General features: G+C 41.5%; 10 protein-coding genes across 10 annotated transcripts; 4 read left to right on the top strand and 6 right to left on the bottom strand.

Moving 5' to 3' along the window:
* Positions 1-3,058: 3,058 nt before the first annotated feature.
* On the top strand, positions 3,059-7,933 carry MELLADRAFT_88851 (uncharacterized protein; the record flags this gene model as incomplete). The annotated part of the gene is made up of 16 exons (XM_007412210.1): positions 3,059-3,229; positions 3,331-3,756; positions 3,818-4,207; positions 4,287-4,454; positions 4,532-4,891; positions 4,952-5,339; positions 5,503-5,651; positions 5,708-5,758; positions 5,851-6,009; positions 6,084-6,245; positions 6,380-6,400; positions 6,461-6,770; positions 6,833-7,108; positions 7,251-7,282; positions 7,365-7,790; positions 7,841-7,933. The coding sequence occupies 16 exons, from the start codon at positions 3,059-3,061 to the stop codon at positions 7,931-7,933; spliced, it is 3,582 nt and encodes a 1,193-aa protein (XP_007412272.1).
* A 3,503-nt stretch (positions 7,934-11,436) lies between these two features.
* On the top strand, positions 11,437-13,413 carry MELLADRAFT_72399 (uncharacterized protein; the record flags this gene model as incomplete). The annotated part of the gene is made up of 6 exons (XM_007412211.1): positions 11,437-11,636; positions 11,732-11,879; positions 12,020-12,428; positions 12,508-12,742; positions 12,841-13,089; positions 13,183-13,413. 3 exons carry the CDS (start codon positions 11,492-11,494, stop codon positions 12,081-12,083), a joined length of 357 nt encoding a protein of 118 aa, XP_007412273.1.
* A 612-nt stretch (positions 13,414-14,025) lies between these two features.
* MELLADRAFT_88848 (arylacetamide deacetylase) lies at positions 14,026-18,370 on the top strand (the record flags this gene model as incomplete). Its single annotated transcript, XM_007412212.1, has 15 exons — positions 14,026-14,238; positions 14,306-15,062; positions 15,133-15,163; positions 15,229-15,375; positions 15,442-15,635; positions 15,707-16,115; positions 16,197-16,281; positions 16,353-16,394; positions 16,467-16,590; positions 16,680-16,694; positions 16,766-17,567; positions 17,657-17,719; positions 17,801-17,993; positions 18,082-18,134; positions 18,214-18,370. The coding sequence occupies 15 exons, from the start codon at positions 14,026-14,028 to the stop codon at positions 18,368-18,370; spliced, it is 3,285 nt and encodes a 1,094-aa protein (XP_007412274.1).
* An 8,422-nt stretch (positions 18,371-26,792) lies between these two features.
* MELLADRAFT_124513 (uncharacterized protein) lies at positions 26,793-27,020 on the bottom strand (the record flags this gene model as incomplete). Its single annotated transcript, XM_007412187.1, has 1 exon — positions 26,793-27,020. One exon carries the CDS (start codon positions 27,018-27,020, stop codon positions 26,793-26,795), a length of 228 nt encoding a protein of 75 aa, XP_007412249.1.
* Positions 27,021-35,436: 8,416 nt separating this feature from the next.
* On the bottom strand, positions 35,437-35,667 carry MELLADRAFT_124521 (uncharacterized protein; the record flags this gene model as incomplete). The annotated part of the gene is made up of 1 exon (XM_007412186.1): positions 35,437-35,667. One exon carries the CDS (start codon positions 35,665-35,667, stop codon positions 35,437-35,439), a length of 231 nt encoding a protein of 76 aa, XP_007412248.1.
* Positions 35,668-38,332: 2,665 nt separating this feature from the next.
* Positions 38,333-43,907, bottom strand: MELLADRAFT_88847 (uncharacterized protein; the record flags this gene model as incomplete). Its single annotated transcript, XM_007412185.1, has 6 exons — positions 38,333-38,875; positions 38,946-40,078; positions 40,147-40,363; positions 40,415-40,549; positions 40,622-41,766; positions 41,831-43,907. The coding sequence occupies 6 exons, from the start codon at positions 43,905-43,907 to the stop codon at positions 38,333-38,335; spliced, it is 5,250 nt and encodes a 1,749-aa protein (XP_007412247.1).
* Positions 43,908-44,951: 1,044 nt separating this feature from the next.
* MELLADRAFT_49185 (uncharacterized protein) lies at positions 44,952-47,484 on the bottom strand (the record flags this gene model as incomplete). The annotated part of the gene is made up of 8 exons (XM_007412184.1): positions 44,952-45,345; positions 45,423-45,511; positions 45,586-45,661; positions 45,729-46,146; positions 46,227-46,312; positions 46,401-46,622; positions 46,704-46,817; positions 46,914-47,484. The coding sequence occupies 8 exons, from the start codon at positions 47,391-47,393 to the stop codon at positions 45,133-45,135; spliced, it is 1,698 nt and encodes a 565-aa protein (XP_007412246.1).
* A 924-nt stretch (positions 47,485-48,408) lies between these two features.
* On the bottom strand, positions 48,409-49,956 carry MELLADRAFT_64894 (uncharacterized protein; the record flags this gene model as incomplete). The annotated part of the gene is made up of 9 exons (XM_007412183.1): positions 48,409-48,431; positions 48,471-48,511; positions 48,635-48,678; positions 48,844-48,933; positions 48,997-49,074; positions 49,156-49,233; positions 49,379-49,445; positions 49,572-49,608; positions 49,644-49,956. 9 exons carry the CDS (start codon positions 49,954-49,956, stop codon positions 48,409-48,411), a joined length of 771 nt encoding a protein of 256 aa, XP_007412245.1.
* Positions 49,957-50,365: 409 nt separating this feature from the next.
* On the bottom strand, positions 50,366-52,916 carry MELLADRAFT_108467 (uncharacterized protein; the record flags this gene model as incomplete). The annotated part of the gene is made up of 11 exons (XM_007412182.1): positions 50,366-50,603; positions 51,085-51,112; positions 51,175-51,242; positions 51,317-51,478; positions 51,543-51,619; positions 51,691-51,714; positions 51,781-52,014; positions 52,080-52,323; positions 52,394-52,421; positions 52,488-52,671; positions 52,743-52,916. The coding sequence occupies 11 exons, from the start codon at positions 52,914-52,916 to the stop codon at positions 50,366-50,368; spliced, it is 1,461 nt and encodes a 486-aa protein (XP_007412244.1).
* A 13,344-nt stretch (positions 52,917-66,260) lies between these two features.
* On the top strand, positions 66,261-68,487 carry MELLADRAFT_75188 (family 18 glycoside hydrolase; the record flags this gene model as incomplete). Its single annotated transcript, XM_007412213.1, has 5 exons — positions 66,261-66,801; positions 66,866-66,992; positions 67,089-67,309; positions 67,394-67,837; positions 67,908-68,487. 5 exons carry the CDS (start codon positions 66,490-66,492, stop codon positions 68,091-68,093), a joined length of 1,290 nt encoding a protein of 429 aa, XP_007412275.1.
* Between the last annotated feature and the right edge of the window lie 2,166 nt (positions 68,488-70,653).

Raw genomic sequence — 70,653 nt, 5'->3', positions numbered from 1 at the left:
AGCAGACTTCGTTCGTAGACGGGATACGACTTTCGATGTTGTGAGATTCTTCATATCTCCAAACATTTGATCTCGAATCGTTGCAAATTGATCGCTTGGAAAACTTAGAAGAAGGAAAACAGCTAAAAGCTTGTTGCTAATCTTCAGATCATCATCACTTGCAGTGGCCTCTGCGATTTGTGTATGTAGATCACTGATCCCATCAAGGAAGGTGGAAATCGTTTCGGAACCGTTAAAGCGTACGGTAGCAACTTTGGCTATGAGTGCAGCCACTTCCAAGCCGTCGTCTTGAGAAGCTTGGGCATGTAAAAGCTCATATGCTTTCTTGGGGTCTTCGATTCCCCAAATAGCAGGTAAGCGAGTAGGCTCAACCGTGCATCTAATGACTTCTAGAACAGACGCGCGTTCAGCTTCGAGCTGCTCGACCTTATCGAAATCTTTCGCATCGGTCTCAGATAGGGAGGTGTCGCGTTCTACGTGTTTCCAAAGTTTGCGACTCTTCAGGTACGTTTTGATTCCAAGTACCCAATCAACCTTGTTGGTGTGGTTGAGCTTCGGTATTTGTGCTAGTAGAAGTGAAGAGTGCGAAACGTTGGCGTTGGAAGACATGACAGGAGGCGTCACGGCTTCCTTCGACTCTGTATGTGGGGTAGAGATCGACGGATTGTTTGGTTCAGGATCGACAGTTGAGTTTGGGAGGGTGGGTTGGTCAGATTGACTGGGATCTGTAGGTTCTGTCGGATCCAGAGTGATATAGTTTTCGTGGGGTTAAGACTGTATCACTAAGGTTTGACAATTGAATTGAGGTATTATGGTTCTCCGGACTTCGAAATGAAAGATTCGAATGCCTAATTCAATTATCGGAAGAATCTGGAACAATACCAGGTTCGATTAAAAGTATTTCAAGTTTAAATTAGACGGTTTCTCGTGCCAAGAGATCGTATTTATAACTTTAATCTACTATCGTTGAGTATTGAGAATCGTTTAAAGCTGTAAGCCTGGGCTCATAACCTATTGGGATCTCAGATCCCTGATCAAGATCAAACAACAACAAATATCAGTCAGATAAACTAGGAGGGACAGTGATGGTCCGGAGAGGTTATTTGGAGATGATGTTTGTTGTGTGAGAAAACTTCTAAGATTGATGAAGAAGAAGTAAGAAGTTTTCTCGAGAGACAAGTTTGATATACTAGATCTGCCGATACAAAACAAGGTTAGGTTTAGAAACAAAATGTATTGAGTATCAGACATTGTACAAGTTTATTTTAATATGTAATTGTAATTCATCCTACGCAACACAATGAAATCTTATAACAGAAACTTGGTTCCAACAAGGGCAACATGAGGCAAGCTGGCAAACCTATGGCAAACAAGATCCACAATTGAAGGCCATCACAACCCCTATCACTGCTGCTTCCAACAACCAGTCAGCAAGGAATTAGAAGAATTTATTCAACAAATCCCACTTGACCCCATTGACAAGCTTATAAGGCCCAACAACTACTCAACAGTGATTCAAGACAATGAAAACATTGCTAAGACCAAAGCTAATTACAGACTCACAGTCACCCTTGACCACATGATCATCTTCATGGATGGCTCATGTATCCCTAAATGCAGCACTGCAGCAGCAGCATGATGTAAAAAGACTAACTAATCCCTATCTGCACATCTAGGACCAGCACTTCCACATGGTATTTTCCAAGGTGAATACCAAGGAGTCCAGATGGGCCTCATCTTAGCGCTCCAAACAGCCTCTCCTCACACTCAAAGGCCAACAATCCTGTTGGACAATCAAGGAGTCATTAAAGACTTTGTTCAAACAAATTACCAATCACAAACTTAGATGACCGTAAGAACACTGATACCACCCCTTCCCAGACCTACACATCACAATCAGGTGGTGACCAGGCCATTCAGGAGTCTGCAGAAACACAACAGTCAATGAAATAGCAAACAAGAAGTCAAGAACAAAACTAACCAAAACCTTCAGATTCACACAAAACATATCAAGTTTTATCACCACCATCAAGGAATGAAGAACAAAAAATACCATAATTATCACACATGAAGAGAGGAAGTGTTTAGGTCATGAACCCCAATCCTCCACCTGCAATCCTCAAAACACCTCAAGAGCATCTCATGCCTCAACAAACACAAAATCACGGCAATAACACAACTAAGGTCAGGGTAGGGCTGTGACCCGGCCCTGAAAGTTCAGGGCCGGACCCGGGGCGCGGCCCGGCCGCGAGGAAACCCAAGGGCCTTCAAAAATGGTTCAGGGCCAGGCAGGGCGCGCCCTGAACTTGAGGCCTAGGGGCCAGGCAGAGTCAGGCTTAGGTTTTGGGCACAAAAATCATGAGTTGTACAGCTTGGGATGATTGGCAGCCCCGGTGCCCGGCCCGCCCGAGCGCTCTCAGGGCGCCTTTGTAAGTAAAACACGTGACGTTCTGCGGCCCCGGGGCGCGGACCGCGAGCTCTCCAGAGGTCGCCGGGCAGACTCGGCCGGACGGGTCCGGGTCCGGGTCGCAGCCCTAGGTCAGGGCACGTTTATCTAAACTATTACATATATAAGTTCAAGCAACAGGTAGACCTTGGTTGCAAATACCAAGAAGGCATCAAAAGTGTAGAACATCCTCTACTAACATGTCACAGATCCGCTGACAATTGCAAGAAAGCCTTAAAGCCTTAAAGCCTCTCAACCTCACACTTCTCAAGACATCAATCTTCAATAATCCTTCAGTTTTCAAAGCAATAGCAATGTACGGGAACACCCGGCCTTCGGGAGATTACTGGCACCTGTGCCAGTGCCAGATATACACCCCTTGCCTCCACGTTTCACACCTCTGTGACAGCGCTTGCTCGCCATTTCACACGCCATTTTACCTCCCCAACATGAGCACTGACACCCCATTGCGCCTTTCACCGCCTTCAAACTCCTGACGTTCCACATGAGGGGTTTCACCGTTTCACGCTTTCCCCCCGTCACCTCTGCCGTGCCGTTACCCTCCGTCTCCACCCTCACACTTTTATTCGTCTTACATATGAATTGTACCAAATGGATTCAAACTTCATCAAACGCGAATTCCAACGGCTGCCTACTAACACACCACTTCCCCAACCGTCAATCAGAGGCCTGGTTGGCATAGCCTGCCCCGCTTGCAACGCCCAGAATAAGACGACCCCTTTGAAGTATATCAATAGGTTACCCACCGCTTGGCGAGTCGCCGTCAGTCGAACCATTACCTCCATTCAAAATGAATAACCTCACCAAGCCGGATTATCGTCTTGACCGCACTGACGATGTTAACCTTATATTTGTACCACTAGTGCGGAATTATGCCACCACGTGGCCAGGCCGGCCACTGGTATCGCACTTGGAACAATGCACAACTACATCATGAGATTGCCTCGATTAACGCGGGGAACTGGCCGGCTACCCCGTTTTCCAATAACTCAGCGCCCCCGCCCTCGTCAGGGCCTGTGGTTCCAGGCCTTATCACGTCCAGCCAACAGCTGCTAAATAAACTGTTCAAACCGTTGCCTTCAACTACTTCCAATGTGATACCTGCGGAGCCTTCAATTGTTTGCGCCGGAGTGAAAGGCCAGACGGGCCCCACACATCGAATTGGAGATGGTCGGAAAGGAAACAAGCAATGTGTTTTCCAAGCATGCGCCTCAGTTAGTATTGGAATCACAGACCCACTGTCGCCCTCACTATCAACCAACGTTCCTAAACCCAAGTTCGTTCTAACCGTTAGTTCGCTTATACTTGAACGTGAACAATGTATAGTGCTGTCAAACGCTTGCGGACCAGCCCTGCACTGCCAAAGGCCATCGGAAACCAGACCCTATTCCTAATACAGTGGACGCATCTCACCCTTTCTTGAACCGCGGTGGGGCTGCAACCTCAGTCGATATGACCGCGTTTCTGCAAGGTGTATCTTTGCCCGCGTCTCATATCAACCTTGGCGATCACGAAGGGCCCAACCAAGGACCTATCACCCCGGGGCCACATGCCCTCCCTACTCACCGGCGCATTCCAACTCAGAGTGCACAAGCCGGAGGGCGACTAGCTCGCGAGTTCAACACCCCTCAACTAGCCTGTTTCATTGATATCCGATCCGCAAGAGAACAGGCCATATCTCAGATGAAATCTTTCGATGCCGACGAGAGCAAAGTAGTGCACGTAACCGCGTGGCTCCAGGTGTGACTCTTCATCTTTTGTTATTTTCAACCCTCCGTTTTCCAGTACTCAGGTTTGTTTTGCATATGCCATATCCCAGGCCGGACAACCCCCAAAGTTCTTCAGCTTCATTGCCCCAAAATGGCCGTCCTTTACTCTGCAGCAGTGCCAACCCCTCGTCAGCGAAGCTGCTCTCTTAGCCGGGCTCTCTGATGGACCCGCATGGTCTCGAACGCTCTGTTTTTGGGAGCCTAAGTTGGAGGGATGGGTAAGAATCTCGATTCCTACCTCGGAAAGCCGATTCCGCCCATCGCTGAAACTCCTTATTACATTGAATCACTCCAGCGTACAGTCTCTGTTGAAATCCCCTCCCGGCTGCCAATTTCACCTCGCGAGATCTTTGTTAAAGCTGAAAGAATCAAGCCGGATGAATGCCCCCGACTCGACCAGCTTATCTATTCTGCATACGAGAGCGAGCCAATCGTGACCTCAATGGATCCGTCAGCCTCAACATCATCTATGCCAAACGCGGCGGACTCTCCCCCGGCTTCCATGACACTTCGTCCAGCAGGCGAATCTCGATTTCAAACGCCCCCGACAATCGACCCCATTCTGACCAGTCACGGTCAACCTGCGGCAGAGCCAGATGAAATCTCATTATTTGGCCAATCCACAATTCACCCTGATTTGACCCGCGCGGTAATGGTCAGTTATTGTTTTGAATACACGATCAAGATTCCTTCTGACAAGAGTGGTGTCCCCCAGACTTCCCAGAGCGATAAACGCCCAGCCACACCGGCGAGCACATTGGGACTGCCAATGTTGGCAGCTTGGCCTGACCTGGACTCCTCTTTTGGTGGACTTGTTGAATGGAGCAAGCTTACCGAGGAGATGACTGTACTGACAGCATGGGACGTGTGCTATGGATCTTGTTATCTCAAGAAGGACCGCACTATCTATCGACATGCCCGGTGGATCGGGTTCATCACTGAAGGCCAGTCAGAAGAATGGGTCACCCAGCAGGCATTTGAGTCAATCTCCATTCGCACTGCTCGGAAAAGATTTCGTCAAGAGTATATACTTGCTGGATGTCCAACCACTCAGCCCGCCAGCACCTCTTCCCCACGTCCAGCTGTCCGCAAAAGAAAACTGGGTGAATGATTCCTTCCCACTGACCTACAGGCATGGTCTTTTCCTATCTGTGTTGGGACTGACTACAAACATGTCATCTGTGACCTCTCATCCCCAAAAGAAGTGCCCTCTACCAAATTGATTGTATGCCATATCTGTATCGGCCTGCTGTATGGTATGTGCAGACGCGACAATCAATCCATCAAAGTGTGACTCATTTTGCCGCTTCGGCTCTGGTCAATCAGCTCAACACGCTCGCTTCCGGGTACTCAGCCCGGTTGTGCCACGCATCTTGTGCATGTACCAGTCTGGTTTCCTCGGCTCGGTTCACTCGGTTTGATCGTTCCTTAGCCCCTGAATTGCACTTCTTTTCATTTGACAGCTTCGCAGGGGGCCTCGCCTAAAACAGCACGATTAGTACAGAAGAGTTTGGTTGTGAAGGTGGATCTTGAGAATCTTCAACCGAAGCCTAATGTAGGCTGTTTGCACGCCTGTTTGTGTCCTAATGTCAGATGAATGAACGATTGTGACAGCAGGAAGCATTGACGAAAGACCCACCCTGCATCAATGTCCTTGGTCCCACCAACAGGCGCCTTCCAATCATGCTTCGTGTGACGCAAAGATTCTCGCTTGTATATAGTGCCGGAGGTATTCAAATTGATCCCTTTCTCAAGATCAAACCACCCAACAATGTAAGTTTGACACAGTTTACAGTCACCATTGGGGATTGAACTAACTACCACCCTGGAATGAAAATTCCTTTTAGGCACCTACCGAATCGATGAACCCCGAGGTCTACAAAGGTCGGTGGCCAGGAGGAGGAAGGAGGACCTCAAGGACAATGAACAATGCATACATACTACGGACTTCGCGCGACCGACCAAGAATGTCAAACCTCAGTGTGCAATGTGATGGCGTGAAGAAGAATGTTAGCACTGTCCCTTAGTCTAGACGGGGCAGCCAGGTGCCAGTCTCAGTGCTCAATCAAGGATGTCAGGCGGCCAATAAAGATATATATCTCGTGGTCAATTGGCCTTCATCGCTGCGTCTTCAAGCTGCCAGATCACCAAGAACCTTTGGAGTGTACGTGTGCCTCTCTATGTTTCCCTGTCCGAAATCTTCCCTTGTTTATCATTTTATAAGCTGCGTCCAAAAATGCCGTTATCGTTATCTTCACGTCACGTTGTCATCTTCAAAACCTTTGTTTACTACCATATCACTCACGCACCCTTTTTTGGTCACGCTCTTTCATGCCAACGTAGTACAATCATGGAAACCGACAATCACTCAGACACAGGTAGTGAGAGCGCTGAGTCCACCAATTCTGTGGGCATTCTATTGCCCATCAATACTCTTCCGCCTCATGTTCCTGCCACGGCGGACACCCAGGCGATGCCCAGCCCTGCGTCCGATTTGACACCCGAACTGACATTGCATTCTGTTTGTGGAATGGGTATGTTTTGCCCTTTGATCGCGCTCACCCATTGACGACAAACTGATAACTTTTCTTTTAAGTGAACATTTTGCAACACCTTCCAGAGGATGTGGACACCCGCGCGTTTGGCGATCACACACTGCCTGTCGTCCAACATAACCCCCCGCTGTTATCGAGTGCTGTTCCAGACCCCAATGTGACTGTTTTCGCAGTTCAATGTGTTATGATTGATGATATCACCACGTGGACCTTCCACGGCTGCCAAGCTCAAATTGCCATTTCCAACCAATTCTTACACCAGTGGGACTTCCGGGGGACCTTCAAAGCAGTACTCACCCGGTCCAATCGGCACATCGGTTGGTGTTCGCGTTTTCCACCAAAACGATCGACCCCTTTCGACGTATATTGGCATCGCGCAAACATACTTGCACGTTGCTGTACAAATCACTCGATTCCGTGACGAAATTTCTGACCGGATGACCATGCTGAACACCACAGACGCCAAGTGGGAAAGTCTACTAGCTTTGCGAGTAAGCATCTTTGTCTTTACACAACCTCCCTGAAACCCTCGCCTTACGTTTGAACTCATTGAAAAGGTGCACTTAGTTCCAGGAGAACCTAGTTGGCCTGATGCACGAGGGAGCGCATTCCGTCCCTGTCGCACATTCCAACATACGCGCCTTCACCGCCGAAGAGCTACTGGAAGGACCGCGAGAGATGTACACTCTGGACAATGCTTTCTTTCCCAATTTGTCCACTCCTCACCACCACCGGCTATCGGGCCCGATCCGTCTGTTGCTTTCCGCTTTCTCACACTGGTCTTATGAGCGCAGTGAGCACACAAGCATCATAGGTGGATTTCAGGGGGTTGGTCCCATCATCACTGAGGCAGTGGTACATGATATGACGTTTGTGCGGCTCCTCTGCCCCCGTGATCAAACCTTGTGGCTGACATTATCTATTCCAATGTCCTCCAGATATCCATGGACCATTGGCAATTTTTGGCGTGCGGCTATCAACCGCTTTCCTCGTGAGCACGTATGTGGTAAATTCTGTTGAATGCTAGATGACTTGCCCACGTACCCTAGCCTTCCAACACCAAGCGCCAGCCGAAGCTCCAGCGAGGAGTTTTGATTGCAGTTTGCAAACCCAGACATAAACCTCTTGTATCCGCCCCCTGATCTTCAAACCTTTAATTGTGGCCTCATCTCCTGTTGTGCTCTGTTGTTCGACATAATCAAATCCAACATGTTTTTTCCAAACCTTGATTTGTGGCCTCATCTCCTGTTGTGCTCTGTTGTTCGACATAATCAAATCCAACATGTTTTTTCCTTCATCAGAGTTGGCAACGCCCCCTCCCATTGTGCCCATGTCTTTGAGTGGTAAATGCCATTGAAGTGACCACCGCACTTACTTCATTTGAGTTCAGACCACGTTACCTCGGAACAGTTAGTGCGAAACAAAAAGATGTGATCTTTTTGTACTCGAAGGAAATCTTTGGCCTAAGGGCAGGTTAACCAGGCAAAGAACAGTAATCTTTTGATTAATTGCACCCAGTCATAAACAATTTCAAAACGTCACAATTATTCAAAAGGTGACAGAAGAGAGCAACACCGTTACAACTGAACAGATCAACATTATTGAGTATTAGAGGACGATGTTACCCAAGAAGGAGATGTTTGGTCTTTTAGCCAGTCTTTGGATCAGCCATTTGTTCCTCCTATCAATCATGTCCTCCATCATGAAGTTAAACCTGACCGCAGACATGCTTCGCGCCAGTGATGCAAAACCCCCATACCAAACATTAGTCATCTCAGCTGCCGAAGAGTTGAAAACCCAACTGCCGTCTTCTTGAAGTTCTGGAAACAGCTTGGGGTCGGTATAATTTTGGCAAAAATCGTTGCTGGCCTTGTGTCCTCGGAAATGGAAGGGGTCCACCGGAAAAACGGTGTTCAAGAACGGCTGGTAGTCGTCTCCGCCGTGGTATATGTGATTGACAAGCTTACAAGCGTTGTCGTAAAAGCAGACCTGCGGCATCTGTTGCGGAAATGTCCTCAGGAGAAGGTCCTACCGTCGCAATTCTATTCATGTCAGTGCGTGATATACTTGATGAAAGAAGGAGACGACTGACGCGGACAGCACTGACACTTTCTGAGTGAAAGAAAGTTTTGCGTGCTAGAATGATACCACACGTACTCACAATGAGTTGATCATTGTGAGTGCGGCTGCGTGAGAGGCACACATGATCTCCTTTCTTCTGGCCATCGCCGCCGTCACGACCCTGCTCATGGGCACGATCACCCTCGTCGCCTTGTTGGATGTCCTCTAGATCCACAAGCTCGGCAGTATTCCAGTCTTGGTGGACAGTAGGGTCAGATGGCCGGTTAGATCCAGGCCGGTGAAGCATTGAAGTCAGAGAGAAATTTCCGGTGACTCGATCCTTGAATTTTGAATAGGCCCTGAGGTGATCTTCACAAGTCGCACTTCCTTCAATTGAATCTTTTGGGCACGGCTGAGCTTGGCATTTTCGTCCTAGTCTTTCTTGATGATACAAGCAGAATCTATCTTTGACTCGGTCTAAGGAGTTGGTGCACGGCCCTCTGGGAGGGGGCAGTCCATCTTTCGTGGCGATTTCGCGCAATTGTGCCAAGGTCGCAGTGCATCGCCAGTGACCAATGGTAATTCCATCGGTCACCACTGCACGAATGTCTGAATAAACAAAATGAGGGCAAGCTTCAATATTTAGTTTTGGGTGACGGAAGGGGAAGGGAAGGGAAGGAGTCGCATGTACAGCCCAGCTTCGGTTCAATGCCATCTTCTGCCAGTGGAACCACTCGGATACACAAGGAGCATGTGTGATTGCAATGCTTGCTCCCTTCCAAAGCTATCCACTCAAGAACCTTCTGCATGGCGGCTTCGTACCGTTTCTCAGGAGGATCGGAGGTGTCCACAGTGACGCAGCCGTAGGCAGCGTCGGCTTTTAGTAATAACGCATGGAGTTCGGAACCATCGCGGCAAGTGATTTCTGATAATGCGGGGAGGACCGTAGGTGCTGCATGAAGGGCTGGGAGGTTTACGTCGTCAACGTGTACAGAGTTGTACAAGTTGACAAGGTTAAAATTGGAAATGCTTTGTGCGCAAAAAAACAGGATCAGTGCGATTGTGCGACTGATTGACGTATGGCACGGTTCAATATCTACTCACTGAGCAAGCATCAATCCTTGACGGAAAAAGTTGGCGAGGCGGTGTGTCATGAAGAAGTGACAACTTATTTGGAACGCATCCCGGGGGGGTCTGTTGCGAGCCAAGTAATACGTGCGAATGCCTTTGTGCGAGTAGTAGGTGGGACGATAATACGTTGGGCATTCTGATGTGGGTGGAGGTGGAAGCATGTATTAGGAATGTATTGTATGGACGGTGAAAGCTGGAAATGCTGACGTGGACACTTCAACGTCACAATTCCAACGGTGTGAACACCGTCCAGATCGTAAAGGTATCCGTCTAGCCGCAAGCGGTGATGAAGTCTGGGGTGAGTCTTGCAGCGGACGCAGTTCTTCAGAGGAGAGACAAGGGTGGATTCCGCAATCTGAACAGGTAGGTGTTCGGGACGGTGTCCGTGTTTTTGGATCAACAAGGTAGGTTGTACTCGGTATTGGTCGATGGTGGGCGATAGAACGTTCCAGAGGTCATAGCAGCCAGATGGTGGTAGTCGTATACCCAGCACATTCCGGAGGAAAGGGACAACCGATTCGCTGTCGTTCCGGGAGATCCACGTACCATTTGATAGGGTCTGGACTTCGGCGGCCAAAACTGAAAAGTGAATGAGGTCTTGAAGAGTGAGGGTGGCGTGAAGTTCTGGATGATCTTGGGCCAGTCGGTTGATGAAATGCATGAGTAGCATGTTGGTTGATTGTTGGCGTAAGTACGATACGACGATAGGGGATCTGGACAATAGGGTCACACCTATTGAGGTGTGAGGGGCTGGGTGGTACGTGAAAGGGCGGACCGCATAGAAATTACGTGTATATCACGAGGGTCGACATGCTACATTGATGTGCGCGGGAAAGGCATTGGAGCCCATACTTTTATGGGCTAACACAGACTGACAGTGCCAGTGCCAGTGCCAGGCGGCGGCTGCCAGTGTTCTCCCAAAGGCCGGTTCATCTGCAATGTACTACAACAACACATGGCAGCTGGAAAGCCATTGGGTATAGGCAAGAATCACAAATGTAACCAAGCCTGAAAACAGGCAACAACCAGAAGAAGAATTTTCTCTCCTAAACCATCATGCTTTAGTGCCACATTCCCATTATAAAACAACATGAAACATCCAACAGTAACCCTATCCGCTGACACAGCCAGAGAGGTTTTGCATGTGCTGGAAATCATATGCAGTGCTTGGTAGCAAAAGCACTTGAAGCAATGAAATAAATAGATAAATAAAGTGGCGGACCTAGTCACCGCGACTTCGCTCAATCACGGTGTCAATGAAGAGGAGGTGGACTTATATACGCAGGAAGTTCGGAGTTTGAACCATAGTTTGAAGCTGAATGAACATTTCTTGATCATCTGCTATGTATGTGATACCCCGAGTGCGGTAACCCAACTCAGTACCGAGTAAGTATCCGATCTCTCGAGTAGTTTTGGATGACTTTATCACTTACGTCAGACAGAGAATGAGATTGACACCAACTTGAATCACGACATCAAGACCAACCAATCAAATCTCATCCAAAACAATGTCAAGTTCAACAACCACAAACCCCAAACCAAGCACAAACCAAAGCGTAAACCCAAGTTCTTTAACCAACAACGAAAGCAAAAGTTTATCAACTCTAGACACCTTAGGGGAAGACGATGAATTTGAAGATTTCCCAATCGAAAGTAAACAAGCCCTCAAGTCCCCAAAAAAATGGATTGAAAAACTTGAAACTGATTTGATTTTTTTTGGTTTTTTTTTTGGTTTTTGGTTTGTTTAGATTGGACAGAAGATAAATCTGATATTTCACATTTGATTATGAATTCGAAATCCAATAAAACTTTAAATCAATCTACTACCATGGAAGATCTTTGGGAAGATAATTGGGATGATGAAGTTTTAGAATCTGATTTTGCTCATCAACTTAGGTTCGTTTTATGGAATCTTTTTTTTTCATTTATCTCATCAATGAATGTTTCCTTTTTTGTTTTCTTTTCTCAATCAAGTTACAACCAAACTTGATCTTATGCTGATTTTTTGATTTTCTGTTTTTTTTTTTGGTAATCAGAGCTGAATTAGAGAAAACTAAGACTACTGCTTCTGGAACGGGTCCTACTCCTATGCAAACCTAATTCGATTTCTTCTAAGATTCTAGAACCTCAAATCTCAATCATAATAAAAGTTTAAAAAAAAAGTAATCGGGTATGGAAGAGATGTATTAAAGGTTAAATCAACGAAATATGAAAAGAAACCAAAGATAGGGAAGGTATTAAAGTAGACAACCAATTAGGGTTGTTCTTTATGACAACGAGAGTTTGATCATTGTGTTATGTTATTTAGTGTTACAAATTAAAGGGAATCAATCCGATTTAACAATCCAACCAAAAACCCATCCAAATCGAATTGAATTGTATGATTTCTTAGATAGCTTCGGGTCATAAGACCTTCAACAAAGTATCCAAACCAGGCATATGATCCTACAAACATCCAAACCAAAACCTATAAGTGATACTCAAAAAGAAGAGAAGTGTAAAGAAACCAAAAGAAAGAGCTTACTAAGATAGCTAAAGCAGTACAAGATTTAATCCCAATCAATTCACTTAAAATCAAACTTGAACCAATAGGTAATTCAATCAATTCAATCTTCATTTCTTGGGGTTTTGAGAATTGAGAATTGATAGAATGAATCATGAAAGGTAAATGAGAGATTAAATTAGATGAAACTAGATCTGATTTACATATCAAAATTAAAGAAATCTTTATGTTCGGATTAAGATCTAAACCAGAATTCCTTTTACACAAACAAAACATTAGAGTTCTCATTGAGTTAAGATACTTTGAACGATGAGGTTTTTGAATGTGTAAAAGAAGAATGAACAAGAATCTTACGTTTGGTTATGAATCAAGTTTAGTTTTTGATTGACCGAATTGATTCCCAAAACCAACCCATTCAAAACCGATGAATTTAATTTTCTTAAAGACTTGATTTGAAGATTTGATTTGAAAGAAGTTTTTTGAGGTTTGGTTGAACGTAGGTGTGGGCTTGAGATTAAGTTTTGGTTCTTGATGAGTTCAGTTTTGAAAATCTTGATTAAGTTTGTTAAAAGTAAAGTTGATTTTTTGGGATCGAAGTTTGGCCTTTTTGATTTGAGATTTGATGTGATATGATTTGATGAAGATTAGACGATGAGATGGGAATGTAATGGTATGAGATGATCTTGAATTACATACCAATCAGATGTACATTCTAGTGGAGGTTGAGGTTGAGGATGAGGTTGAGACTCAGAGTTTAGTTGGATTTGATGAGATTGAAGTGAATCATGAATTAATTTAATTTTTTTATTTTTTTTAGTTTGATTTTGATTTCTATTAGATTGATTAGATGATATCTTTTTAGCTAATGTGGTATCTTTCATCTTTGTTATATCATTGACTTGATGATCTTGGTTTGATTGTTTTGTCAGAATGCCAGAGTGAAGAGTGAAATGGTTGAATGATGGGTTTGAAGTGGTTTGATTGATGGGTTTTGATAGGTTGTTTATGGCTTATGGTTTTCAAAAGGTTTTATACATAGTGGTATTTAGTAAAAACCAATTTTGATCATGATTCTCATTTGAATGTTATTGTTCACTCGAATCGGTCAACAGCTTTTTACAAATTGAAATCGAATGAGAAAACACTTTGATGGCAATTTAAATTAAACCTCAGCATGAGCCCTTCAAGCTTTTCTTCTCAATTGGATCACCAAATCAAACCATTACCAGTGAAAAGATGATTTGTTTGAAGTGAATCAGGGTTAACTCCAACCGAGTAGTGAATTCTTACGGTGAAGAGAGTAAAATGAGATTAATTTGGATTTCAGCTTCATATCGACAGATTCAGATCAGTCCAAACTTGAATCAGCATGGATCGCTTACCTATTTAAACTGAATTAGATTACAATCATCGTCACTTTCAAGCCTCATTTAAATATACATTTTATTATATCATCATCTCCACCAAACTCACCTCAACTTAAACTGCTTCATTTTCAAATAATCACTTTTCAACTTCATATCCTCAAAATATCTCAACATGGGTCGTCCACCAATCTTACCTCTCAATGGCTTCACAGTAGCTTATATGGCTCTTCCCACTATCCTCTCAACTTTTGCCAAGCATTATTACCCATTCAAACCTAACAGTCAAGATCCAAAGGCTCGTGATGAATTGAGTTTTGATGAAGCCTTTGCTCTTGCTAAATTTGTAGCTGAAAAGGCTTCACATTATACTGTGGAGGATGTACAGGTTAGAACTCTTACTTGTCACCAAAATACACTTTGAAGATGATTCTGATCTTGATCCTATCTTTTAGCGACTCGGTAATGCTTTTGTACCTGCTCCTTGGAGTGTGAGAGTGATTCGAGTTTCGATTCCTTCATCTACTTGTTCGGATGCTGCTCAATATCTTATCGACGCGTTGGGTCCAGATGAGCTACAACATGTCATTGGTGGTCAACTTTGGTGGCAGAGAAGAAGTTCAAAGGACGGTGGTGTTGAAGCTGAATGGATCGCTATGAAATCCGATTGGAATCGAGTCAAGCCAAGAGCAGCTTCATCATCATCATCCTCTCATGCTGCAATCAACTCAAGTCATCCTGATCATGAAGATCATACCGAAGATCGTAATCTTTCACCTCATCCCAAAGCAAAAAGTAAACAGAAACGAATGTCTGTCTTTCAACAAATTCGTTCATCTCCTCAATCCGCGGTTTCCAACCCAGAATCCGACTTGACTCACAGTTCTGATCATGGCTCAGATCCCAACTCAAACCATGATGCACTTCAACACAAATTCCCATCTGTCTTGTCTCGACTTCGGAGCATATCTCATCGAATCAAGAAAGGTAATTCATCAGCTAATTCACCCTCACCAGTAGAGCCTATCTTGGGTCCAAACGCCAACCCCAACGACAATCCATCTCCACCTAATCCTGTCAATTCTCCAGGACAGACACCAGAAGAGACTCCTCCTCCTAATCATAGTTCTACTCCAAATGATGATTTCGAAAACGCCACTTATGAAGAAGATATGGATACGATGAGGTGTATGCTCTATATACACGGAGGTGGTCAGTAGCTCTACAAGACTTGATATCTATTTCATCTTATATCTTATTGACGAGATTCTTCTGTGATCAGCGTATTACTTTGGCAGTGTCAATACACACAGGTGAGCTTAAATCTTTCCTTTTTCTATCAATTTGATTGAAACTCAACAAACTTTGACTTCTTTAGATATTCCATCTGGCGGTATGCGCGTAAAATGGGTGGTCGCGCTTTTGCAGTTAATTATCGATTGGCTCCACAGTACCCATTCCCTTGTGCTTTAGTAGATTGCCTGGCTGCATATCTTTACCTAATCAGACCTCCTCCAGAAGCAAAGTAAGTCAATCAGCCTAAGGTATCGGCACATTTCGATTTCCATTGATTTCTTTTTCATTTACACAGGCACAGACCAGTGGATCCTTCCAAGTTGATTATTGCCGGTGATTCGGCCGGAGGTGGCCTTAGTCTTGCTTTACTTACATTAATTAGAGATTGTGGTCTACCGGCACCGGCTGGTGCTGTCTTGATTTCCCCTTGGGTAGACTTGACTCATTCTTTTCCTTCGGTCATGGAGAATACCAAGACCGACATCATACGTAAGTTACTATTACCATCTTGTGCCAATTGTGTTTTGAACTTTTCCTCTTGATCCGCAATACCGTTCTAGCACCTTATGGATTCATGCACCAACCGAGTATCTTATGGCCTCCACCATCACCCGATGAAGATAATTCAGCAACTGAACCTCAAGCCTCAACTTCAAATATTCAACCTGAAGTCACCAAGCCCCCAACTAACCTTGATAGACGATTCTCAATGTTTCGATCAATGTCCAAGGGTAATAAAACCAAAGTGCCTGAAATCATTACACCTCAAGACCCCACAACATCAACTGATGTCTCATCACCAGAACCCCACTCTCATCCTTTACCCTCTCCAGATAACACATATGTCAATCCTTACAAACTGACCACTTTTGAAGACCTCAAGAGTTCAACACAAAAAGGCAAAGGTGAAAAGTATCCTGTAGTCCATATAGATGGAAAGAAGATTGAAATCGATCAACAAATTCAATTGTTTGTCAACTTTTCCCTTTTGCATCATTCGAATTTTGATCAAGTTGATAAAGAAAATCTAATGAAAAAAACTTTATTTAGATACGCTCCGAATGATATGGTTACTCATCCTTACTGCTCACCTGCTCTTGCGCCAAGTTTGGGTGGCTTACCACCATTGTTCATTGTTTGTTGATCCTCTTCAACGTGAATCAGCTAAATGAATCACTCACTGAACCATGTTCTCGGTTTCTTTAGATTGCTGGTGACAATGAAGTTTTGCGTGACGAAATCATCTATGTGAGTTTTTGACTTTTCTCATTGACGAGCCAAGTATCTTTGGAGGTTTTTAATTGTGTCTTGATTTTCTAGGTTGCTCATCGGGCTGCGCGCCCGGATCAATATCCGTTACGAGACGGCTTGTTGAATGCTCATCCTGATAGAAAGGCGAAAGCAGCTCTTTACCCACCTACGAAAGTTCACTTACAAGTGTATGGTCAGTCTTGACAGTTTTTCTTGCCTAATTGGTATAATTGAATTTCTCATGGTCTTTCTCTTGCTTGAACCTTGAACTGGATCTAATAGATGATATGTGCCATGGTCAGTCTTGCGCATTTTATTGTTTCACCTCACCATATCGACGAACTCATTAGATTGTCCTTGATTTTCAGTTTTACCAATGTTCTCATTTGCTCGACCTGCCAAGTACTGCTATAGAGCGATCGCTTCATTTTGTAAATTTGTAACGAGTGATGCCAAGGCCGATCTCAGCTTGTCATCTGCTCGTTCTCCTCATTCATCTATCGATGGGATTGCGCCTTCGGCAAACCCTTCAACTGCACATCACTCGAATCCTCATCCTGCTTCCAGTTCTAGAGACGCTGGCGTTTCATCAGCTTCGGCTCACCCTACTTTCTCACCTACCGTGGTGGTTTCAATGCAATCTGATACACCTGAAGCCCAACCATCAGAACTCAAATCTGAGAAACCAACGGGGTCCTTAACTCTTATGATTCCTGGCGCTGAAGCAAGTTCCTCAGCAAATGCTTGTGCATCTTTATCGACCTCTCCTGAAGGACAAGCGCCATCCACCTGGGGAAGAATCACGGGAGGGTCTCATGACACACATCGATCGAGTGTAGGACATAGCGGAGTGAATTCAGAAGTGCAATCGATTCATAGTTCGATTTCAAGTAATGTGATGAACGATGAAGGAAAAGAACGGAAAGCGAAATTAACGGTTGAACTTTTAAAAGAATTAGAAGAAACGATTTATCATTCTGCATTACCATTCAATCGACCTGACTTTGATGATCATATGATTAGAGAAAGAGTAGATGTGAATGGAAAGATTCGAAAGTTGGAAGATGAAACCGATTTGAAGGCATTAAAGTTGGATTCTGAATCGATTGGAGTCATTCAAGAAGGACCTGTTAGACGATGGGCAGAAGGAAAAGAGATTTGGGATCATAAGTTGAGTGAAAGAGGTTTTGTTTTTGTTTTTTATTGGTAGCTTTGGCATGTTTGGGTTCTTAGATTTTTGGTTTTTTTTTCGGATTTAGATTTATGAAGCTTTATAAAAAGATTCAGTTTCAAAGGGATCATCATATCAAGCGAGCAACAGAGTAAGTGTTTACTTTCTTGAACGAACCCAAGATCGATTGGTTTACTTATTATCATTATGGGATTGTTTTTTGTGTTTTTAGAGAACATAAAGAAAGAGTCAAAGAAAGAAGAAAATCAGCTTTACCTCAAACCGGTCAACCAACCCAACCCCAAATCGAACAAAGCTTACTGAGATGTAATTCATTAGATAATTTAAGAAAACATGAACGGATCACAGAAAGACCTCCAGCTAGTTCGATTGCTGCTAGGAAAGATACAGGTGAAGCTAGAAAGGTATGAAGCTTGAATGGTTTTCGATCTGATTTTACTCATTCGAATGGTTTGTTGAATTTGAATTGTTTTTTGATGGATTTTTTTCTAGTTGGCTAAAGCTTTAGAAGAACAAGTCAAGAGTAAAGGAAATGCATCTAAATTGTAAGACATGATCAGTTTCCAACTTGATTGTTTTTCTTTAAGACTGATTTTGGTTTTTGGATTGGTTTTTTTTTCATAGATGGTCTGGACTTCATCAAATTAATTCTAGGCTCGATTCACCACATCATGAAGATGATCGTAGGAATCTTGAGAATGATGAAGATCCGATTGGTGGTGCTGGTGGTGTTAGTGGTGATCATCATCATCGTGTTTTACAGAGTAGGATTAGGTTTTGATCTTGTGATGCTTTGGTGGTTTTTGTTGTGATGATCATGATCATCTTGTTGGTTTGAGAATTGAGATAAATTGATTTATACCTTAATTTTTCTACTTTTCTTTTTTAATCGTTTCTACCTTTCTTCTTTTCCTTTGAACACCATCATCTGAACCCAACCTTTTGTCATTAATGAACTTTTTTTTTTATCGAAATTGGATGATTTGTGTATACTTTTGAAGAAGAAGAAAACCCCTCAAGTTGTATGAATTTTAGATTTTTTTTATATACTCTGTTTTTTTTTCTGTCCTGCATGGTTTTCTCTCTCTTTTTTTTTATTTTAATACAATAATTGCATATTTTTTTTCAAAAAATCTATATTGGATTTTAGATTAGATTTTTTGAATTTCTTTGAATGTATGCGTTTTGATTTAATGATTTTTTTTTTGGAATTACAAGAACTTTTAGTAATTCAACCATATGTCCCAAGACTTTATTGATTTTGGGATAATTGCTGTATTACCACTAGGCCTATGGATGTCAATTCCAAGGCTCATGTGGCAGCTTTGGGGTAGTCATTGAATGGAAACTGGAGAAGTAGCATAGCTTACAAAAATTCCATGAGAATTTCATATTGAAGTGGGTTTCAGCTCATTGATCAGCACACACACTTAGTTCACATTCTCATTCACATCAAAAACTGGGATATAAAAGGTAAGAAATGGAACTCTTGGACGGTATGATGACTGTGTTATATTTTCTCAACAGTTCAAGGATGAAAACATCGCCTATTGAGTGTTATGAAACATTTGTGGATTTTTATGACTTTACATACTAAAGCTTTTTGATCAAAGGATAAGGATGAAGTGGTGGTGATAATATAGTAGATTTGAACTTTACAACATCATCAAAAAGAACAAATCATCTGCTGGCGAAATTAATTTACCGGAGATAAAGTGGATTGACTGAATAGAGCTGAAATTTCTTCTCTAATACCATGATGAACATGAGCCCGGTTTACATGGACTTTTACACCACAGATCCTAGACCTAGAATCACACCTAACCTCCACGGTTTACGGATGGGGGTGGGCGACACGATGAACAGCATGAGCCAGCATTTCCACATGAACAGGTAAGACACTCGGCCAAAGCGTCTTGGTCTGAGGCAAGGTTTGTTTCATGTGAAATCATTGAAGCGAAGGCTTGATTGCAGAAGATGGAGACCATCAGTACGGCTGAGATGATGCTGAGATTCATGATGAGAGATCTAATTGGAAGACAAATCATTAGTTATGGAAAATGGTGAGACGGATCCATAGAATCTGATCTCGAGACTCACCAAGAAGTTAACGTGACGAGATTAGAATGGTTGGATGTGGGCTTTGATTTGATGAAAACCAATGGTATCTAAATCAATCAACATGGTAAAGAGGTTGACCATAAAGGTAAGCTCAAGATAATTCTACATACAATATATGATTGACTGATGAAGATTATGAGAAAACATACCAATACAATTGTGCACGGTAGGCGAACAAATTGATAAGAATGTTTGGATAACGAACAAGTGGTCTAGCAAACCAAGCGGCCTTTTATACTTGTTGAAGACCAGCTGAATAGCTGTTTCTTTTTGCCTCTTCCTTAGCATCATCAAGCCATGGAACATGATGCAGAGTTCCATGACATTGCCTTTGTCACAGCGCGTATGATCATGTGGACAAGTTTTTTTGAAGTTTCGGATTGTGGAGAATTTAATCTTGTAAGACAACTTGATGATTTGTTCTGTGATTTGTATTTGATTTGATTCATGAATCACAAGGAGGAATTTGGAAAGCTCATACGGATTTATCCGATGTAATTTTAGCAAAAAAAATCATTGATTGATACCTTTATAATGGTTTTTTTTAAAGTATGGCAACTTGTCTTAGTTCTTGATTTCTTTCGAACAATTTTCAGACCAATTATGTATATCAGTAACATGTTTTTTTTCACTGATTTTCTTTCATGAAGATGTTTGACACGTACATTATTGGCATTCTTCATAAGTATGAGTTTTTGAAATAATGTCAATTGATGTTGTATTTCATCGGATGGTTCCATATGGGTTCAGAGACCGTTTCGACTCTTTCCTGTCATCAAGACATAGAACGCGATACACTGCGTTCCCTTGCATAGCCTCCTACAGAGTTGTCTCATCTTAACTTTCAACACGTGAAATATTTTCAAGCTTCGTGTCGTGGAGGATTTGATCCCGACTTTTCCCTTGATGTTCTGGTTTTCCGCTTGAATCACGTGAATCATTTTGTGTTTTGTACATTTCCTTTGAACAAGTACCAGGATTTGAAATGTCATAGAATAGGAATAGGATCCCGGATTGTCCCTATAGAGTTCAACTGTGTCAAAACTCGATTTGATGGCCATTTTGGTTCCAAGTATATTTGCCAGTTTTGGCTCAAAATCACATTTTGACTCTAATTTAATAACATATATTTCCTTATAAAAAGCTCACAATTTTGCCCAATTTGAGTCCAGGTAGCCAACAAATATCTAAAACTTCAAATTTGGGTGTTGCAAGAATCTTGGAATCTGGAAGAACCAGAAATATTGGAGAAAAAAGTTGAGAAAAAAAAATTGTTTGTGGAAACAAGAAAGTATGGTAGACATGAAAAAAATCTATAGTTTTTTTTTAATTCTCTGGCGCTGACCAACTAAATCTTGCTGTACAGATGCTATGTAACTTTTTTTGATACATGAAGCTAAGAAATTACAAAGTCTTCTAGATCTTGATATGAAGCATATTATCTTCAGGCTTGGCAAGATCTTGCCATGAGTAGCATCAAAGACACAGCGGATATCAGCTGCAGTAGTGAGTGTGTATGTAAGGCACTGAGGTGTATCATCTTGGTAAGCCAAGGCAGTAGAACTGTTTGAATTAAGGGGATTTCAAATTGATTTTTTTTACATATATTTATGCTACAACAACTTGTGTGTTGTTGTAAAATATGAGAGCTCAAGTCAAGCAATTTTGCAGCTTTGACCACAAAAAAGAAATCCCAAATTTTGATGAGCAGTGATTTTACACATATTTACAACAATGAGAAACCCCAAACAACTATATGATGTTGAAACAATATGTTCAAAAATCATTTATTCTTTGATAATTTGATTGCAGTTATCTTCTTTGTTAGTTTTGTTAGTTTTTTTTCTTTGTGAGGTTCAAACCATCTGGAAAATGAGTTTTGAATGGGTTTCAAGACTTTTGAAATGGTCAGGTGGGCATGGATTGGGATTGATTTGCTTGGTCAATAAGCAAGGTTTTGTTACAAGGTTGAGTTATAAAGAGCTTGGGTAGTTGAAACAGTCAAGTTTCATTTTATGACCATCATCATACAACATACTTTCTATATTGGGGCGGTTCAAGAAGGGCTTCTACAGCCCTTTTTTATATTTTACATTTTGTTTGGGCTCTTTAAATTTCAAGTAAAATTTTAAGGTCATGAATCACCTTGAGAGTTGGACCACATGTGATCTTGTAATCATCCTCAAAATTTTTAAATCATGTCCCTGAATTTTCAAAAGACAAGGACAATCGAGCCAAAAAAAAATTCATTCTTTGTTCTTTTTTGTTCCTGGATTCTAACAATTTTTGGTCAAAAAAGAACCTTTTTTCTCTAGGTTTTCCTCTTTCATTAACAAAAAATCTGTACAAAGATGGTGATCGATAGAGTTCTGCGGAGGTAGTTCGGTGTTAATCTTCAGTGGTGCGTTCAATATCAAGTATAAAGTTTCAGTTCAATGATTTTCTAAATATGATCTAATCTATCCTTCTTGTTGTTTCTAATCTTATTCGAGTTCAATTTCAATTCTTAAAGTTTCTGATTCTAGTTCTTCTGATCTGTTGATGCCCGCTTGTTGTAGATACGACAATATGTTAAGGCCTCGGTGTGGGGTTCTCGGCGGGGATCAAGGTTGGGTGTCTAATAAGCTATGCAGATTGTCGTATGAAGAAGAAAGAGAAAAGACAACTGTGGTTTGTACAACATAGTCTAATCTCGTGTCTGTGACATCTACTACCCGGTATTTCACTAACAGTTACATGTCTCTTGAGGATCGTAACACAACCCTAAAAAGACTGATTGCAACCAAGAGACCATGTAGCTCGTGTTTCTTGTCTTGAACCGCCCTATTTACAAACAGTCAAGTTCAAAAATTTATGGTGTTGTATGAAACTTGACCAATTTTTTTTTGAAAAAACCAAAAGAAATTTAAACTTGAAACCCCTCACAGCCTCCAGTCACAGGGCACTGGAAGGCCAGTGCATCCCATGACGTGAATCTTTTTTTCTTTTTTTTGGAAAGTTTTCAAGCCACTGCAAGGCAGATTTTGAACTTTATTTAGTTTTCTTGGAAAATTTCCAAACCACTGTTAGGCAGATTTCAACAAAGTCTTCACCATATACGGACAAGCTGTGGGACAGATCTGTTTCAGTCATCCAAATTACCTTAACCAGGCATTGTCAGGTGTCAACTTGTTTTGGTAGAAATTTTGTCCAGTCATCAGAAAGATTGTCTCCATGTTCCATCCCAACATTCAACCTACAAACCATCAGCTGACCTTCTTTTCCATCAACAGAATGGCAGGGTGAGTCATTACTTCAGCACAATTCCAGACACAGCTTCTTCCAAGCCATGATCGATAAAGATCACACCGCTTTTGCAATGATTCAATTATTGAAAAGTACCTTTTAAGAACGTGCCAGACAGAGTGGGCAGCCGCAAAACTCAGTCCTATTGCCTTTTTGACACTACAACAGAATGGTTATACAGGGGCAGAGTACACTGCAATCTCAAAATTTGATGTTACAACAAGGATAATGATCTCAAACAAGCCACACAGCACCTACAAGAAGACTCCTGGGAATAGCTACATCCAACTCATTGATACCTCTCAATGAAGATGGTGAACACAAGAGTCCATACTCACTGTGAACATCATTCAACTTCCCCAAGTGGGAATAGGAAAATGATTAATAGTACAGTTTGTCATCAAAGGATCCAATACTGCACACCTGAGCCATAACACCCACACTACAGCTGTGCAGCAAGCCAAGTAAATAGTTGTCTATCATGTACATACAGGTCTGATCAGTCTTTTGCCCACCAGAAGACATAAATCACATGTTATACCACATGTAACATTTTTGACTTTGAAAAAATTCTCCCAAAAATCCATTACATATAATTCTGTAGCTGCTCAGGCAATATGTTGAAGCTATTTCCTAGTTACAGAAAGGGTGATACATGCAAATGAGTTGATGAGATTACACCAAAACGTTGAGTCAGTGTATGTAGTCAATCTTTTGAATGCTTTTGTCAATCTGAAAAAAGCTACAGCATGTATTACATATTAAAAAACTATCCTGATGTGCAGATAACTGAGCAGAACTGTATGTACATGATAGCCACCTATTCATTGAGCCTGCTACACATATGTAGTGTGGGTGTTATGGCTCAGGTGTGGAGTGATAGATCATTTTATGACAAATCATACACCCAATCATTTTTTCCCGCCCACTTGGGGAAGTTGAATAATGTTTGTGGTGTACTCTTTGTTGCCTGCCTTGCCAAACACCTCAGTGCTATATGCCAAGCATGGAGGATATCATGTCATTGAGTGTGACAAGGTCATTGGACAGCTAGTTGTCATCAAGAATGAAAAAGGTACTTTTGATATTCACAGTGAAACACTCTCAACAGTTAAATTGATGAATCTGCCGAGTTTCAAGATGATTGTGGTTTTGGCTTTTGACTGACTTTTGTGGTTTGACCAGGGATTTGTGCAAGGCAAAGATGAAGATGACATGGTTATTGATGGATGATTGGTTCCAAACACTCATAGTATGATGTAGATGTTCTGACATAATTGTGCTCAGGTCTCCTTGTTGTTTGAACACTCTTGATTCATACATGTTGCCAATTTGTATATAAGATTTTGGGAGAGAGACATCAATTCTGGACTTCACCAACCACTGCTGCTGAAAAGGGTCCATATGGCCAATTGGATTGGTTAGCTCATTATGAATTTGGTTCCCAACTCATAACCATTGGACACTTGATTATTATCTGTCCAAGATTGGGTTAATAACTTGAGGAAATGTGTTCCAGGACTGGTCAAGTCCTTTTGAATGACCAGTCAAGACCTATCTGACAATTGGTCAAGATATATCCAATTACCTTTTCGAAAACGCATGACATGCATTCAACAACTAATTGAAAACCAATTCAAAACATTCTGAAGTTGTTGGGATGCACTGGCCTGCCAGTGCCTTGTGATTGGGGGCTGTGCCTTATGATAAGCATCAAACATTCACAAAAGAAAACAAGTTATGGGTCAATGACTTTTCAAGAAGCTGTTGATTGCTTTTGACCACTGCTGACCATCTGGTTTTACAAAATAGGATTTTTTATGTGAATTTATTGTAAAAGGTTTCCCCTGACAGGCCTTGTTCAAAGTTTTTATCTGATGTAGTGTTCTGCACACTGGGAATTACCTTGGATTGAAACCTTGGAAATATTATGTCCAAGGTTTGGGATCCAAGGATACCTCAGATAAATATGCTGGTAGTGTGAAGCAAAAGAGCCTCAAATTGCACCTTGCCATACCTTGCTCCACCTGAACCATTGACCCCTTGTGTTTGGAGGAGGTAATGATGATGACAGGGGAAAAGGGCTCTTCTCTATATTTGCCATACAATTTTTCCCACCAAAGCTGGCTGGTTGTGCCAGGGTTCTGATAGTACCTACTTCTTCCAAAAAAAAAGTCAAAATTTGGGGTTTTTCACAAGTTTTGACCAAAATTTATTTTTTTTATAATTTTTGGGTCAACTGAGTGTCAATTTCCCAGTTGATAAGGGGAAGATGTGCCTATTGTGAATACCCTTCAAAGAGTCTTTTGAGAGTCTAAGAAAAGTCCATTGTGTGTGCACATTGGTGTGCTACAAGCAACTCTGGACCAATTACACTAGAAAAGCGTTAGAGTAGCTGGTAGCGTAACTGTTTTGCACATCTAACGAGACACTTTCTGTTAGATGTGGTGATCTACACTACAAGATCCTGGATTTTGTGATAACTTGGTATTGCTACGTTTGTAGCGTCAGCTGGATCTGTACATCTACACTAACAGACATTGAGATTCAACGTTAGCTATGAGCTGTGGTTAGTGTACCCTTGCACTGATTTAAGGTCTTCACCCCCTGAAGGTGAATATCCCTGATCACATCAGTTGTAATCAACTGATAGGATAGATGTTGAGATGTGATAATTGTCTGTATACCCCTTCAACCCCAATACATTCACCCCCAACACACAAGTCATTTGTTCAAGCCGGTGTGGAAACTTAAAGACCCCCGTTGGTGATACTTTCTTTTTTCCTTCTCCAAAAATTTCCATCACCGCTTTGCCATGGCAGTAACACCTTCTCGGAGGAGCTCTAAAAGCAAATCTCCTGGTCCACCACGTAGATCTAATCATATCATATTGAAGAGTTATACTCTCTCTCTCTCAGTACTTACTTTTTTTCTTTCAAACAGAACAAGCAAAAAAAGTATCCAGTTATCTTGTTACTTTCTGGCGACTATCTCGCTTGCTGCAGATCTTTGGCTCCCGCAGAGCGCACCTTTTCAGCGGTAGTTGATGTTTGTGCAAGCAATCAAGGATCACTTTGACTGTGGAATATAGCAAGGCTTGTAGGAAGCCAAATGTGGCTACATGGAGGTGTCAGATTGAGTGGAAGTCAATGGGATAAATTACAAGCCCTTGCTGACATGGCCTATGGGAAAGTGGATTGATATGCTTAGTGTTTTTGACGTTTTTTTAGCTGTTGGCGCGTTTTTGTAGCGCATTACAACCACATTATTGCAATTTGATCTTTTGTGTTAGCTTGTCCAAGGTACGCTACTTCAAAAGTGTTAGCCCGCGGCTGCCGGAAAAACTTTATTGTGTTAATATGTTAGCTTCCCCATCTACGCTATCCAGATTGGTCCAGATAGCTATGAGTAGCGTAGTGATCCAGCGTTGCTACAAGGATACAGACATGGTGTTTGTCTTTGAACTGTTTTTCCGTTTTTGGGATACCCAAGCCTCACAAAAGCATGTGGAATGGATTTGTGGCAAATTCCCAAGGTTTCAAAGCTCAACCTTGTGCATGGTGGGTTGGAACAAGATGTTGGACTATTCTCTTGAGAGAGGCTTTACAGTCATTTAGTGACTGTACTTGGTGGTTTGTTCACCTGTTCTTATTACTTTTCCTCTCTGCTCTGCCAAGACCACAACCCAACACAAAATGACTGGTATGAACAGAAATTTGATCACTGATGATAAAACAATGGCAGTGAGGCTAGTTTAGTACATGCACTTTCCCAACACAAATCTTCTGGTTAAAAGATCATCTGGTTTTGTGAATTTTGCACCTGCAAAGATCAGGGTGGTCAGGATTACAAACACAAGTGCCATTGGGCTCAGTGACATCTACAGTGAGATCGCTATGGTTGGCCAAAGCATCTTCACTTGGAATGATTGCATTTTCTCTCTTAAAATCGGTGATGATTGACCCAAAGGCTTGATTGAATGATACAGAGATCATTAACATGGCTGCAATGATGATGAGGTTCATGATGAAATATCTAATTGGATAACCAAGTTTCAGTCATGGAAAAATTGTGATAAATATGAATCCATCAAAGATATTCAGACTCACCAAGAAACTAAAGTAAGGGAATTTGGTAAGTTGGGTGAGCTCTGATGAAAAACAATTTATGTATCTGAACCAATCAAAAGGGCAAAGAGAGTGGCCATATATAAGCTCAATGTGTTTTGGTGATGTCTCCATGTGGAAATTGTTGGAAAACATACCAAGACAGTTGTGGCAAATTGATCAGATGATTGGATAGCAAATGAGTAATCAGAAGACCAGGTGCCCTTTTATATCTGTTGAAGACTGGCTGAGTAAAAATCTGTCTGACCGACTCTTCCCGGTGATCAAGGCTTGTAACACGATTTACCCTGCGAATCACCCTCTGCAGAGCCGTATCATATTGACTTTCAACATATGAACGCAAGGATTTGTATGGTAAGAAGCTGATTGTGTGCTTCAAGTTCTATGGCAAATGTCCTTTGATTCATCTTTCGGGTGTTCCGCTTAGATCACGTAAAGGGTTTGATGTTTTGGATTTTTTTTTGGCTTGAGATGATTAGAAGCACAGTCAATTTTAAAAAGCTTGACAAAATTTACTTGTAAAGCTCAAACAAATTTACGTCAAATCCTTGTCAAGCTTTACAAAATCGATTAAAGGGTTTCAAGTTCGATTCAAACTTGAAACCCCTTTATTGTACAATTACCAGTGGAACCGTCTCGGTCAAGCCAAAAAAAGAGACTACACTTCGCCTGCGCAGAGGGTCAAGACGATTTCTTCAAAGAACAAGTGTGAGCTGTAAAGCATCACATGGTGTTTTGACTGCCGATTCAGTGTTCCAGAGTTGTAAAATTTATACGCTCTCGATCGCGGCGAGGAAAGCGCGGGCGAGGAGTGAGGGAAGAGCTAGGGAAGAGCTAGGGAAGAGCGAGAGAAGAGCGAGGGAGTTTGTTAAGTCCTTACGAATACAAACTCTGGTAAATTGGAGGTGATGTTGAGGTAGGGGGTCCTTGACAGTTCCACTGGCAATCTTCATGTCAAACAAAAGAAATCCAAAACACCAAAAGATCAACTGGGTCTAAGCGCAAATAGGAAGACAGACATCATTGGTAAGGTGCTATTGAGCTCTTTGTTCTCTTGTCTGTATCCACATCATTTCAGCCCCAGGCACCACCCAAGTGTACCTTATGACCTCAACCCTAATCCGGTTATCCTCCCTTTTTGCTTTCCTCTCCTCGGTCTTTCTATGTAGTATTTATCATAAAAGAAAATCAAATTTCAAAAAAAAGACAAAATCTAAAAAGCTAAAGAAAAATGACACATCAAATTACAATTTCAATCATTCCTTCAAGACCAAAACAAAAAAAAACAAATTACACAAAAGAAAAAAAAGGTGAAAAAATTCTGAAACAAAAAATTGGTAATGTCCTTAGCCCGTGACGGTACTCTGAATTCCATTCACGGAAGAGAGAGGAGGTGACAGGGCAACAGGGAATTCACAGATGGTTGTTAAACACGTAACAACCAGGAATTTGGAAGTTGGGAGGAAAAGAAATTTTCCTCCTCTTCCCACATCCCTCATTCCCGCTGCTAGTTCCTGTCACCTCACAAGGCTGTTTCGTAGCTCTAAGCTAGAAACTTTTTCTAAAAAACCCACCCACCGCCCGGGGGGTTGAGAAGTCTCATTCCCAGGCCTGTTCTCGCCTGGTGGTAGGGAGATTCTAGGACAGGGTTTAACCCCCAACCTTGATACTCCCCCTACCACTGGACTACCCCCACACCACAACAAGGTTTATTGGTCTCGAGGAGAGAGACTGTAGGCCCACAAGTGGTAGAACAGACCTGGAGTAAGATTTCTCAAGGAACTGGTTATCTAGGTGTATATGACATCTGATCTTTAGAGTTACTTACTCAGCAATCCCACTTTCTCAACCCATCTCTCTCTGTAGAATGAATGGAAGTCAAAATAATTCACTAAATTCTTTCTTTTCTGATTCTTCTTCTTTAAATTTCTATATGACAAAAAAAATTAATTGAGGTGCTTTAGAAAAGTTAAAATATCAAGTTGTTTTCAAGCAAGAAAAAAAACATCTTTGATTGAAAAAAAACAGAAAATTAGATAAATAAAAGAATCAAAGTTAAAAAGAACAAGAAACAACAAAAAATGGAACCCCATGTGATTTTCTCCTTTTTGCTTTTTCTTTAGAAAATTGTTTCCATTTGTTTACTGAAAAGAAAGCAAGATATGAATAAAGAGCAAGAGAAAACAAAAGAGTTGATGATTATTTTGATTTATCAATTGATTGATTGATTCCAATTTGGAAACCTTGGTATGATCTGATCAAGAACAAGTTTGCTCAAAGCAAAACATCACTTTGAGAAATCCATTTGATTCATAGACCTTTTGATTGCAACTGCAGGAGTAGGATAATGTTGTGGTGAATCCGGTTCTAGAGGTAAGTTTTTTAAAATGATGAATATATATACGATTTCATACCCTTTTCAACACTGACATGTTTTTCTTCTGATACAAGGTATTTGAAGAAGCCACCTTTTGAATGCAGGGTGACTTATCCTCAGGATGCGAGGTCCTTGCTGAATACCTACGCATCAAGAAGAAACTTGACTCGTTGAAGGACAATACCACATTTCCTAGTATCCACCGCGCGATTGATGAGATGCTATGGTAGCTCAAGACATACCAGGACAAGGCTTCAGGCACTGAAATAATTGTCATCACCACAATTCTTAATCCTCAAAGACAATTGAAATTTATTTAAGATTTCTATCCACTTGCAAGTGATTCAGCCAAAGCTTCCATTAATGAGGTCTTTGAAGAACGGGTGATCAACTGGAAAGCCAAAACAACTGAAGCTCCAATAGTTCATAAGGATACAGTACCTACTGACATCGATGAGTTTGACATGTTTGCAGCAGGGTCTGATAATAATGCTCCAGCTTCTCAATACGAGCAAGAGCTGACTGATTACTGGTCAGGAAATTTTGGCATTTTGCCTGATGAAAAACCTTTGGACTGGTGGAGGGTAAGTCTCTCTGAATTTTCACCTGTTTCATCATGTGATTGAAGACTGATATCAATTTGGAACTTTTTCAGAAACATGAGAAGTCCTTCCCGGTACTTGCTTTGATTGCAAGGGACTACTTGTTCATATCGGGAACTAATTTCTGTTGTGAGCGTTTGTTTTCCTCGGCTGTAGATGTGGCTGCTCCGGGAGAAGGTTCAATACTTCCAAATACCATCACTCGGAAGGTGGGATGTAGAGAGTGGATCAAGTCTGGAATTGTACCCACAGATAAGTATGAAGATGCAGTAAAGTACCTCACAGAATACAAGGCACAACTGAAGAAGAAGGGACAGACCAAGAAGTAGTTTAACATTGTATCTTTTTCGATTTTGTTTTACTTTCTTTTTTTCTTTCATCTATTTACAACAAGTTCTTTTACTTTGTTATCTCATTTCTTTCAATTTCTTGTCTCTCGTTCATTACCATTCATTGTGTCTTTGGAATCTAACTTCATTTAAATTTTTTAAAATTCCACCGTCATTGACCGTTACCAAAGCCAAAAAAGCCGATTGTGGTAAGGTACGTTACGGTCCCACAGTGCCAAAATGTACTTTGGGAAACAGTTGTCTGACCATAACGGTATGGCACGGTAGACTACACTGAGGTCCGAGCGTTGCCCACACAGCCCCCAATCACAGGGCACTGGAAGGCCAGTGCATCCCATGACATGAATCTTTTTTTTCTTTTTTTTTGGAAAGTTTCCAAACTACTGCAAGGCAGATTTTGAACTTTATTTAGTTTTTTTTGGAAAGTTTCCAACCCACTGTGAGGCAGATTTTAACAAAGTCTTGACCATATATTGACAAGCTGTGGGACAGATCTGTTTCAGTCATCCAAATTACCTTAACCAGGCATTGTCAGGTGTCAACTTGTTTTTGTACCAATTTTGTCCAGTCATCAGAAGGATTGTCTCCATACTCTATCCCATTATTCATCCTACAAACCATCAGCTGAACTTCTTTTCCATCACCAGAATGGCAGGGTGAGTCATTACTTCAGCACTATTCCAGACACAGCTTCTTCCAAGCCATGATCAATAAAGATCACACCACTTTTGCAATGATTCAATTATTGAAGAGTACTCCTTAAGAAAGCGCCAGACAAAGTGGGCAGCCAACAAACTCAGTCCTATCACCTTTTTGACACTTCAACAGAATGTTTATACAGGGGCAAAGTACACTGCAACCTCAAAATTTGATGTTACAACAAGGATAGTGATCTCAAACAAGCCACACAGCACCTACAAGAAGACCCCTGGGAATAGCTACATCCAACTCATTGATACCTCTCAATGAAGATGGTGAACACAAGAATCCATATATACTCTTTGTTGCATGACTTGCTGAAAATCTCAGTGTTATATGACAAGCATGGAGGATATCATGACATTGAGTGTGACAAGTTCATTGGACAGCTAGTTGTCATCAAGAATGAAAAAGGTACTTTTGATATTCACAGTGAAACACTCTCAACAGTTGAATTGATGAATCTGCCGAGTTTCAAAATGATTGTGGTTTTGGCTTTTGACTGGCTTTTGTGGTTTGACCAGGGATTTGTGCAAGGCAAAGATGAATATGTTGGAGTAAATCATGATTGGGTCAAACCCAATGACGGTTATGGAGTCAAAAGTATCCACCATGTGTAGCGTTGACAGAAAGGAATGTAGCAAGGAGGATTTAAATTGAAACATTCAATCAGTGTCAAGGTACAAGGTTAGGTGGAAGAAATGTTAGAATGTCTTGACAAAATGGGATTTGATAACTAGGCGTGATGAGGAAGAGATAGAAGGATTTACCGGATTGGGATTGTAGTTGAGTTAACCTGAATAAGGATGTGGACGTGATGTTTGAATCCCAAAATTATCTTTGTGACTTTTTCTCTTATAATCTTGCCTCTCTTTACATTTAGAACTTTTTCCCTCATCAAGGAAAAAGATTCTAAACATGAGTTATCAATTAAACTTTTTCTTTTATCAAAATACTAAGAATTCTACTGAACCACCTTGCTACGATTATTTGTTCATCTCTATCATCTCTTTTACTTCAAAATTCTCTCTCATTCAGTTCAGCTTCATGATCCTCCCTGTTCCCTTCCAGGTTTGTCGAGTTTAGCACTTGTCCTTTTTATTTGCCTCAGTGTGTCTTGTTCACACGGGCTGATAGTTCTGTTAAACCTTTTTAAAGGTGTGTTGTATGTTGCTGTAGCTTCTCATCTCACATCATCAAGGAAAAAGATTCTAAACTTCAGTTTCATAATCCTCCCTGTTCCCTTCCAGGTTTGTCGAGTTTAGCACTTGTCCTTTTTAGTTGCCTCAGCGTGTCTTGTCAACACAGGCTGATAGTTTTGTTAAACCTTTTTGAAGGTTTGCCAAGTTTAGCACTTGTCCTTTTTAGTTGCCTCAGTGTGTCTCGTCAACACGGGCTGATAGTTTTGTTAAACCTTTTTGAAGGTTTCTGTCCTAGGTTCACAGTGTCAAGCGTGAACACCTCATATTCTGACAATATATGACATTATTATTGATGGATAATTGGTTTTGAATACTCATAGTATGTTGTAGATGTTATGACATAATTTTGCTCAGGTCTCCTTGTTGTGTGAACACTCTTGATTCATACATGTTGCCAGTTTGTATATGAGATTTTGGGAGAGAGACATCAATTCTGGACTTCACCAACCACTGCTGCTGAAAAGGGTCCATATGGCCAATTGGATTGGTTAGCTCATTATGAATTTGGTTCCCAACTCATAACCATTGGACACTTGATTATTATCTGTCCAAGATTGGGTTAATAACCAGGGGAAATGTGTTCCAGGACTGGTCAAGAACTTTTGAATGACCAGTCAAGACCTATCTGACAATTGGTCAAGATATATCCAAATACCTTTTGGAAAATGCATGACATGCATCCAAAAACTGATTGAAAACTAATTTAAAACATTCTGAAGTTGTTGGGATGCACTGGCCTGCCAGTGCCTTGTGATTGGGGGCTGTGCCTTATGATAAGCATCAAACATCCACAAAAGAAAAAAAGTCATGCATCAATGGCTTCTCAAGGTGCAGTTGATTGCTGATGACCACTGCTGACCATCTGGTTTTACAAAAAGAATGATTTTTTATGTTAATTTATTGTAAACAGTTTCCCCAAACAGACCTTGTCCAAATTTTTATCTGATGCAGTGTTCTGCACTGAGAATGACCTTGGATTAAAACCTTGGAAAGATTATGTCTCAGGTTTCGGATGCAAGGATACCTCAGATAAATATGCTGGTAGTGTGGAGCCGAAGAACCTTGAATTGCACCTTGTCATACCTTTCTCCGCCTGAACTATTGTCCCCTTGTGTTTGGAGGAGGTAATGAGGATGACAGGGGGAAAGAGCTCTTCTCTATACTTTTGGTTCTATACCGTTTTTGACATCAAAGCTCTCTGACTGGTTGGGTAAGGGTTCCTGTCAGTACTCGAGATCTTAGACACAAGCTCCAGAAGCACTTCACACATAATATTGTAAGATAGAACATCCCTTATTAATCCTTGTAATATAATTACTTCCTCACATAATTAATTCTTTTATATTTTCTATTTTATTGATTATCATTAAAAAGAAAACACCTTACGGATCTAGTTTCAAAGATTCACAGAAGATAGTACGAAAGACAGATTAGGTAAAGAGACTAGTAGAATCTCGAATAACGAACGCCAAGACCTACCTTAGCACGAAGAATAAAAAAGAAGAAGAATATTAAATAAAGATAAGAAATAATCCACGAACTAAGAAAACTTTTAAGACAAGAACTCTCTAATATATATACGAGTCCTTGTCAAAGTATACAATAAAGAATCAGGGAACATTCCCTTACGTAAAACAAGGATCATTAGTGACCAAGCATCGTGACCTCTTACGTAAAAACGGATCTCACGTTAATCTCGTTATTCGAGTAAAGAACTAGAGCAAACTATAATCATCATTGAAGAAGTAAGTCTACTAGAAAACACTCACGCTACAGCCGGCGTAAAAAAATAGTATTAGCTAAAATGACTCACTAGGTTATCACAAACAAAAACCACGAGTTGAACAAATTTCCTGAAAGCTATAAGAACCAGGCTATCTTGCTAGAGGATGAAGGGGGCATCACATCTTACTTATCTTAAATTCTAACAAGGACCAATTCAGTCTTCTTAGAGATTAAATACCAGTAAAATAAATGTACCATACCTTCTCACTTTCTTTAGGAATTTCTTCCTGTCAAATAGTAGACCAGTTGTTGACTCCCTTTGATATTCTATACTCCATAGGCGACCTAGCTCTCTGACCCAGTTAGATTACCAAACCGGCTCATTAGCTCCTTTACTGTCGAATAAGATTCCAATTGAATTTATCCTAACTTTCCTAATCCGTAAGTAAATTCTACTTAGTCAATACCCCAGTTCTCGCAACGTAAAGTTGGTACGAGATCCCTGTATTTTCTCCGGATTATCAGGCTACTCTAAAGCTTTGGCTTAAGAGAAATTATCAGGTCTAGGAGTGACTCTCCCACTGCTGTTAACCAACAGTAGGCCTGTGATTCTTCCATAGGAAGAAATTATACTTCAGAATCCTTTTCTAGAAATTTCAGAAGTATACTTAAAATTTCCTTATCTTTGGTTAATCCATTCAGGAAATCGAAGATACCTCATCCCACGTACACAGCGGGATATTAGTCAGGTCTTCAACAGCGTAAGTCTAGATCCATTTCAGCTGATTGAATAATAGCCACCCTGACAGTTCAGATGGTCAAAAATTTGGGGTTTTTCACGAGTTTTGACCAAAATTTCATTTTTTCTATAGTTTTTGAGTCAACTGAGTGTCAACATCCCACTTGGTAAGGGGAAGATGCACCCGTTGTGGAACCTTCTCAAATCTTTTGAGAGTCTAAGAAAAGTACTTTGTGTGTGCACATTGGTGTGCTACAAGGATACAGGCACAGTGTTTGTCTTTGAAATGTTTTTCCATTTTTGGGAAACCCAAGGCTCACAAAAGCATGTGGAATGGATTTCTGGCAAATTCACAAGGTTTCAAAGCTCAACCTTGTGCATGATGGGTTGGAACAAGATGTTTGGCTATTATTTTGAGAGAAGATTTACAGTCCTTTATTGACTGTACTCGGTGGTTTGTTCACCTGTTCTTATTACTTTTCCTCTCTGCTCTGCCAAGACCACAACCCAACAAAAAAATGACTGGTATGAACAGAAATTTGATCACTTATGATAAAACATTGGCAGTGAGGCTAGGTGTTTACATGCACTTTCACACCACAAATCTTCTGGTTGAAAGATCATCTGATCTTGTGAATTCTGCACTTGCAAAGATCAGGGTGGGCAGGATTACAAACACAAGTGCCATTGGGCTCAGTGACATCTACAGTGAGATCATTATGGTTGGCCAAAACATCTTCACTTGGAATGATTGCATTTTCTCTCTTGAAATCAGTGATGATTGCCCCAAAGGCTTGATTGAATGATATAACAGAGATCATTAACATGGCTGCAATGATGATGAGGTTCATGATGAAATATCTAATCAGATAACCAAGTTTCAGTCATGGAAAAATTGTGATAAAGATTAATCCATCAAAGATCTTCAGACTCACCAAGAAGCTGAAGAAATGGATTATGGTAAGTTGGGTGAGCTCTGATGAACAACAATTTATCTGAACCAATCAAAAGGGTAAAGAGAGTGACCATATATCAGCTCAATATGTTTTGGTGATATCTCCATGTGGAAATTGTTGGAAAACATACCAAAACAGTTGTGGCAAATTGATCAGATGATTGGATAGCAAATGAGTAATCAGAAGACCAGGTGCCCTTTTATATCTGTTGAAGACTGGCTGAGTTAAAAGCTGTCTGTCCGACTCTTCCCAGTCATCAAGTCTTGAAACACGATTTACCTTGCAAAAGACCCTCTGCAGAGCCATATCATATTAGGGGGTTTCAAGTTCATTTTTTTTGTGCAATTTTTATAAAGTCGGACAAGTTGTTTGTAAAAAAAATCTTTGTAAAACAACGTATTTTTAATTCGGACACCTAAAAAGGTATCCCGCTGTAAAAAATTTACGCATATTTTACAACAATGGGCAAGTTGTTGTAGCGTAAAAAGACGCAAAAAAATTTAACTTGAAACCACCTATTGACGTTCAACGTATGAACGCAAGGATTTGTATGGTAAGAAGCTGATTGTGTGCTTCAAGTTCTATGGCAAATGTCCTTTGTTTCATCTTTCGGGTGTTCCGCTTAGACCACGTAAAGGGTTTGAAGTTTTGGATTTTTTTTTAGCTTGAAGATGATTAGAAGCACAGTCAATTTTAAAAAGCTTGACAAAATTTACTTATAAAGCTCAAAACAAATTTACGTCAAATCCTTGTCAAGCTTTACAAAATCGATTAAAGGGTTTCAACTTCGATTCAAACTTGAAACCCCTTTATTGTACAATTACCAGTGGAACCGTGTCAGTCAAGCCAAAAAAAAGGGTACACTTCGCCTGCACAGAGAGTCAAGACAATTTCTTCAAGGAACAAGTGTGAGCTGTAAAGCATCACATGGTGTTTTGACTGTCGATTCAAACAGTCTCATGTTCCAGAGTTGTAAAATTTATATACTCTCGATCACAGCGAGGGAAGAGCGGTCGAGGAGTGAGGGAGGAGCTAGGGAAGAGCGAGAGAAGAGCGAGGGAGTTTGTTAAGTCCTTACGAATACAAACTCTGGTAAATTGGAGGTGATGTTGAGATAGGGGAGCTCTCCGGGGTCCTTGACAGTTCTACTGGCAATCTTCATGTCAAGCAAAAGAAATTCAAAACACCAAAAGATCAACTGGATCTAAGCGCAAATAGGAAGACAGGCATCATTGGTAAGGCACTATCACAATACATTTAAGCTTAGCTAAGCCCCTCTTAGCGCGTTTGCGCCGTGCCCTCACTGATTATGTACAGTACAACTTACCTCGATGGCCCATGTCCATTGGTCACGGTGACGGTGTAGAAGTTTCAATGAATTCAGAATTGCTCAAGTCTGGTTGTCCACTATGTAAAACCAAACGTAATGTGACGTATTGGGTTTGAAAATGCTTGGAGAAGACCACTTTGGTTTAATTTACTTGATAGTGGAGGTATCGATGATGCCTCGATATAGTGGAGGTCTGTGGGAATTCCCCGTGGAGGTACTGGTGGAGGTACTGGAGGAACCTGTGGAGGCTCAGTGGAGGCTTAGTGGAGGTCTACCGTCTAGTGGAGGCGATTCTTTTGTCCTTGAGTTGATATTTTGTTTGAGAAAGAGTTGATGAATTCTGTCAAAAGAGGTAAACAGGATTAAGGATTATTTAAATTTACCTAAAACACTACAAAACAAGACAAAACAGTTTAAAAAGCACTTCATCTTCATATCCAACCTACTTCACAGCCCGCACACTTGATGGGTCTGGTTCTGCTTGGTTAAGCTTACAATACATTCTCCTTCATGTTTTGAGCTTTGTTCTCTTGACTATCCACATCATTTCAGCACCATGCACCACCCAAGTGTACCTTATGACCTCCCCCCTAATCCGGTTATCCTACCCTTTTGTGCTTTCCTCTCCTCAGTCTTTCTATGTAGTATTTATCATAAAAGAAAATCAAATTTCAAAAAAAAAAGACAAAATCTAAAAAGCTAAAGAAAAATGATACATCAAATTACAATTTCAATCATTTCTTCAAGAGACCAAAACAAAAAAAAAAAATTACACAAAAGAAGAAAAAAAAGGTAAAAAAAAATTCTGAAACAAAAAAAGTCAAAAGAATTCACCAAATTCTTTCTTTTCTTGATTCTTCTTCTTTAAAATTCTATATAACAATAAAAAAAAATTAAGGTGCTTTAGAAAATTCAAAATATTAAGTTGTTTTATAAGGAAGAAAAAAAAGAAGAAAACGTCTTTGATTGAAAAAAAAAAGAAAATTAGATAAATAAAAGAAAAAGTTAAAAAGAACAAGAAACAACGAAAAATGAAACCCCATGTGAATCTCTCCTTTTTTGCTTTTTCTTTAGAAAATCGTTTCCATTTGTTTACAAAAAAAGCAAGATATGAATAAAGAGCAAGAGAAAACAAAAGAGTTGATGATTGTTTTGATTTATCAATTGATTGATTCAGATTTGGAAACCTTGGTATGATCTGATCAAGAAAAGTTCGCTTGAAGCGAAACATCACTTTGAGAAATCCATTCGATTCATAGACCTTTTGATCGCAACTGTAGGAGTAGGATAATGTTGTGGTCCATTTGAGGAAGTAGAAGAAGATGAGATAACAGATGAAGTTCCTGCCATACTAGAAGCAGAAGCAATCGGTCTAGATGAAGGACCTGCGATAGGTTGATGTGGTTGATGGCGATGTTGTGATGAAGGTTGAGGAGCATGTCTTGAAGAAGAAGGTCGAGACATTCTTGAATCTTTAGAATCTGAAGCCATCACTTGTCTTGATGTTGATGCCGAAGGAGGAGCACGTCTTGGATCGGAGGTAGACGACATCCCAGTACGAGCAGATGAAGACGGTCTTGAGTGAGACTCAGTGATAGCACTGCCTCGATCGCTATTACCATGGGTTAGATTACTCGATTCTGAACTTGGTCCTGAAGCCTTTGATCTACCGGGCTGACGACTACGGGCAACAGGGGCAGAGGAATTTGAAGTAGTTCGTTCTTCAGCAATTGCAGCCCGACGGGCAGCAATTTCAAGTCGAAGTAATTCAGCCTAAACGGAAAGTGACATCAGCTATATTTTAAGAAAATATCAAAGAAGCGTAAATGAAAGCTTGACTTACCCAAACTGGTAAATGATGAACTTTGCCAATCAATTGAGTCAAGACTCTCTTCCACTTCGTAAACCCATTAAGATCATCCGCATGAAAAAAGACTTCTGATCCATCCTTGAATACTAATCTAAAAGTAAATGGTGGTAAGATTTCACCTTGATCTGAAATCGAACTGCTAACTACACTTGTCGCATCAGGTGAACCGGGTGCAGCTACACCGCATTCTTCTAATCTTAAGACTTCTGATAATCGAATTTCGGCTGATAATTTATTCATGATATCATTATAAGCAAATAATGAACCTCCGGTGGCTTTGAACGTCCGACGTCGCCATGTCTGGAAAAAAAGAGAGAACAAAAGTAAGCAAACATGATGAGATAAGTCCTCATCCCGCTCATCGTATCCAAATGATTTGCTTACATCACAATCTGCACCCATCTGGCTCAAGACCCCTGTATGCCAAACTTCTTGCCACCATTCAGCAATCTTCAATCCTTTCAGACATTCTCCACTGGAGTTTGGTAATACGGCATCTGGTACTTTAGGTAAAGGTGGAAGTGAAAGAAACTCCATACAGATATGTCCAACACCACCTGTAAAGGTCCTTCTCATCTGCATTGCAGCCTTTACTGGATCTTCAGCTGCTGCTACACACGGTATCACTACTGTCTTCAGTGATCCCAAACTATCATCCGCAAATTCATCAAAATTCACCAAAGCCCTTGCTAGATTCCCATCACGATCTAGGAAAGGATAAAGTGGATCAAAGGTCGGTGCCGAATTAACAGGTGAAGCTGAAGCGGTCCTTTCCACGACTTGCTTTGAATTTCTACGTCCATTACCACCAAAAAGCTTCGCCAATCCTCGTTTCGGACTATCAGGAATGACAGGTGGTGCTATAGGTGTTGGTGCTGGTCGACGTGGGCGTAGGTGAGCATTTCGGGGATCATTCAAAGGTACATTGAACACCAAGCTAAACTCCAATTTCTTTGCACGGACCAACTCGAATTCTACACCGAGAGTTATTTCAGGTTCAAGTTTGTAAGCAGCAGTTTTAGCGGTATGGAGTCCATTGTCAATAATAACTTCAAACCATACTGGGCGGGTCGAGACTGGGAGGCCTGTCAAGATAAGCTTTGACACTATAAGGGAACACCGATGGATCAGTTGACAAGTCCAAAAACTGTCAGACCAATGAAGAAGAGCTTACTCTTCACAAAAACCTTTCCAATCTTACTCGAGTTCCCATTCTGAGCCCAAAATGCCTTTAGTTGTTTCTCATGTTCATTGATATCAGAGACCTTGCGCAATTTACGCCAATTCCGATTATCCACCACATCTCCAGCATTACCCACCGTTGCTGTTCGGGTATCAGAGGCATAAACGGTATCTGCTTCTTGAATTCGATACGTTCTCTGCAAAATGGTCTCTCAATCAGCACATGTACCCAAGATTCCTCAAATAAAGTTCAAACCTACCTGGCCATCGTCCATGATCTTTTTGAGAGCCCGGTCTAGCGGAGCTTGGAAGTCGGTATTGTCCATCCCGCGCTGTACAGCATGAGTAAGCAATGCAGAACTTGCTTGAGCACGCTTAGAGAGAGGTGTAGTACGCTTGATAGAATTTGACTGTGGGGGTATTGTCAGCTGGATGTGAGAACCAGTTGAACTAGATAGATTACTTACTTTCACAGCGGCCTTCGCGCCAGCTCCCGTACCGGTCTCTTCAATATCTGCACCACCAGTTGAAAGACTTCTTCGGCGTCTTCCAGCACCTTTAACTTGAACCAATTTACTCGGTAGGATTTGCTCCGTAGTTTGACCAGAAATGGTATCCATACTCTCGTCGCCATCTGAAGAAAACGACACTGAATGATTCAGGCTGGTTATTGAGTTAAGTTCGGATGATGAAGTTTGAAAACCGTGAGCAAGCTTATCGAGTCCACTTGACATGGCATCCATATCTTCTTGTTTCAAAGTCTGATCGTTTACAAGTCCAAGATGAGATAAGTCGGGTCGAATGATCGAGTCTGACAAAGTCGCTACTCTAGCTTTTAAAGGTGGTCTAGCAGGAATCTCATGTGGGATTTCAGGTAAAGAACCCTCACGAGCCGATAGTGCCAAATCGTAAGGATTCTGAACTCCCATCATTGCATCAGACTCTAGAGACTCTTCATGATTGCCACTAGCGGTGAGTTGATGTAGCGAGGCAGCTTGTGAGATAGGATCCCGAGTAAGGGTTGGTTGACCAAAGTCGGGTTCGGGTGATTTTGTCGCTCCTCGATCCCGCATTCGTTCCTGGATCTTTTCTCGAGTGATACGTGGACGTCCTCCGGGGCTACAATTGGGACTATCCGATGGGTTGTAATCCGACTTCGACATCACAAAAGGTGAATTGACGCCTATATCAGGAAGTGAGTATGCAGGAGCAGTAAGAGCAGAAAGGCCGGTTGAAGACTGTCCAACTGCAGGCAACTTATTCGTATCATTCATGCTCAAAGGCGGCGAGTCTGACGACGGAGGAAGACGTGGGAGTGGGCGACGGGAGCCAGGTGGTGATAGGACTGGGCAGTGTTCTTCGACATGTGCGGATGTTTGAGATGGCATGGCAGCCAATATCTCGGGAAAGATAGGCGCTGGACTAGGCGGATTTGTAGAGAATGAGGGCCGCGGAGTTGAAGAGAGGATAGTCTGGTTTGGAGGCAACACCGGTAGCCCAGGGAGACCAGGTGAGCGGGGGATCATGAAGCCGGTAGTTGGCAATGCTGTGTCTGAAGAGGTGCCTAAGAAAGAAGGCTCCTGAAGTATTGAGGCGAACGAACCTTCGGCGACTGATGGACGGCTGAGTTCAGTTCACTATTGCACTTAAACGAAAGATGATGACGAAAAACTTACATAAACTATCATCAGCTCCGTCCAGTCCTTGTAAGGTGATGGGTTGAAAAGGAGGAGGCTCGTTGATGATCGAGCTAGACTCAGCCGGCGAGGCTGTTTTCTGGACCGAGGGTTCACCCTCAGTGTCCGCAGTGGAAGGAAGACTCGGAGGTGTGGACTCCAAAGCCTTGTCTCCGAGACGCGGAGACATGTATGGAAATCGTGAGACTAATTTGGGTCTCAGAGGTGTCGGTGTCGGCGGATGATCTCGTTTTCGATGCAGTTCGGCTTGGGCGTCCTCTGATCTCATTCTTTCCTCAAGACTGAGGCTCTCGTCATTGGGTAAGTGACCTGATTCCTCTTGTACATTCGGCATGGCCCATGGCTGTAGGGACATTCCATTTCCTACGTGTCCAGCTAGGTCCGGCGAAGTCAACAAGGCGTCGACCATCTTATCGACCGGGTCCATCTCACTAGAGAAGCTTGTTACGTGTTCACCTTCTGGGTGATTTGTAGGAATGCCATCGAGCTCATGTACAATGACGGATGTAGCAGACTGATCAGCCTCCTCCGTATCCACTTGCTCATGAGTGTCTTGAGTATCAGATGGGTCCGAGACACGCCCCCAGAATTCATCGCGAACTTCGCTTGCGCCAGGCGCCTGGTAGTGGGTGATATGAGATGAAGGAACTTCGATAGATTCTTCCTCGGATTCAGAGTGATTAGAATGTGAAGAGCCATGAGATTCGATTGATGAGGCTCCACTAGCTCTTCTCCACTCTTCTTCGCGTTCGAACTCTAGGACGTCTTCTCCACCCCATGTGACAGTTTTCCTACGTTCGCGTCGCTTACCAGGTGTACTCATAGCGGATGGAGGTCGAGCTGATCTCGAGACTTCGTCATCTACCTCATTTTCTTCGTCATAGGATGATTGAGGAGGAGGAGTGAAACTTCTGGGACCTCCCAATCTTTGATTTTTTAACACACTACCAGAATTTGTCGTAGAACGTGGAGAAGGGATGGTATTAGGTATAGAAGGAGCTGTTGCTGATGGAGGTGTGCCTGGGGTAGGTTCTGATTCGTTAGATGAGCCTTCGCCTTCCTCGGAAGATGAACCAGGTGGAGAGACGGCGACAGGTAACTTGGTATGCATATTTGATGTGCCAGATACAGAAGCCGAGGTTTGATGATCGGAGGACTGTACGGACGTCTTCGACTGAGCTTTGAAAGGTGATGAAGTTACGAGAGCGTTCCGGGTGAGCGCGTTGTAAGCTGAGCTCTTGCGAGGAGGTCGAGATTTAGGAGGAGCAGAGAGAGATGAGGTATCAATAAGATGTGTGTGTAATGGAGGAGCGGAAGGTGGTAAGCCAGGAGCAGGTCTTGGGGGAGGTAAATTCTCGTCGCTTTTCCTTTTAGTACCCGTCTTTCGAATTGGTTGCATAGGCGGTGCAGAGGCAGGAGTAGGACCGGTTTTTGAAGAAGATGATGCAAGAGGAGTATGAGAAGTAGTTGATGAAGTAGTCTGAGAAGCAAAACCAAGACCTTTGAGAGCAGCAGCCATTTGACTTTGAGGTCTGAGAGGTGTGTGAAGAGCGCGAGGCGTGCTGGGGGCTGGAATGGTATCAGAGGCGAAAGTCGATGGCGAGGGAGATGGTTGGATGCTGGCTGGCGGATTGGATTTGAATATGGACGAACTAACGAGACTGGCTTGGCCTAGACGCTTGAAGGCTTCAGTACTTCTGGGAGCTGTTGCAGAAGGGTGATGTTGAGAGACCGAAGAGTGTAAAGATGGCAAGGTACGATTCAAGGCTGGCTGAGGATACGATGATGTTTGAACATGATCGTTCAAATCAGAGATCGAAAAAGAATGATCGGTGCCAGATTGAAAACTTTGACAATTCAAACTCGAATCGTCTTGTTGGTGATTGTGGCCCGGGCGAGGTGCATGCCAAGATGGATTAGAGATACCATCAGAAGGCATGAGGAAAGCAGATTGAGGTCGAGGTCGAGAGATGGCGGAAGTAGGTGATCGGTAGTTTGCTGTAGGGGCCCCACTAGAGCTCAACGCAGGAGAAGGCGCGTCATTAAGTGTAGGCATGATGTAGAGAATAGAATGAACCAAGATTGATAAGTTGACCGATGGATCGAGTTTGTGAAGTTGAAGTGACTGGTAGAGCTAAAAACTAAAAATCAAAAGATTGAGAATGAGAATGAAGGTAGGTTTCGAAGAATTGTCAATTTACGAAGCGATGTAAAGTGAATCATCAAGGAAATGGTTCGCTTAACTAGTTTGAGATTTATCTTGAATTAGATTTCTTTCTAAAAACACAAACCACGATTAACTTCAATCTCAAATACAAATCAACGAACCTGCGTACCTGAGTTTAGATGTCTTCAACTTCAGGGACCAACTGATATTTCCAATTCAAGTGAAGTGCTCAAGTAGTTTGCTCAACTTCAAAGCATGAACTCATTCAAATCCAATGAATGAATGAATGATCGTGATACTGATAGGGGTTGTTCGAATCCAAGAGAATCACCAAGAAATCAAAGAAATCAAAGGAAATAGGGGTTTTGATCAAGTGAACAGGTGGTTTGAGTGGAAGATGGTAAAGAAAGAAAGAAAGGTGGATGTATGCTACACTTGATTTTCTCTTGTTGGTACTTGGCAATGGCGCGAACTTCCAAGGAGAAAAAAAAAAACTCAAATCGGTTTTGGTCATTTTCAAGGATGACAATGACAATCCAATACAGGTTTTCTTATTACTCTATGCTGTACACACCTCATTCAACTTCTCACCTATAGACATCCATTTCTCTCATCGTATTCTAATTGGTCACTTTCTTCTACAACAACATCCAATCCAATCGTCAAGTGACTCTTCAGACGAATTTCTTTCCAAGTTACTTTTTACTTGGAACGACCTCTGCAAGACAATTCAACGAAGGACGATGATAAGTAAATAATGATATGTGAATCGTGATTGTACATCTGATTTGAAGTGGGTATGGCCTTCAAATGTAGGATTATTCTTACAACTTTCATCCACTTTTAACCAATGATGTTTGGAATCAGATCACTGACTAGAGTAATGTGCTGGAATGGATCTCATGAGTAATCAAAACAAACATCAAGATTGAGAGATTGAGAACCATGATGGAAATGTGATAATCCTTTAATGCTTCACAAAAAAAAACATGAACAAACAGACAAGGCGAGCATTCTACAACTAATCAAAGCAATCAAAAAATTCTAAAACTAAAACTAAAACTAAATCCAAGTACATTCATCCAATCAATCAATCAATCCATAAAATCAAAGTTCAATGAACCAATAAAGAACTTTCATCACCATCTAGATCTTTAATCAAATCACTAACTCCAATCTGATGAGATAAATTCTTAGTAGATGGGTTTTGTAAACTCCAATTCAGCGTTCCCATCTCACTTAATCTAGAAACTGCTCTTGCCCATGCAAAGGTTTCTTCTTCACCTGAAAACAATGAACTTTTACCTATACTCGTAAGATTTAATCCCTAAAAAATAAACCAAATTCATGAAGATGTGTTGAGAATATAGGTCTTTCTGTAGATATGAGAAAGATTTTACTTACTAGATCATCCATTGCTGCTCGCATCTCAGGTGAGATGGAGTTATCTGATGTGGTGGATTCAGCAGCTGAGTCAGAAAAGACTTGTGTAACTAGAGAGAGAAGGACCCATGGAAGTCAGTCTTGATGATTCAAAGCAAACAGCAAAGTTAGAATCAGGCTCAACTGGGCACCTCAGATAACGTAAAGAGCTTAGTCTTGGATTCATATGCAGCATCTAAGAATAGAATAAGCCGACGAGCCTATGTAAAACAAACTGAATCAGTACATCTATTTTGAAGTTTAACTGTTCAAAGCAAAGAAGCTGACCATATCACGTTGTGAAAGTGTAAGTTTAGGTACATCAGTCAAGAAAACGATTCGAAACTGTTTAACGATCTCAAGATAATCACTAGCACTCAATGGATTTCCACAAAGTTCTTGAAAACTAAACCAAGCCACTTCATTCGTACTTAATGGAACCTTGAGTGTACGACCCCAAATGGTAAGTGGTCGGTTTGGTAAAACAGGTTCATCATCTGTTAAAGCTTCAAAAAGTTTTTGGAATTCGGATCGGTTCGGTTGATCGATTGGTGTATAATATACTTTAGAAAGTGCGTGAGGTTGTTTACGGTAATCGGTACCTGAGTTAAGATCGGTGACTAGAAAGTGTGATTTGATGAGCTCTATACAAGGAAGGAATGATACTCGTTGGATGCCGTTTTTGTAGAGCTCATCTGGATGTCGACTAGGATCACCAACATCAATTAACCGGCATCCGATAAAGATGAATTGAAGATAAATTTGACAAAGATGTGATGGACTTACTTTGATGTCATCACACAAACAACACCATAAGCAATTAGTGTCTCAAACAGTCGCTTCAATATCATAGCATCGACAATATCCGTCACCTATAGATTTCAGTAGCGTAGTTGAGCCACTTCAGTCAGATAACCAAGCAGGTACGTGTGACTTTGCATCTAATAACTGCAAACTTACCTGGAATTCATCAAAACACAAGATCCGACACTCGCGTGCAATCTCTTTAGCAATAGTGACTAAGACATCGGTTTGTGAATGATTTTCAGTCCCATCCGTACGATATTGAAGTGCATGATTACGTTTATGAACTTCACTCATGAATTGATGAAAATGTATTCTTCGAGCTGGTAGTGTAGGGTTACTAAGAGAAGGGAGTGAGTCATAGAATAGGTCCATCAACTGTATCGCCGGGTAGTAAAAGAAGTATAAGATATGTGGGTCCAAAAAAAGAAAGTGCGAAAACTAGTGAAACTGGCATACCATTGATTTGCCCGTTCCTACGGAACCGTGTAAGTATAAACCTTTGGGTGCATTTAAATCTGAAATTGAAGGTGGCTTGACCGTGTGGGATTTGCTACCAAATAAATTGGAAAGCTGGATTATTCAAAATTATAAAACATCCAAGTGTCAACGGTTCGATCAAGAATCAAGATTATGCCAACAATCACACTGAAGAATGCGGTGGCTTACCCATCCTGATGTTGTAGCCACTGAACTTGGCTTTTCAACCTCTATTGGATGAGGATGATAATTGACCAGTCGATCGTACATGTCCTGCAATTTTGCCACAATCGTAAGCTGATATGCATCTTCTTTTAAGATTCCCGCTTTTACACGACTGCTATAGATATCAATCGGTCCACCAGGAGTTCGTGAGCTTGATAGCTGAGAAAGTAATTCAGGAGGGTTCGGGCTGTGATGTGAGTATACCTCCGGTAGTGGTTGAGTGGCTGTCGGAGGTGATGATAAGGTAGAAGACCAACATCGAATACAATTCCTTGCATCTGACTTGGGGAAAGGCCTATTTGATTGAGATAACTGATGTTGTGGTCCTAAATTGGAATGCAAATTGGATCCTGAAGCTGCGCCAAGAGTTCGTGAGGAGTATAGACCATATGGTGATGTTTGAAATGGACGCTGGCCGGCCAGCGATCTTGATCGAAGCATCATGATGATGAATGACGAGTTGAGGTGTCCGTTCAGGCTTGTAGAATGAGCAAAGCAGCAACCAACAAATCTGTCCGAATGCTCCCGTTGACTCTTCTAAACTCACAAGGTCGGTTTTCCGATCAAACTCGACTTAGGCTGTGCTTATGGTCAGATCATCTTAGGAATACTTGGCAAACAGTTTCTGTACAGGAGACTCAGACTTTAAGAGCATCCGCAATCGTCGGTTTAAGATCAACTTGAGTGTCTTTAAGATCTGAATCCAACTTGAGACTTTCTCGGGCAACTCATAGGATATACCAATACAATAGGACTCGGAGAACAACATATAGGCAGGTGCGAGCTTCCTGAAGTTGATCTGCTCGAAAAAAGAATCGGAAACTTGACAAATCAAAGTGATCTCAAGTTTTAATCTGGAGCATATAGCCAGTTAAACAGAAAGCTAACAATCCTCTGGAAACATATAATCAAAAGCTGCATATGTAACATGGCGAAACAAGATGATGTTCCAATTTTGCATTGTGATACTGACTATCCGTGAAATGAATGAATAGCTGTGAAAAAGCTTCAAATCTGTGTATCACATATCATTTGATCCTAGGAGGATTATCTTTCTATTTGAAACTTTCCTTTCAATTGATTGATGACAGAGACGCATTAAAGACCCTCAAAGGAAAACAACAGCTTCAAATGACCCGTGATAACGAAAGTCCCAAGGCCAAAGACCGCCCAAGCCTCAACCAGATAAATGCTATGTAGATACAACATCATCACCCCATGGCCATAGGATGGCCTATACACCTTTGGAAAAGAGAATAGGGGGCAAGGTTGGACCGCGAAAAATGCATAGGGAAATGATTTTATCAGATGAACAAAGATGAATAAATTTCAGAGAAATTGAAAACATGCTGATATTATTGATACCAACATAATAAGTAAGGTCAACACCCCGTCTGGATTGACACGTGCAAGTAAGTAAATCTGACTCTCATAATTGCCATTTTTTGATATCCCGTTATCAGCCGCTATCAGTAGATTCACCTGAACATCTGTATATGTATATGCATTGCTATTACTCACAATCAATGTAAACACGAAACAAATTTTGAAAGAAAATGTCCCTAAAAACATAAAGAAGTGTAAACAAACTAAAATCAATGTTTTACCAAATTCAAACTGTCCATAAACATCTAGGAATCTATTATCATAGTCAATAGTCCCAAAGGCTTTGATTATTGCTATACATTGGCATATGATCCAAAATGCTTGAAGTCGTGAGTAGGGTGTCCTGTCAGTTTGGATTATCATCGGCAAATTTATTTCTGTTCTTGCGAGCAGGTTGAACAGAGATTTGGATCTGGTAGCAAGATATTTACTCATTGATATCAGCCAGGATCAAGGGGAGTGAAAGTTTTCTTGTATATAATATTTAGTTTGGATGAATTGGACTTACTCCACTATGTCTAAGGTTCATATACGCTTCGCCTTGTTCCACAGAGTAGCTATCAGTCATATGCCTTTTCCCAAAGATGCATGATCCACCCTATCCAAAAGTCTTGAATAAGCAAATGGAAATTGAACTGGTATTGGAGGATAAACTACTTACTTCTGGTTGTTCATACGGGCTAGCCTCGCACTGCACCACTACTCTGTTGGTCTCGCATCCCAATCTAGCCCAAGTGTACTTTAAAATAAGATGGATTCATCAAGGCCATGAAGATATCAAGAGAAAGATATGAAGATTTAAAGTGACTTGATGGCTTACCTCGATCAAGGGGTTCTCTTTCCTTTGGTTCTCACTAAGGGATTTGTACCAAAAGCGGGAAGGATTAACCCTGAAGTTCTTTACATGGTCTTTAAAAAAGCATTTTTAACTCACAAAATTACCAAGCAAGTCTTGTAGGATACATATAGTCGAGTTTCTATGTAGGAAGAAATAAATGAGCAGGGTTTCTAGGCAATAGGGGATCCGATAATGAGAAACTGACCAGGTTGAATTTCAACCGACCCCAATCCTGGAAGACGAAACGTATCAATGAGATGTTGGCAGTCACGCTAGTCCAATGTATTGTAGTATTACCAAGGAAAGAAATTGTTAGTATTCAAAGAGACCTCCGCCAATGAAGAACATCATGAGGAATAAGTGTTTCTAAATTACCTCATTAGGAGGTTGATAATTACCTGAAGCGCGAATAGGATTGCATCAGAAAATCAATCCCTAGTAATTATCAGCTCAATATCTTGGCGACTTACTAGGGTAACATTGCACTTGACAGTTCACAGCTGTAAGGTTCACTGCCACTGGAGCGCCTACTAGATTGTTGTTTCCAGGTTGAACAGTGTTTGGTCTAGCTCTATGTTGACACATGACTCCGTCCCCGCCCAGAGAGTAGCTCTTGAGGATCACGGAATGGCCACTATGAACATGAATATTGTCCGTCGACGTAGTCGTGGTGGTACTCCTGTAATTACTACTACTTGAAAATGTCTTGCTTGTAGTAGAGTCTTGGATGCTCGGTAAAAAGAGTGACGATAGGATAGTCATTAACAAGAAAATCGACTCCATCTTTTCCAAATCAGATTTTTGTTATCTTGATAAGCCTGAGGAGAGATTGCGGTTTACAGTCGGGCTTTTTGACTCAGCTTCTTGATTATTTGGGTCGCAATGAAATCTTCAGTGTTCTTGGAACTTTACTCCACGGATATGTTAAAGTCAAAATGGAATGTCAAGTTGTGTGAGCAGAAAGTCGCGCTTGTATGCTATAATAATTTACGATGAAGCAAAGCTCTGATAATTTATGGGTTTTATAAAATGAATGATGTAGGATACTTTAAATAGTGCAATGCGCGTTAAATGGATGATTGAAATAGTGGAATGTGACCTGCGAGCGCGCATATGAGGATGGTTTTATAATCTTTCAGGCTCCTCAGCTCGGCGTTTGATCTACAAGAGTTTCCACGAGCACATTTTGCCTTCATGATTCAACCCTCATGTGTCGTCCTGGATAAGTCAAAGGGGCCAAGCCGTGTAGCTGTACTTTGACTCCGGCGCGCGGCCGACAGATGATGAGGAAAACAATGTAAGGTGGAAACGATAACACTTCAAATGGTGATGAAACATCTACCTTGCCCCTGGTATAAGGAAATCCAGTGAAGCAGCGGTGACCAAGTGGCGTCAAGGAAGGCCAAACTGGTGGCAGAGCGCTGGTCCGACTTCGATCAAGCAACATCCAGTGCACAAATTAAATGTTGAACGAAACTTGCAAGAGCATTCATCGAGGCGAGTTGTTGCAGGCGTTTCCAAATCCAAATGCATGGCTGAGTCGACACCCGTGACCCAGCCCTCAAAAACCAACCATCACCGACAACAAAAATGCCTCGCCTTTGAGTCCGGAGTGTTCATGGACTAGACACGTCGGCCCGGATCCACCCGAGGCATCAATCCGAAGCTCACAAGCACCGACGGACGTTCATGATGACCAGGGACTATCTCCTCATAAGAATATTGCCTTCACAATTATTTTGAGAGCACCAACTCGATGAAGAGAAATTACATTTTGTAAATAAACATGGGATTTGAAAGTTTGCGGGGAAGGTGTAAACTACATATTCAAAACACAATGGGTTTACAGGAACTTTTGACACTCGTCATCATATGGGAAGGAACCCAACACCCCGACACGCAACAGCTAACCCATGATCTTGACGGGCCTTTTGAATGTCTATGATTCAAATAATGAATAAGAACAAGAACAAGCTATTATATAGTATAAGAAAGACTCACCTGTCCGAGTGCAATCACATACAGGTAAGTTTATCACACATTCAGCATGGATGTCATTTGGAAGAGGCCTAGACGGAGATATGTTGTATGATCAGGTGTCAAGTTCTTCCTCATCCATCATTTCACAAATATCATATCTTACTTGTTTTTGTATGGATCATAACCAATCCCATACTTCTGCTGACAGGCCCAGGATGAAGAAGTGATAAGTTCAGTTGAAAGTCCGTATTTGGCTGCAATTATTTCGCCGGCATATATATCTTTTTCGACCTTGTCACCATGAGCAAGCACTATTCTCATCATTCTGTACAGGTTTAGGAATTCTCAGCTATTTGGAATGAACAAAAAAATAGTTTCACAGCACTTACACTCCTGATTTATCGCACCATGATAAGCGGCTACTCCCCACATCGGCGCCATTGGGACCTTTACCTGTGCACAAGTCCTTTTCAGAATAGATAAATGTCAAAACAAATATGTAGGATCTTGGTAGATACGGGAATTAACAAAACGTACATTTCCCCGAGTGATGAAGGCATTCTGTGAAGAATAATAAACTTGTCAAATGAGGCGGAAAACAGATGGCATTAGCTTCTTGTACGTTACCTTTGCTCGGAGTACAGCCACAACAACACGAGCTTCAAGAACATCGCGATAACCATCGAGGATTTGCTGGACAGATGTTGGTTGTTTGTCCATGAAGAATGTCCCACCCTTGATTATATCAATCAGTCCTCCAGGTGAACTCATCGGAGCATTTAAAACGTTATTGATCCATGTATCGAGATGTTGATGATATTCCAACCCCCACTTGGAGATATGATGCCCAATAGCGGCCAGCTATAAAATAGAGACATCGTTATTAACCCGATTTCTGAGATACGGTGTACACAAGTCTCGTATACGTTAAGGATACCCACAGAGACAAATTCCTTCCGCTCTGGACGTGTAGAGACCGCCGGTGCCACGTCTGGTAGAACAACCACGGCGCCTGCCAAAACCAGATTGAGTGTTGATAAGAGTTGAACCTCTATTATTTCAACAGATATTGCGGCAATCAACAAAGAAGATAGTCCGGTCAGGGAAGCAAAGAGTCCAATGAATGCGGCAGCAGCCATCACTGCTCTGGGGGTCGTGTCGGGTTTCGTCCTTGGAAAAAGAGAACGAGATGCATATTAGAAGATCGTCTTTGAGATCATCACCTAGAGCCTTAACTTACAGGTCACTAATGATTGCCGATGTGGTTTCTTTGAACGATTCCCAGCTTGTCAGATTTTGTCCACAGATAATGCTCGGGCCTCAGACGATCTTACCTTTGACTATGTCGATCGCAAACGCTGAGACTTTGTATAAGAGGTTCATCCTCAGATTAAATTCCTGTATCGCATACAGCACATGCCAAGCTGGTGATTCCACAGGACTGCAAACTTGACCAACCAAACATTGTTGGCCAATCCCACATCGAAAGTTGTTGGCTCCGACAGTTTTTGCATATCCCTATATCAAGTAGAATCGTATTAAGTACTTTTGATGAGGTGTAGATAGTATGGATACGGGAAACAGCCAACCGCAAGTGTCAAATTCCTCCAAATTGTTCCATTAGATAAATAAGAGTCGATATTCATATCCGACCATGTCTCCCGTGCTATGATTCCCGTCTCGCATCTTGATCCAAGCGACAGAACTGTGGATATTGGAGAGAGGACGAGAAGAGCTAAGCTTTGGTGATGAAACGGGCGCATGATGGATTTGAAAAGTATAAGGAGATAGGTGGGGTTCAATCACTAAGTGGAATTATAACGTGTGGAATGCTGAGTTTATAAGCAAAAAATCCCATCACTTGAGCGCAGACTTACGCAGTCCTTCATCTCATCATCACACAAGTTTGGAGTGCAGTCTCCCGTACTGCAGATGTGGATTATATCATTGCAGGTGGGTTCAGTGTCTGGTCGATACCGTCTGCTGAATTATGATCAATTGTCCTTGGAACGGTCAATTCGACTTGCACGCCGCGCGAAGCTACGCCACGTCTCCGCAGTCAAGAACTAGACACTGTGACTGAAAACTGTGACTGTCCACATCGTCTCACCTCTTATGCATCCACTAATTCTCTCTCCAGTAGAGGCAATGTAAAAAAGCCGTTCCTTCGTCACGTGGTGCAAATACCCTATGGCAGATTGGCTTGGTGTGTTGATTATTTATTACTTTTTCTAAAATGAATGGCACCCCTGGCCCGAGAAAAAAATATTTTTCAGCGCCGCAGTCCCCGCAGCCGGTGCAGTGATGCATACAGAATCCAGATCAGCTGGCTGACGCGGCCTGCTGAGCACTGTAATTGGCAATCACTCACCGAACTCCCTCTACGATTGGCTTTCAACACCCACTTCCTCGACATTTTTCCTGACGCCTCAAACCAATTGCTTCATCGATCACACGTAAGTCGTCCTATCAGCTTTCTAGCACACCTATTCCACGTTGACTTATAACCTTTTTTCTTTTTCTTTTTCTTTTTCTTTTTCTTTTTCTTTTTCTTTGACTTGGACTTTGATTTTGATTTTCTCTTCTTTTTTTGACCATGTAGATCAAAGACTACCCCAACTCCTTGTTCAAACCGACACCGTCATAAGCAAAGATGATACTCACTTTTGAGATGATTTCAAGTGATTGAGGGTGGTTATGAGTGATTTGGGGTGGTCTCGTACTTGGCCTATCTCTGGTACCAGACCACCATTTCCTTTTTTTTTACAAAAAATGTGTCCTTATGATAAGTTTTGCTCTAGGATATCATAACTCATGGTTCCTGTTAATGACTTTTCAAGTTGTAGTAATTGATGCTTATGCTAGTATTTGTTCTCAGTTCTTATTTGTGGTTGTGATGACTCACACTTTTTGTTTTTGTTTTGATCAATGCAAGTTCACTGTGTTCCAAAAGTATGAGCCTACAAACTGAGAAAGTCCCATTAATCTCACTTATGATCCAACATAAATGACGCCAAACAACTTATAGTTACTCAAGCAGAACATGATCCAGCTTATTGTCTTTTTCATTCTTTGTCGCATCGACAAAAAACTTTCAATTATATTGATAATCTCAATGTTTTTCAATCAAATCTCACTAAAATAGAGGATCCAGTATCTAGTTCGTTCATCCTAAAATCTTAACTGAAATGTTAAAAGTTGTTCAAATAAATATGAACAATTTAATTTGATGTTTTGTAGATAAGTTTGGTTTTGAATGGCAAATCAAACAAAAGTTTCCTTCTTTGCATTGATTTCTGAGTCAGACAGCACAAAAATCAAGAGACATTCAAAAGTATTAAAGAGATTCAATAAAAAAGATACATCGGGTAAAGAAACAATTGTGATATCAATCCGATCAACAGAATGATTGTGTTCGTTAACTAGATAATAAAAAATTCAATTAAATCAATGAGATCTCAATCAAATGCCCATCCCTTCTCCGTGACCTGTAGCAAAACTAGACATATGACGGTCTCTGTTTGAATCGGGGTAGTCTTTGATCTACATGGTCAAAAAAAGAAGAGAAAATCAAAATCAAAGTCCAAGTCAAAGAAAAAGAAAAAGAAAAAGAGAAAAGGTTATAAGTCAACGTGGAATAGGTGTGCTAGAAAGCTGATAGGACGACTTACGTGTGATCGATGAAGCAATTGGTTTGAGGCGTCAGGAAAAATGTCGAGGAAGTGGGTGTTGAAAGCCAATCGTAGAGGGAGTTCGGTGAGTGATTGCCAATTACAGTGCTCAGCAGGCCGCGTCAGCCAGCTGATCTGGATTCTGTATGCATCACTGCACCGGCTGCGGGGACTGCGGCGCTGAAAAATATTTTTTTCTCGGGCCAGGGGTGCCATTCATTTTAGAAAAAGTAATATCCACGACTTTTCTTCATTCAGGAAGCACATACTGACCAAAGAGTATCATATATAAAGTGCGCAGCATTGCATAGAATCGACCCGAAACCAGGCCACAACCAAAAAGTCGACACCATTGCCTGCCAAACGCTCTTAGTCCCCATGGGTGAGCCATTCATTTCAAGCGGCAGTATACCCCTACCAAAGAGCTCCAGGACGGCTGACCACGCACTCCTTCCCTTGTTACAAAACTTCAGTATGTGGTGGATGTGAGAAAATGAACAGTACCAAGGTCCTCAAACCAGGTCAACCACAAACAATTGACCCCGCAAGGAAACCAGAGGGACAACCAAAACCCAGCGCAGGAAGCAAGACCAATGGATCTGATTCTCATCCTCTCTTGTCATCCAATACCACCACATCAGACCCTAATGCAAAGCCAAAGCCAAGTGCAATCAGAAATACTAATGCAACCCCTTCCACTCCTGTACCATCAGCATCCTAAGTCCCAAAGAACACCCAGAAGCTAGGTTCTCAACCACACAAAGCTGGAGCTTGACAATAAACTTGTGATCCAAGTCTAACTACTGAATATTGAATCTCTCTCATTTTAAGTCCTTTTGTATCTTTCTTTTTGTGTCAAATGTCTGGTGATGATTGTTTTGTAACATCAGTGATTCAAGATATGCCACACTATCTTGCCATAAAAGACTGAGAAACTTGCTCATCACTTCCAGTGTATCAGTTTTGGGTATTGAAAACATGATTTCCTCTGCTCATCACAGTGTCCATTTTCCAACAGCATGTCAAAGTGCACGGACAGATGTTTGAAAAAAAAATGAAAAAAGTTTTGTTCAGTTTCTTTGTGAGACTTTGGTGAAATTCCAGCACCCCCGTAGTCTCAGAAAAGGATATCAGACTTCCTGATTTCAATTGTATCACCGCCCAAGGAACTCAAGAAAGGATTGTCTGTACATGGTGCTTGAGCTCATTTGAAGCTTGGATCTACTCATTACAAGATGTCTTTTGCATGAGCATCTCAACATGACACTTGAGTTTTTACGCTGTGCATCATACCATTGAGATACTAAATTTCCCATATTATTTTTCTCTGACGTTACTTTTCCACCTTTCTATTGTACTCAATTCCAGCATAGTTTGTTCTTGCAGTGCAATGAAATTCACAAGCTATCAGTATGTGTTCCAACTATGTTGAGAGAAAGCTGCCCAATGTTAACACCTGTGGTTTATGATGATGTCCTTTTAAGAGCATTACCACCGGACCATGTAGAAAGCAAAAACACAGCTGATATACATGGTGTGTGGAAAATGATCCAAGCCATTGGACTGTGTAAACAGCCTGTATGGGCTACACATCATCTAACTCTTGACCGGGAGAGTGCAAATTTGGATGGTGAGCAGATTCCCAAATACAAACAAAAGGTGAACAACATCCAAAATTACTTCTTGTGTTGGAACCTTCAAGCTGTTCTATTTGTGCTTACCACACAAAATGTGTCACAGAAGTCTGAGACTGTCTGTGAGGGTTAAGGCTTTGGTTTATTGTAATTATTGTAATTATGCTTATATTTCAAAATGAAATGTGATTAAAGGAAATGAAGGATAAGGAAAGGTTAACTGGTCTGTTTGGACAAATCCAGACACACTGCAGTTGCATGACTCCTAAAAATGAGATTGAAGTTTTATAATAAAAGTATTATAAAGATTGGAAGCTAGATCCAAGGCTTCCCTTCAATCTTCACTTAGCCAGATTGAAGAGTGATTTAGATTTCACTAATTGGTTGTTCTTATGGTCACCAATAAAAGTGCTTGTATGTAGGTCACTAGCCTTGGGTTGGTTTGAGGTCACCAACCTATTTTTTTCTACTTTGAGGGGAAGTAGAGGATCCAGAAAAAGTAGTACTACTTACTTTTAGTCAGGAAACTTCTCAAAGTAATGAAGAGAAAGCACTAGTCTTATATACATAAGAAACTTTAGTAATACTTCAAAGTGGGTTTTTAAAAGTTTTGGGTAATAAAAGCTTTGTGTGTCCCTGAAGGATGAGAGAGGAGGGGTTTTTACACTCTTGTCTCTAAACCTAACTGTAGTGATATTTGTTTCTATCACTACAATCTTTAGGGGTTCTATCATTTATCATTTATTATTATTGTTTGTACTTAATTACATATAGTAATATCAAGTACTTCTTATGTAATATACACATATCAACTCTTGACTAGGGCTATGACCCGGCCGTGGAACTTCGTGGCAGGCCCCGGGGCATCGACCCGCCCCGGTAGGTACCGTAGGAGTTCAAAAAATGGGCAGGGCTCAGCGGGACACGCCCTGATCAAAGAGCCTTGGGGCTCAGCGGGGCTCAGCGCACATTTAGATGTGAGAACAAGCAGAGGATGTGCATAAACATCGTGGCATATATTTCAGATTCATGTATCTACTAATCAAGTATACTAGTAAAGAAAAGAAACTGGACAAAAATCATAACTACTTGAAAAGAAAGGAGAATTACTACAAGAATTGCTTGGACCAACTTTTGAGACAAACTTGTGCCTCAAGATTTTGTGTAGTGAATGAGGCGCAATGGTCACTCATGACTATTAAAGCAGTAGAAAAACACCTTTCAGACGGAGCGCTAGTCGCAGGCACAGCAAGCATGGCTCTTGCAATGCGTGCTAGATTGGGCCAGTGTCGTTGATTCATCTTCCAGTCGTGAAGAACATCACAACACTCATCTTCTTGAGGGGCAGTCAAATACTCGTTGACCTCATGTTCAATGGGAATCATCTTGCGGCGCTTGATAAAGTGTTGAGGGTGATTGGGGTTGAGACTTTCTTCAGATTTGACAATCTCGACGTCAGGATCACGGGCTGGTACAAATTTCTGGCTTGTTCGGTGAAGTATTTGAGTAAATCTTCAGGTCCCCACCAAGGGATTCCATGGTTGATGCTTTGATGGCATTGACTTTGAGGCAAGGATCAAGTATGGCTGCACATATATAGACCGCTTTTTTCTGAGCTGCTACCTGATAATGAAAAATCTTTTTCATCATTGGAAGGATCAATACTTTCAACTCTTTGCAGTTGGAGTTGTGCCAAGCCTACAACACAATCAAATAGACAAGATTAAATTAGGAAGTAAATAAACAAAATGAAGTAAGTTGATAAAACTTACCAATTCAAGTCGTTCCACTAGCCACTGATAGTCTGGTATAACAGTAGAGGAGGTTGGAGCCTTATTACCTTCGATTTCTTTGATAACAGTAGCCATGGGAGCCAAAAAGTGCACCAGAGTATCAACAAGGGTCCATTCTTCTTCACTGAGCGCCAAAGCTTCAAGGGCGGCATTTCCATTGCAGATGTAATGGATGACAGGCTGGGGCTCAAGGAATTGTTCAAGTGAGTCATGGGTTGAAGACCAGCGGGTGGAAACTTGGTGAATCAAGCCGACTTTGCGTTTGAGCTTGGCGCAGCCTTGGACAGCGCTATTGAGGGCGTCCGTAAGCTGAGGGCTGTGTTTGATTTGTTTGTGGAAGGACCGGATACGCGTAAGGATACTAGTGACCATCAAATTTGGAGTGGACTCAATAAACAAGGCAACAGATGGTTGGGGAATTTGCGGATTGAGGGCATTTACTGGAGTCGGAACCGTCTTTCGATCAAAGGCAACCATCCCTGATTTTGCCACTAAGTTGATCACATGGGCAACACATCCATGGAGGCGATCCAAGGCATCAAAAGAAGGCATCATAGTCTGAAGAGTCTGTCCCATGATAGTATTGTTAGAAGCATTATCCGCCGTGATGCAATAAAGATTGTCGGTGATGTTGAATTTTTCAAGACAGTGTTTGAGAAGAGCTGCAAGATTGGATCCAGTGTGAGGGCCGTCAATTGGGTTCAAAGCAAGAATGACATCATGCATGTCAAAGTCATCGTCAATCCAGTGAGCCGTCACCCCGAGCATCGCGGGGTTGCTGGGAGACGTCCAGCCATCGCAAGTTATACTGACATAAGGAACTGAAGAAAGAACACTAGCAACAGCAGCTCGGATTGAACGATAATTGGACAAAATTCTATCCAAGATCGCTGTTTGGTTGGATAGAAGTGCCGGAGTAGCGGGGTTGATCATCATAAGTAGTTCTTGAAACTCGGCAGCGTCGACCAAAGAAATAGGGAGCTCGCAATTCACAACCAGGCGGATCAGAGCTTCCTTAAGGTTTGCTCGGTTGAAACACTTGACCTGTGGAGGGTCAAGAACCATATCAGTAAGTTTTAAATCACTTTTCAATCAATAAGCAATGGGAACTTGTAACTTACTTTAGCAAGCTTTCCATTGTTAAAAAATGTGGTCATGGTCTGTTGATCAGTTATAATAGGTGGCTTGATATGATGGCAGCACAAGAGATTTCTGATCATAGAATTTGTACTACCGGTCCGATCAATAGCTATGCCCTTGTTGCAGATCACAACAGGGGCATCCGGATTGTCTTCGGTAATGGTGAAGCTGTCAATGAAGCCTGCCTTGGCTTGGCAGAAGTTCTTGATGGAACCATCACTATCTTGTTGAAGGAAGTATTGCCACACCCAGGAGGAGCGAACAGTGGTAGTGGTATCAGACACAACAGAGACTGAATCAGAAGGGGTAAGACTACTAGGCGGATGATCACCAGTAGGGCTGAGAGGACCAGAAGCTATTGCATGCAATGAGTGGAGTGAAGATTGAGTGATAGGAGCAGAAGAAACACCGGGCATTTTTAATGCAAAAAGGGTAGTTGATTATGTAAAAGGAACGGGAATCTGGATCATCAATACAAAAGGAACTACGGAATCCGGATATGGTGATTGTAATTTAAAAGGAACTATATTGGATGTGTGATATAAAAGGAAATCTATGGTTGGGAAAGTATATGGAACTTTAATAAGGTTCCTTTGATTGATCACACTGGGGAAATCAAAGGAGCAATCACACGTTTTGGGATGGAAAAGCACTCAGGAACCCGGGAGGGCGGGGCCGCTTGTCACACTGGTGGGGCTTTTGTTAGTCTCACCATGTTAGGTTTACGTGTCCCGGGGCACGTACTGCTGAGCTTGAGAATATGCTTGGGCAGTGTTGGCCGGGCGGGGCCGGGGTCGGGTCATAGCCCTACTCTTGACGCCAAGTTATGAGGTGTAGTTTATGTTTCATTACATATTACATGTTGTTTTTGGTGTACATGTACTTGTAATTGTTATTTTTATGATTTTATTACATGTTGCAGACTTTTTGTAGACTTTATGTATATGTAATTAGGTTCTTATATGATAATTTTATATTACAAGTTAATTTTGGGTACATGTACATATATGTACTCAGGTCTGACACTGTCCCCCAGCTCCATTGGCATTGGGCAATAAATGTTGTCCACTCCTATAACAACGTGAAAGGTAGGCTTCTTTATTTGTGGACAAGAGGATAGGTTTAAGTTCCATCCTCTTATCCTTTAGGACTTAGTTACAAGAGCCAGGGTTTCGGGCGTGAAACACAAACTCTGTAATTCATTGTAACCACTGCAGAAGTCAAGTAAATATAAGAAACATAGGTGTCAAAATACAAACTATAACCACTACTGGTGGTGTGGGGGTGGCCTCTGGAGTAATCAGAGGGCAGAGAGGCTGATAAGCTCTTCTGCAAACTGGTGGACTCAAGGGGTGTGAACAATAAAACTAGAAAGATGGGCTTCTCTCCCGGGAGGTGGGTGGGTGTCAAAAATCTAAATTGAAGATGAAACAATTTTTGAATTGGCCAAGTTTAGAATGCTAAACTGAGAATAGAGAAAGAGAAGAAAAGGAGCCTAAGAATTTGGCTACAAAGGAATGAGAAAGATGAATGAGGAACGGGGACAACATCTGTTCCTCACTCGCATATTATAATCTTTCCTTTTTCCAAAGGGCCAGACCAGCCAGGTCAATCAACCTGGAACGGTCAGGGCCCTAACGTCCTCGCAGGGCAAATCAACTGCCCGCCGTTTGGATTGGACTAGAGCATACCGTCGCAAGCTTGGGGTATGCTTACATTCACCACTCAAATTTTTACACAGTCACAATTTTGTCAACCTCCAGGCAAATCTGTATTACAGGCTACAATCTGCACAACTGTCAAGGTAGACATGTCTGATTTGCACACCAATGGTGCAGATGCTCTAAGCCAAAAATTGCTTCTTGTACACACCTCACACTTAAAGTGGGTGTCACTTGTGAGAATCAGGTAATCAGCTTGATGAAAGCTGAGAACAAAGCTGAGAACAATGTGAAGTGAAAGAATATTGCATGAAGAACAATGTTTGAGTTTGATGAGAAAAAGACCTAGGTAAACAGCATACAAGAGCTTTATATATAAGAGCACCACTACTGGACCAACCAAATATAAAAATACAGCTATCTTACAAAGTATGTGGAATAAATTCCAGGGCGCCAGATTTAGTAAACCACCTGTATGGTTTGCTCACCAAGTAAAAATCAGACCTTACCTATCAGGAATAATTGGTCAACTATAATTGAAATATCCCTTAAACATGAAGACTGTCCAACCTCTCTCCTCTTGATCTGAATCTATCATATTGGTGTCACTTTCTCTCCGGTCAAGACTGGGTGATTGATGATTTAATTCTCATCATTTTGCGAAGCCTTGATCTCTTTGTTTTTTACAAACTTCTGGGAGACTGGGAATACACTCTATTTCCTGTCCACTGCCCATTGTACAGGTTCCCAATCAAGTATTATTTCCTAGTTCCAGGTGCTGATTCTCTAATGAAGTCAAAAATTGATGTCACACACGTTCCAGTCACAAGTTTTTGAATGATGTAAAAAAAACACTAGACCTATCCATAAGCCAACTGATTATTAATCTCCATTCTTGTACCTTGCAAAAAGCACCAAACAGTTCAACTGCCCAGTATAAAAGTATTGGCTGGTGACAGAATTACAAGCAAAGGAAAAATCCAATGCACCTGACAACCCTCCACATCTTCTGTATTGAATTGGCCCCTCTCAATTGCTTGAATAACCACTCCTTGAAATAAAAAAACCAAGGCAAATGAAACACATACAGTCAAATTTCACTGCTACTTATGCTTTGTTTGATTTCTTTACCATTTGTGGACAAAACATATCTATTTGGGTCATAGATGAGAATCTGTTTGTGGACCATGATATTCAATGAGTTCAGACACCATGTTTTGTCTTCACATTTCTGACATGATCTTGGAACTTTCATGTATGGTGATCTGAAGGATAATGTGCACTTTAGGATTGAAGCTTCTGATAGACATTTCAGCATAGAGCATTCAAGTGTTCATTGTCATAACAAAACTGTGTTGAATTTCACTATTGCAGAATATATTTAGTTGCTTATGAATAGAAGAATCAGCCTGAAACCTTGACACTAGCATTCCAAGCTGTTGGACCGTGGTTCTTCTAATGGCAAATCTCAAAAAGACACATGATATGAGGAACAGCTATCTCCAATAATGTATGTTATAAGCCATTAAGAACAAGAGGCAGAACTGGTGATAGACGAATCCATTTACTCAGTAGGCACGGATCCTGATGTAAACCCAAATCGCACAAGAAGCAGATGTAGTGTAAGATACGTAGTATATTAGTTATGCGTAGGATTCGATAAGAGCAATTAGGCCGATTTTTCATTGAATCCTCACCTTTCTGGTATCAACATTGACCACCGTAACCATAACAAGCACCGGTTGAATGACAGCATAGCAATCCGTTTGCGCATCCTTCATTGTTACAATCTGTGCGTACTAGGTGAGGAGTTTTCTTTAAAGGTCAGAATGATAGAGTAATTGTCAGCTGCTTCAAAGGTCATGCGGACTACCAACTGCCCATTCCTACTTTATTAAAAAACAATGTGGTGATTGAAGAAATTAGAGAAGAAATTAGACAGACCCCGCGTGATTCTGCTTTCAAGACGGATGCCATGGTAAGATGACTAGCCAACATCAAGGTAGAGGATATAGCAAGAATGGCGATTTTGATTTTCATTGTAGAATGGAGAGGCTGATGAGTATGATAGGTTGCAAGACAAAGCACCAAAAAAGTGAAGATGGATGGAGGCCCAGGGAAACATAAAGCGGAACATATATACTACTCAAGCAATCATACCAATATAGAAAATGATATGCTCGTGCCCAATATTGGAATTAGACGTCAAGAGGGAGTTCAAATCAGGGTGCATTACGTGAAACTTTGGATTGCATGATATCATATTTTTCCCCGCAGTTTGCCTCGCAATGAACCAGTGAATTTGTCTTTAGATTTCAAAAGCTCTCCAAGAGCTCCTGAGAAAATATGTATTACATACTTACATAGATTCAAGGGGAGATGAAACCCATCAAATACGCCTCCACATCCCAAGAGTTTCCCAGAGACTTGTGCCGGATTTTGTTCCGGCTCTTATGATTACAGTCAACTCCCTTGAAACCCATACCTCTTTATGGAAACCCAAAACTATGGGTTTTATGGGTGTATGGTTTTGGAGGATCTCCCTCATAACCCATAGATTAAGGTTTAGCAGGTAAAGTATGGGTTGATAGGGAGATTTTTTTTTTAAAGAGTTCTTCAAAAAATTAATTTCCATATTGTTGTGTGATACCTGTGTTGTCCGTTGCTTTTCTCAGCAGCCCATTTCTTACAACCTATAATATTCAACAACTCATGTTTTCAGCAAGTGAACAGTTCAACAGGGCCCTTGAGGTTACAACTTACTGGCTTCTTTGGGTACCACTGATTGCTTTGTTTGATTGAATTTCAAGATCAAAAGTTCAAGTCTCTTGAGCTCTTCTTAAATTGACTTGCAGCCTTAGAAACATTGCCTTCTGCTTTTATCTTCCTCAACACCATAACTTTGTCTATCAAGTTGCCCGCCGAGTCCATGAACCTTTCATCCGCCTCTGATAATTCCTTCCCTTTGTTGAGCAGTTGGTGTAGTGGCTTAAGCCTTTTGTTGTTCTCTGTTTCAATATCTGATACGCTGAAGTTTGGGAGGTCTTTTGGAAGCATTTTGAGACACTTTCTGCTGAGAAATGATTCACCAGGAGGTGGTTTTTACAAAAAAAACAAATTTTGCACTTTCTGGTTATGGCTTTTGAACCTGGTCTCCCTGAAAAAACCTATGGGTTATGGGAATAGTGTGAGGTATGGGTTTTAGGCCACTTTTCCCTGCCCATAAATTTTATGGACTCAATTTTCTATGGATTATCAGGAAGTATGGGTTTACAGGGATATGGGTTTCAAGGGAGTCAACTGTACCTGACTGGCACTGCCAGCAGTTTTAGCTGAGATGCCGGCGTTCACCAAAGGCCACTGCGCCTTTGGATTTCCAGATTTCAAATTTGAAATCTGGAAATCCGAAGCTTTCGTTCCGGTCGTCTCTGACATCTTTTTATTTCGTCTCTGCGTTCACTGAGGTGTTTGGCCTTGGATGGCTTTTGGGGGCCGGCTGTCAATGTCAAGCCATTGTTTAAGCGTGGAGAAGTTGAGATGGGTTGACGAATTTTCTTGGGTCTGTATTAAGCTTAACTAAGCCCCTCTCGCGCGGCTGCGTCCGCGCCCCTCAAAGAGGGGCTTACAACGGACTTGTACTTTTCGGCAGGAGAGCTCCAAGAATTAAGTCCCTTTATGTTGTTTTTTGGACTTCTCCTCAAATCCTCACCGTAGAAATTTGTGAGCTGCTGGTATGTTTTTCTTCATGCCTTTGTACATTTGCTGGCACAAGTTTCATGAGAAACAGATAGCTCTGCATGCTTTGAGAGCTGTGTCAAGAATGGGCCTTACAAGGCCTTACGTCCTCTTGTAATGGCCTAAGCCTTCTTCATATGCCTTGGATACGAAATTTGAAAGCACTTAAGCACACATATTACCAAATCTTCATCGCATATTTATAACACTTCCCCTCAAGGTGAGACAAACTATGAGGTACCAGATCATGTACAAAAGTGTGAAGAACAACATACGAGAAACTTGAGAAATTCTACGGTGAGGGCTCGAGGAGAAGTCCAAAAAACTACTTAAGGCACCTTAATTCTTGGAGCTCTCCTGCCAAAAAGTACGAGTCCGTTGTAAGCCCCTCTTCGAGGGGCGCGGACGCAGCCGCGCGAGAGGGGCTTAGTTAAGCTTAGGTCTGTATGGTCAAGATTTGCATCGCGGGGTACAAAATCCTCCACCCCAGATTTCAGTCGATCAGGCAAAAAAATCAACTACGTTTGTTTCATCTGAATTTCATCAGATTTCACTTCACGTTCTCCTGTGTTTATCAGTATAATCACAACCTTTTTCTGCCCCCACTGAGCCCCACTGTCCTTTGCGTTTGAAGGTCATTTGCCTGATTACTCAAAGGATTATTGATTTTTTTTGTAGTTTTGTAGCTTTGGTCTGATTTGATCCACACTTGTGAACTTGAAGGTCAACAGATCAGTGACAATTATGAAATCAACTATGTACATATATTCGTCCAGGTTCAATCGTGGTGTATATAGAAATCCATCAGTCCTTGACCTCTTTGTATGTGCGAAATGAATTGTTGCAGTGACTCAGCTAGTTACCCAGATAGAAGGCAAAAGCTAGCTTGTACATAGCAGAAATAGTGAGGTCTTGATGTACCAGCTTAACACCCATATGTAGGCACTTGCTTCTTGGAATTGACGAGCGTAGGAATTGAAATCAGGAAACGATTTAGCTGTGCATACTTAGGATTCAGAAGACTCCTTTGAGTTCGGCCAGTAAGCATATTCGACAATATCGTCTGAACCGATCCAGAGTTCAGGTGACGTAAAGTCAGCTCATGCCTACACAAGGGCCAGCGATTTATTTGGGCATGTGTTCACAGGTGTTCACTCATCGGTCATGCTTGGTCTAATTAACGCGACTTAAATGCGCTCGGCAACGACTGCTTATTCAGATGAAAACCAAGCAATACCCATCAAAAACAGGACTACGTATCCGCGAACAAAGGGTGTTGGTTGAATGGGGTTGGTGAATGGGCCACAAGGGAAACCCCCTGTAGTAACATGCCGTCATACTCGATACTAAGTGGGGATGCCGGACAATGAGCTGATCACCTGCGCAAGCGATTAGGTTGCTTTCATGCATCAGCACAAAAGCTGAACTCAATTTCCTTAGCAATTGCCTTTCTTATAAATACCCCACTCCTGTGATGGCCCATGGGTGCGTTGAAAGGCTACAGCTTCCAGCGTTCGCTTTCATAGTTTCCTTGATTGACTGTTCCGTCTGACAAAAACAATCCGGAGTGATCTACTCTTTGAAGCAACATATTACCTTTTTTATATTCGTTCACACCTTGCGAGACAAGGCTCTTTTCATCCCTTTTGGACTTTAGATTATCAATATACCAATAGTTTTTATCATCCCCTTATTTTTTAAAATGCAAGTCTTATTGGCTCTGGTTCTTCTTGTCAGCTTTGACTTGCAAGGTGCTCTAGGCGCTACTTGCCGGGCTCGTAAACATCATCGTGTAGCTAAATCTTCAAATCGATCGATCATCTCAGTTTACTATCCTGGCTATAATGCCAAGTTCTTACCAGTAGAAAAAATTCCTTGGAAGAGATACGATCATTTGCATTATTTCGTTGCGGTTCCAGGTGACACAGCGAAAGATGATTTGAAAATTGATACGGAAGCCAACATGAAGGAGGTTATCTCAGCTGCAAAATCTCATAACGTTTCCACCTCACTTGTAAGTCTTTGGTTGGTTCTTGTTTTCGATTAGGTTGATACTGATTTTCAATTCATCGTGAAAGACTGTCGGAGGCTGGACAGGAAGCCGTTTCTTTAGTGCTTTGGTCGGCAGTGAGCAAAACCGAACGGATTTCGCCACGTCTATTTCGCGAGCAGTCAAAAAGTACGGTTTTGATGGGATTGACTTAGGTGAGTTATCTTTTAGTCAAGTCGTTCTATCACTCGCTCATCATTATCCGTCATGAGAGTGATGCTAATTAAAAATCGAATGTCAAATTTTTGTAGATTGGGAATATCCCAACGTCCAAGGTTTAGGATGTAACCTTCTCAACAAAGATGATAGTCAAAACTTTTTATCCTTTCTTAAAGTTTTACGATCAAAACTTGGTGCTCACTCTCGACTTTCGGCTGCTGTTTCGGTACACGGTTTCATGTCGGCTGATGGAACCACTTACCTCAATGACACCAGCGCGTTTTCTCGTGAATTAGATTTCCTTACGATCATGGTCAGTTCATTTTCTTATGATCCTTCGATCGATAGTTCTATGATTACCATAGACTAATCCACTTGATACATCTTCATCACATAGGCCTACGATGTCTATGGTCCCTCATTTTCCAAAGTAGCTGGCCCAAACGCCCCACTTTTCGACACTTGCTCTGAACCCAACTTTCGATACTCTGTTTCCCAAGCCATCAAACAATGGACTTCTACCGGAACACCTGCAAAGAAGCTTATCCTTGGTCTGCCAGCTTATGGTTACGGATACACCACCCTATCGAACAAATTGACACCTAGCACCTTTTCTGGGAAGTCGGGTGTGACTAGTACATTATTTCAACCTTCGAGTCCTACTGTTCCTCCTGCTGGTAAGATAGCTGACGCCGGAGGATCAAAAGATGTCTGTGGAAACATCACCAAAGCTGGAGGACAATGGCTCTTTAAAGAATTATCTCAAACAGGAAAGCTTTCAACTGACGGAAAAAAAGGACTTGAAGGTTATGAAAGGCATTATGATAATTGTACTCATACTGTAAGTCATACTTCAAATCATTTTGGATTATTCAGATCGCGTTTTGATGAACTTTTTTTTGAATCTTTAGCCATTTTTATTCAACCCCTCAACTCGAAATCTAATCAGCTACGATGATGGTTTCTCTTTAGCTGAAAAGACAAAATATGCAATTGCACAAGGATTAGCAGGTGTCGATATTTTTGACGCAACAGGTGACTCAGAAGACGGTCAATTACTAGGAAGTATTCAAAAGGCCTTGAACAGGCAGAGCTAGATAATGAATTCTCATTACTCGATGAATGTGAAGATTTATTTTGATATCTTTCGTTTGACTTGACTATATGTAGGACTATCGTTTAACTTGCTTTCTTTTATCACTTAACGTCCTTTATAAAGTTACCTAAACTTTCTACCAAAGTTGGTTATGTATGTACAAGACGTATGGTAGTGTTTGATTTGTAAGACCCACCTCACGTTTATCACCTTATAGTACCATTCATTGTAATACGCTAGATCTTAAAATATGTACCTCTTGATGAGGAATTAAATTCGATCACAATACTCAAATATCTACTAATGTTCGATTCTAACAGCGCTTCATTAAGGTTGACTCATCTTTGAAAGAAGAATTGATTGGAACGCTTTTTGAAACGAACCTTTATCTGATTAGAATCAGGGGACAGAGAATTTGTTTCTCTAACCCGATACCCACTCATCGTATGTTACAAGGGTCATAATCATTGTATTTATGCGGTCCAGAAGTGATTTGTGCTGTGAGGCGCTGTGTGGTGTTGTTACTGAGAAGTTTTGAATAGGCCGTAAAAGTGCACCGGTACTATGACGTAATTGGGCAGTTTACCATCCAGTTCGATTCTGGTTCTGTATATAAAGTCGCTCTGTGTCTATGAGGTTTCTCTGTTATTCAACTATTTTTCTGTTTTGGATCTTTAAAATCGAGTGATCCTAAATCTCCCCACTCCTCATCAACCTCGTCACGTTCAGATGACTGGTTTTTTTGTAAGACTTGGGAAATGAATGAGGCTTTTACTTCCTCGCACGCCTTTCTTGAATGTTGTTATCCAAAATGCTCAGTTGATCGACTAGAGTTTCAAAATCTTCTCGATGTTTAGGATGGGCTCGCCATATCTTGTAATTGCGCTGGGGATCGAATCTTGGAGACCGAACTCCGTCGTCAGCGATTGTGCAAATCGATGTTTTGCAACGTTGATACCATCAATCGGATCTCGCACGATGTTATTCCTACTTTCATTTGTTCAAATCGGTTTCACTCTGACTTGGCGGCTTCGAAAGCAAAATAGACGATCCTATTTACTATCGATCTACCTTGATCAAAATTGCACGGAAGTAACGCCCGCCTTTCGCCGTCTCATCATACTCGAGTTGAAGTGAGGATAGCGTCGTAGAAAGCGACATCTTCTTGTCAGCTGTTCGCCACCGAAGTCAACCTCGAAGACTTCTCTATAAAATAATAGCACAAAACCTATTCAAAAACTAATCAAATGTCCTTGCGGCGGGGAATACAAGGAAAAAATGAGGAGGACGACGCACGTTCTTCCTCCTTCGCGGGTTCCTCTCACCACCAAAACTCATTATTCACTGAAGGTGAGGAGATCACAGTGAAATCAAGCATTCTTACTCAGTTTACCAGTCGCTTACAGGTGCCTTTATTTAGGTCCGCTGAGGGTTTTATTACCCAGTACTACCCAGAGTTCTATGAGGAATACAGATGTCAAAAAGTCAAATGACTCACCGACAGAATCGTACCAGAGCCATATAGAATCAACGGTTAGTTCCAGTTAAGTGCGCACCTCAAAGAATCCAAGACTGACGCTTTTAAATCTATGAGAATTTAGTTAAGGAAGTTGGAAGCCAGGGATCGAAGTTGTACCCTTCTTGACGATTTTCACGCGCACGATGAGTCAGAGAAACTCGACGCTGGTAGATCGGAATTTTGCCATTTCCGAACTTCGAGTGTAATGACAGAAGGTTATAGAAGCTCAATGACAGTAAGGTCAACCCTCACTGGAATACTGTTAGCGATAATGGGTGCTACAATCACTCAGGTTAGTGTTTTTTTTACCTATTATGACTACGCTGAGATAGTTCTACAAGTTGATCAATCTCATGAACTTTTCAGCTTTTTTATTTCAAACCAGCATCAATGAAACTTCAACCTTTAGCCTTACAGGTGAGCTTTTCAATATGAATCTCGTTGATTTGGATGACAGCCAAAGTCAAGAAGCTTTGAACATTGTAGATGTTATGTTTTGGTTTGGGTATCATGCTGTCAAAAATTCCTGGTCCAAGATGGTGGAATCCTGGCCCATTCCACCGAGTGAGTCAGTGATAAATTATCTTTATGATGCAGCGATACCTGATGACATCGTTTTTCCAAGAGAGAGGCCACTTTTGCGTCAATTATAGCGACATCTGGAAGTGCAAGTGTGGCTGCTATGGAGGTAACAGAACCATAAGATCTCTGCCGGTCTTCCAGATCTAGCTCACTGCTCACAAAAAATATTCCTATGTAGATCATTATCGCACAGAGGATGCTCTTTTCAAAGTCGCATTTAGCGTATCAAGAGCTTGTCATACTATACAGCTCCCAAATCATCGGATTCGGCTGGGCAGGGTGAGGAAGACCTCTCTCTCTCTCCTGATTATGTGTGATTCCTTTCAGTTTACGGATTAAAGTTCTTGTTATCTCAAACACTACAGCTTATTGCAGCCTCTTTTGGTCTATCCAGCTCGGGCCACGTTCCCGTAGGCTTTTCCGTCTTGCTAGAAAGCGTTGACTTGAGTAGAGATGATAC

This window comes from Melampsora larici-populina (assembly GCF_000204055.1).
Source record: "Melampsora larici-populina 98AG31 unplaced genomic scaffold MELLAscaffold_29, whole genome shotgun sequence".
Classification (NCBI taxonomy): domain Eukaryota; kingdom Fungi; phylum Basidiomycota; class Pucciniomycetes; order Pucciniales; family Melampsoraceae; genus Melampsora; species Melampsora laricis-populina.
Note: the sequence above shows the minus strand (reverse complement) of the source record. Positions and strands in the feature narration are given on the sequence as shown.